At 32.7% G+C, this 72,089-nt stretch overlaps 5 protein-coding genes and 1 long non-coding RNA gene across 6 annotated transcripts; 3 read left to right on the top strand and 3 right to left on the bottom strand.

Annotated features, from left to right (window-relative positions):
• The first annotated feature begins 1,427 nt into the window (after nt 1-1,427).
• LOC132751860 (uncharacterized) lies at nt 1,428-10,381 on the top strand. The gene is made up of 4 exons (XM_060742069.1): nt 1,428-1,564; nt 4,487-4,569; nt 5,472-5,722; nt 10,212-10,381. Exons 1-4 carry the CDS (start codon nt 1,457-1,459, stop codon nt 10,379-10,381), a joined length of 612 nt encoding a protein of 203 aa, XP_060598052.1. The 5' UTR covers nt 1,428-1,456.
• Nucleotides 10,207-14,731, top strand: LOC132751856 (cytochrome P450 2C31-like). The gene has a single exon (XM_060742066.1). The coding sequence runs from the start codon at nt 12,388-12,390 to the stop codon at nt 13,825-13,827; it is 1,440 nt and encodes a 479-aa protein (XP_060598049.1). The 5' UTR covers nt 10,207-12,387; the 3' UTR covers nt 13,828-14,731.
• Nucleotides 14,732-16,742: 2,011 nt separating this feature from the next.
• On the bottom strand, nt 16,743-19,782 carry LOC132751858 (uncharacterized). The gene is made up of 2 exons (XR_009628733.1): nt 18,266-19,782; nt 16,743-16,930 (listed from the first exon to the last, which is right to left on the bottom strand). It is a non-coding gene; the product is annotated as an uncharacterized LOC132751858 (long non-coding RNA).
• Nucleotides 19,783-19,828: 46 nt separating this feature from the next.
• LOC132751857 (cysteine-rich venom protein pseudechetoxin-like) lies at nt 19,829-25,801 on the bottom strand. Its single transcript, XM_060742067.1, has 6 exons — nt 25,663-25,801; nt 22,351-22,492; nt 21,620-21,832; nt 21,195-21,310; nt 20,507-20,598; nt 19,829-20,013 (listed from the first exon to the last, which is right to left on the bottom strand). The coding sequence occupies exons 2-6, from the start codon at nt 22,483-22,485 to the stop codon at nt 19,844-19,846; spliced, it is 726 nt and encodes a 241-aa protein (XP_060598050.1). The 5' UTR covers nt 22,486-22,492; nt 25,663-25,801; the 3' UTR covers nt 19,829-19,843.
• A 6,175-nt stretch (nt 25,802-31,976) lies between these two features.
• Nucleotides 31,977-35,076, bottom strand: LOC132751859 (cytochrome P450 2D20-like). The gene has a single exon (XM_060742068.1). It carries the CDS (start codon nt 34,644-34,646, stop codon nt 33,132-33,134), a length of 1,515 nt encoding a protein of 504 aa, XP_060598051.1. The 5' UTR covers nt 34,647-35,076; the 3' UTR covers nt 31,977-33,131.
• Nucleotides 35,077-47,796: 12,720 nt separating this feature from the next.
• Nucleotides 47,797-49,147, top strand: LOC132751853 (acetylcholine receptor subunit alpha-like). Its single transcript, XM_060742063.1, has one exon. It carries the CDS (start codon nt 47,797-47,799, stop codon nt 49,081-49,083), a length of 1,287 nt encoding a protein of 428 aa, XP_060598046.1. The 3' UTR covers nt 49,084-49,147.
• Nucleotides 49,148-72,089: the final 22,942 nt, after the last annotated feature.

Raw genomic sequence — 72,089 nt, forward strand, 5'->3', positions numbered from 1 at the left:
AAATGAATCCATATATTTTAATGATTACTTATAATGCGCATAAACATTTTCAGTACATATCAAACATATTCTTGGATGTTTGGAAATTGTTTCAGAAGAATTAATTATATACATATATAAAATTTCACTTAAGTGTTGTTACATCCTTCATAACAACATACAGGGTTTTTTGAATATATAGGTTCAAACTGGTTTCCTTTGATAATGTCGGAATAAACATTTAATAATTAATGCATTTACATGAAAAAAAAAGAAATAGCAAAAGTGTCAAATTAAATGCAAACGAAAATAATTAAAAGTAACGGAAAAGAGTATAAAATCACAGTTAAAATGACTATTAAAATGACTATTAAAGGATGGACTATTAACTTTGTTATTTACATGTAAAATCAAACTGCATTTCATGTATTTTTCCTTGTAAACATTTAAATTTTCCTAAAGATAATTCTATAAAGGATTTTATATACAGTTAGTAAAATCGTTTATTACTTATGTTTTTTACTTATAATATTCAATTTTGGGGCAATCAGATTTCAATTTTCTTAACAGAAAACTCCGTGATTTTGATTACAATGGTTTCCATTGGCGGACTGCTTGTTCTGTTGAGCATGCGCGTTGCAGCTGGACAGGAGGGTATGTTGATTTTTTATTTATGTGAACATTAAAATGTATCAAGAAATGTATCTTAAAGGTCAATCATGTGTCAGTCAAAAACAAAATGTTGTCTTGCTCCAGAAGCTTGTGTGTGTGCTGTTTTGTGCGTGCGTGCGTGCGTGCGTGTGCGTGCCCGGTTATAGTTTTCCAAAAAAGTCACTCATTTGGTCAATTACTTGAACCATCTTTTCTTCTGTTGCTTATTTTTGGCAATTACGAGAAGTACAGTTATAATGACTAGTATTTCGTATTGAAGTCAAAATAATAGTTTGTCTTTTATGAGAAATAATTTCAAGCTCAATGCTGCCTTTTTCCGATAATAATCAATGTAACTTGCTTTAAAACCATTTTTAGAGGTTAGAAAAATTATTGTTGCCCTGCCTCTGGGGCATAATGTGCCTTAAATCTTTATTATACAATGTATTACAATAGCAATCTTTCATATGTCTATGAGCATGCAACGTTATCTAAAAGGTACGCAGACCGATACGAAAAAATAAAACAACAACACAAAAAACATTTCGAAAACTGCAATCAGCCAATCCCCAAATAAATGTCGAAAACTGCAACCAGCCCATTACAGCTGTATGAAACATACATCCGGGCCATTTATATAAAAAAGAGAAACAAAACAAAATCTTATATATTCTAAATTAAACAAAACAAAAAGAAGAACGAATCATTACTCTTTACGTAATTTATTTTGTTTTCGTAAATGTTATTTCAAAAGAGAAATTTACAATAAATCTTTAAACTAATACAAATTTAAAGAAGATGCATATCTTTCGCAGATGGATGGATTATGAACATAACAAGTAACATATACGGGTTTCCATGGATACCGGCGGATAAGTTGTCAGACAGAAACTCTCCAAGATTCAAGGAGGCACAAAACTTCTTTTGCGGAAAAGTAATATCTACATGCATATTCTTGTAAATGATTTGTTATTGGTATCAAACGCACTCGGGTCCTTATTTTTATGCTCCCCGAAAAATTTCGGGGGAGCATATAGTCGCCGCCTTGTCCGTCCGTCTTTCCGTCCGTCTTTCCGTCCGTCCGCACTCACAGGAGAGTAATTATGTGGCTAGAGGGACAATAGGTAACTGTTCTTTCTCTTTCATGTCATTCATTCCGTAATGCTTTTATGTGGCTTTTTCTTTTGTGTGGCTAAAAAGAACAATAGAGAGAACAATAGAGTAGCCACATAATTACTCTCCTGTTAGAAAATCCGTCCGTCCGTCCCATTTTCTTGTCCGGGACATAACTTTGAAACAACAAGAGGTATCAACATGAAACTTTGTAGGTAGATAGATCTCAATGAGTAGGTGTGCATTGCACAAGAACCGTAACTCTGCCTTGCCTAATTTTTGAATTATTCCCCTTTGTTTATTTGACACTTTGAACTTTGTCCGGGACATAACTCTAAAACTATAATAGGTATAAACATGAAACCTTGTAGGTAGATAGATCTCATTAAGTAGGTGTGCAGTGAACAAGAACCGTAACTCTGCCTTGCCTATTTTTTGAATTATCTCCATTTGTTTATTTTACACTTTGAACTTTGTCCGGGACATAACTCTTAAACTATAATAGGTATCAACATGAAACTTTGTAGGTAGATAGATCTCATTGAGTAGGTGTGCAGTGAACAAGAACCGTATCAACATGAAACTGTGTAGGTAGGTAGATCTCATTGAGTAGGTGTGCAGTGCACAAGAACCGTAACTCTGCCTTGCCTTATTTTTGAATTATCCCCCTTTGTTTATTTTACACTTTGAACTTTGTCTGGGACATAACTCTAAAACTATAATAGGTATCAACATGAAACTTTGTAATTAAGTATGTGTGCAGTGCACAAGAACCGTAACTCTGCCTTGCCTAATTTTTTAATTATCCCCCTTTGTTTATTTTCACACTTTGAACTTTGTCCAGGACATAACTCTAAAACTATAATCATGAAACTTTGTAGGTAGATAGATCTCATTAAGTAGGTTTGCAGTGCACAAGAACTGTAACACTGTCTTGCCTACTTTTGGAGTTATTGCCCTTTGTTCATTTTGACACTTTGAGCTTTGTCAGGGACATTACTCTAAAATTATAAGAGATATCAACATGAAACTTTGTAGATAGATAGGTCTCATTGGGTGGAAGTGCAGTGCTTAAGAATCATTACTCTGCCTTGCCTTATTTTGAAGGTATTGCCCTTTGTTTATTTTTACTTTTTGACTTTTGTCCGGGACATAACTTTAAAACTATTAGAGATATCAACATGAAACTTTGTAGATAGCTAGATATAATTGGATAGAACTGCAATGCTTAAAGAACCTAAACAAAGCCTGGTCTAATTTTGGAATTATTGCCCTTTGTTCATTTTTACACTTTGAATTTTACCCGGGACATAACTCTGATATCATCAGGAAACTTTATAGATAGGTAGATCTCATTGAATAGAAGTGCAGTGCAATAAAACATAACTCCGCCTTGCCTAATTTTGGAGTTTTTGCCCTTTGTTCATTTTTTTATACTTTCCTGTGTCCAGAACCTTCTCGGGGAGCATCACCCGGTTCAACCGGTTCTTGTTTTATCATTTTCTGTGTCGCCTTTCATCTAAACCGAATTCATTTGATTGTGTCTAGTCGCGTGGCGTATCGTCGCAATCAGAGAAAGAAAAAAAATGCATTTGTGTAGTGTATCGTTGCATGCGAACAATAAGACAAATTTACTTGTTTTCGCCTTATCACCAAATGTATCGTCGCTAGCAATAAGAGACAACAAGCCAAATACTACGGTGTTCCGTTTGGACAATCGTGATTTTTATTAGTCTTTACCCGCGATGCACGATGGCACGATGGTGAAACGCGATGGTGCGATGGTGAAAACACGGTGACGCGATGGTACGATGGTGAAAAAATAGATGGTACGATGGTGTAAACGCGATGTTTCATCGCGATAGCACGATGTTGAAAACGTGATTTCACCATTGTACCATTGCGTTTTTATCATCGTATCATCGTGTTTTCACCATCGTACCATCGCGTTTTCACCATCGTACCATCGTGCATCGCTGGTACAGACTAAATACAAAATCACGATTGTCCAAAACGGAACACCGTAAAATACATTTGTTTTCACCTTGATTGCCAAATCAAATACACTTGTTTTTTTCTGGCCGTGCATCGTATTGTGGCAAGAGAAAAAAAGGCCGCAAGCCAAATAATTTTATTATTTACTATGTTGCGTGACGTAGTGTCGCAAGCGGAGAAGCCATATTCACTTGATTTCATTTTGTTGCACGAATTTGTCTTGTTGTCACCAAAGACCGACACAAAAAAGTGATAAAATAAGCTACCATATAATTACCATTTAATGCCAAAAACGTTGTCTTGGTCATTATTCATAAATTGTTTTTAAGCAGATATCTTATATGTTTCTTCTCGTCTATTAATCATTAAAAGCTAATATGTGAAATTTCATGTTTTAATTTTTTTTTCAAAAAAAAGAAGAAAAAAGCAATAAAACATTATATGATTTATTACATTTTCTCTAAGAAAGTTTGTCATCCCTAATTGCTACTGATGTCAAAATTACTTTTACCAATTCCCTATTACAATATGCCATCGTTTGACACTTTCCGAGCGCATAAACCAACTTTAAGTATGTCAAATATTTAACGGAAAGGGAAAAAAGTAATCGGTGTATATACGAATGTGACGAGTGAATTTTACAGGTTATATGACCATATATGAGATCATTTTTAATCTGACATTTGTTGTTTTTTGTTTGTTTGTTTCTTTGTTTTTTTGTTGTTTTTTTTTGTTTTTTTATTTGCAGATAAACGAAATGTTTCAGTCAGAGCCTGTTGTGGGGAATGCTGTAAAGGAAAGATATTATCGGTGTTTTATTTGTAATTTCAAGTAAGTGTTGTGCAGACCAAACGCTCGGCAAACTTCATCAAGTTCATTTTGAAAGCTCTTAAAAGACAAGGTTTATTGATTGCCCCTGACCATATAGACGTTTATTTCATGCAAGAACAACGCTGTTATTTATCATGATCATGATGATGATGATGATGATAAAGAATGTGATGATGAGATCTTGATGATTATGATGGACGTGATGATGAGTTCAGTAATAATGGTGATCATAGTGATGATGACTTTAATGGTGATTGATGAGATGAGTTCGGGGTGATGATAATGATGATGATAATGATGATGATCATGATGATGATGATGATGATGGTAGTGATGATTATGATGATAATGATGATGATTATGATGATGATGATGATGATGATAATTGAAAATTGCTAATAATAATAATTTTGATGATAATGGTGATTGAGGAGGTGAAAAACATTTTAATGTAACTAGAATAAAGGTGTGATCATCATGATGATGTCAAGTGATGATGAAGGTGATACTGGTGATTATTATTATTATTATTTTGATGATGATGGACATGGTGAGTTTAATAATGGCAAAGTTAATGACGATAGAGGCGACAATTGTTATTACTCTGATGTTATCATAGTAATGTTGATTCAAGTTGACGACGTTGTTCAAATGTGCCAACTTCATGACGGGTAGCTTTATCCGTCGAAGCTGTTCATCATTTTTGATGTCAATGCATGTTGTTGGCGAATAAAACTCCCGGGAGCTTTATTTGTGTGTACTTCACGAATATAGCCCTTGCGAATATAGCCCTTACGGTTTATGCATACTTATATTATCTAATAATGCATAATTATATGAATCTACAATTTATGTAAAACCATACATGTATATCCCACATATGTTTCTGCATTTATCCACAGGCAAACAAATCTACATTTCGAAGCCCCTGTATCATTCACGTACTCTCTCGTTTTCAATGGCTCAGACCCAGTGCCGAAGGCTGTCGTGGATGGACTGATAGCCAGCAACACGGAGATCTACCATTTTGGGAACAAAGTGTGGAATCTGATCGGTGATTGGTTAGTTAACCGTGTTGACGTCACGATGGTGAGCGTTAATATGTCAGATTATATAAAACAAGAGAAGCAAGTGAAGCAGAATCCTAACATAGGTAATGTCTTAACTTTCTGCATTGTTATCTAAAATCGTAACTAATATAAAATGCATTTTTGAATATTCGGTTTACCATATTCCATTATATTCGAATATTCGAATTTTGAATATTCTATTTTTTTGAAAATTCGATTAGTCTTCGTACTTTGATATCCGAAGAATATAATATTTAATTAAGATGTGAGGAAACAGGTGAGAATTATCAGGAAAGTGATTAGACATGGCTTTCGTCGGATAGCTACATGACTTTTTTGATAACATATTAATTCATGTAGGGATTTTTTTTACATATTTCCTGAGGATGATATTTTAACTATTACCCACAGACCTTTGTGTTATAGTTTGTCTGTAACAGGCGTGTGCAGAAACCGTATCATGAGACTGGTAGGCAAGAGCCGGTTTAAACATGTTAATTTGTTTAAAAAAAGACATAAACTCGTCAATCATTTTACAATTTTCACGCATTTATGAATAATCATGATATGAGCCGCGTCACGACAAAACCAACATTATGGGTTAGCGACAAGCATGGATCCTGATCAGACTGCGCGGATGCGCAGGCTGGTCTGGATTCATGCTGGTCGCAAACGCATTACGTTGGTTTTGTCGTGACGCGGCTCATAAAGAGGAAAAGAATGACGAGTATTATATACGTATATCTCACGTTGATGTCATGTGTTATCAAAGTTTGATCTCTCTCTGAAGAGATTTCATCTCTGTCAAACTTTCTGATCTTTATGCCAAAACAGTAATCTCTACGGTTGAAATGACTGCAATATGATAGAAATTCCGGTCTGTACCGGCAGTCGGTGTGAGATTCATATAGAATGTGACAAGCCGTATTTCAACATTGAACAAGTAGTGATATGTTTAGTCAAATGATCACTAGTCCTCTACGGATAACAGGTAATATGTTTGACCAAACAGTTATGTTTAAGAACAAATATTGATACTTTTGCCTGATGGTATTGAATGCATTTTGATCATGTTGATAAAAAGTAACCTCTATAAACAAATGGTGACCTCATTGGTTTAGGACTGACCTCCATAAAGATGAGTCGATAATGGTTAGTACAGAGTCAGTGTTGAAGGAAGAATAACATTTTCATATTTTTTTATTTATTTATTTTTTTTTTTTTTATTTATCTTTTTATAATTTTATTTTTCAAAATTGAAAACGATAATTTTTTCCAAAATGATACATTTTCCGATTTGTTACAGCTTTTGATATTTATTAATCAGTAGGAATTTTTTACTTTTTCTGAGGAATGATAATAACTCTTTCCAATTTGTTATTGGTAAGGTTTCGGAAGCGAAATTTAGGAAAAGGTCTTACATGTTATTTGCAATTAACCCAAACCTACTAATATATGTTTGGTATGGAAAACCCAAAAGACACAAAGTTTAAAAAAATACCTTTATCAGTAATAAAATATTTCTTGAAAATTTTCCCCTTCCTTTTTTGTCCCCACGGGATTTATAAATTAATTCAATTAAAACATTTATTGTACTTTCAGGGCATTAATTGTTAGTTATAATGGGGATTAAAGATAATTTTTATTCACCTTTTTTACAGTTAAAAAAAAATTATTTGCCCGAAAACACAACCAAAGACCTTTAAAACCATTAAAATAGAGATATAGCAAGGCAATAAATCAGATTCAGTGTCGTTTTTTTAGGGTTGTCATTGCGAAAAATCTTTGTTAAAGGTTTGAAGGGATTTTTTAAAAATTTGAAAAAAATTTTTTTAAAAATTCGCCCAAAAAACTTTTAATTTTGACAAAAATATTGTCTTTTCCCTCAAAAAGTAATGGAATGTACTGTTATTGGTCAATATTGGTAAATCATGATTAACTTCTCAAAATCAAGTAAGGTACGGGAGATTTTTGAATCTGCACCATCCCCAAGTTTTTCTGGTTTTTTTTTAAAAATAACCCCAAGCCTATTTTTAACCTTAAAAAATTTAAAAACTTTAAAATAAAAATTGGAAAAACAACCAACTACTTATTGTAATTATGATATATTTTCATCAAACAAATTGAATATCAAGTTTGAACATTACAAATGTATTTGGTTAAAACTTAATTTTACAATAGCTCATCTTAACCATTGTTCAGCCCGCTGCTCCTATTGAACTGGCCAGTGCTGATGATGGTTGTTGGACACAAGCAGGGTTCGGGACCAAACAACCCCCGAGAGGAAAACAATGCAGCAAGTTTATTTATAAGAACAGAACAGAACATTAATTTTATTTTGGCTTATACATAGTACATAATCATACATAGTGTGATAAAACATTGATAGAAATGCATAAACAATACATTTTCAATACTAATTGAAAATAATTAATACTAATACTAATACTAATAAATACTAATACTAAATATAAGCATGCCTTCTTTTGCAAGTACGTGTATTTTGAAAGACCATGCGTTGAAATTGTATATTTCCTTTTTATTTTAGGACATCTCTCAGGCTGTGCATGGAAGTTTCCCTTCCCACAAGGCTGCGATGTCACGTCCATTGTGTTAAGTGTGAAATATATATTTGTATTTTTTCAATTTAAGATAGGAAAATATACGTGTACATTACAGTGAAATACCATATGTAATATTTTCATGTCTGGCGTAAGTTGTTTTATGAGTGAAGTGGTTGATGCTTTTTGATGTTTCAATAATTATAACTTTCGTGCACGTATTTAAAGCAGCATGCCTTCAAATTCATGTTGATGTTGTTTTCTTTCATGAACACTTTAAAAGTGTACTTTAGAGTGAAATAATATGAAATAAACAAGAAACATAATTTACTAATTGCAACCGGCGCTTACGATCGCGTAATTTCCCAAAATGAGGTCAAAAATATTAAAAAAAATAGTCCTTACTGAACTGCGTTATTATAGGCACGAGTTACTTACGGCAGTAGAAATATGGTAATAATTTTCTGCAAAATCATTGAATCTTTTTACTTTTCTTCAAAAGTTAAATTTTTGTATCACGTACATTTGTAAACATAATCAGCTCTAAATTTATAATGGTCTTAAAAGGTAGTGTTTTATTTTCAGTGGCGTCTTTCTACAATTATATCTTAATAATTATGCTGTTTTACAACTCACTTTGTTAATATTACTTAATGCTAAAATAATTGTTACTATTATACCAATAAACAGAAATAATTCAGTGGCAGGAAGGATTATCATGAACTATAAACCTAACATTTGGATGGGATTCGTGAAGTTATCTACCCACACATGATTGCATTCTTTGATCATTAGAGAACGCCCCGAGACAAGTCGTTAACAATGAAATTGTTATCTCTATTGGTAATGTTCAGATCCTAGAACGATCCTTCATGAAAGCTTGCAAAACAGAGCCGTTCAAGACACACGAGATCGACCTGAAAGTAAGAAAAAAAACATAAGAGCCGCGTCACGACAAACCAACATAATGGGTTTTTGCGACCAGCATGGATCCAACAGCCTGCGCATCCTCGCAGTCTGATCAGGATCCATGCTGTTTGCTAACAGACCCTATAACAAGTAAAGAAACTGATAGCGAACAGCATGAATCCTGATCAGACTTCGCGGATGCGCAGGCTTGTCTGGATCCATGCTGGTCGCAAACCCATTATGTTGGTTTTGTCATGACGCGGCTCATAATGAAGCAATACATAATAAAAACTAATCATGTGTTCTTATTAATTTTAACAAATATAAAAAAGCTTAATTGCGAAACAAGTTCTTGAAATTTATATGAATCATTGTCTAGTTGTATCCTGGAACCAACCAGTTCTTGTTGTTTATAGGGGTAACATGGGTCTATGATCCGAATAACCAACCCATAACTGGTTTATAGGCATGAATTAACCACTGGTTTTTCCGGTTCGCTTATTATTTTCCTTTAGACAACCAAGTGTTATTTGAAATGGTTTTTGATTTTATAAATTGGAAAAATTACTTGGGTTTTTTAAAGTTTTTTTATTGGGAAAAAAATACTTGGGGTTTATTTTTAAAATGTATTTTTTTGGATTTGGAAAAAATTCTTGGGGTTATTTTTTTAAATTTATTTTTTATTGGAAAAAAAGTTTGGTTGTATTTTTTTGGGAACATCGATTTTCCTGGCCCAACCATTTTCGGTTTTTATAACACCAGTTTTATCCTGGGGCCAAAACCAAAAAAACTTTTTTTTATTTAATATTTAAAAAACGTTAAGGTTTTTTTTAACAAAAAGTAATTGTTATTTAGAAAACCTTTTCGGGCAGATTTAGGCTTTTTAAAAAAAATAACCTTTTTTTTCAACAAATTAAAAAACAACTTGGAAAAAATTTTAAAATTTTTTTTCTTTTAAAAAAAACAAACAAGTTGAAATTTTAAAAAAAAAATTATTTTTTTATTTTTGAAAAAAATTCGAAATTTTTCTTTAAAGTATAAATTTTTGTTTTTTTTTTATTGAAAAAAAAATGAAAAAAAAAAGAATATTTTTCTTTTACAGATAACCCATGTTTTCCGGACAAGAACAATGTTATATTGCCGGACATGACCAATCCATCAGGTTACATCTCCTGTAACCATGGAAATGAATTAAGATTCACGTGCGACCAGAATATGGCATTTGACCCGAAGACCAGTAAATGTGTGAAAAGCGCAACAGTTTTGGCATAAACATTTTTGACTGTAAACATAGTTAGATCCACAAAATGAAAATCTGAGGTTCGGAGCCATTAGCAAGAAAACCTTACAAAAGTTTGGACATCCAGGTTTCTATACAGAATGTTTCAGCATACTTACAAAAACATATTAAAAGTTTCAATTCTTTTTTAAATATGATAGGAAACCTTGGGAAAATTTTGTATGTAAACGATCGTTCGGATGAGCTACCCAAATATCTAAACAATACATATACATGTACTGAGCTAAGTAGATTAAAAAGGGTATTTTGCTTAATTTTGAAGGATTATTTCTGTTGCTAAAAATCGATTATTTTGTATTATTCTCATATTTTAGAGACATGAAAATAAAAATATGTTACGCAGAATCACTTAATTTGGCTTCTATATTTTTGTTAGTCAGCATGAGTTGTACACCTGGGTTTTTCACAGTATTTGTAGAGTTATACACCTTGATTTACTTCAACATGTATTGTGTGTAGCCCAAAAGGTATTTGACCCAGAATCTTGAAACTTAACAGAAATGTTGGCCAGCGTGTGAAGTTGTGTACCTGGGAGTTTGCATGTGGACTAACTTAGTTTTGTCAGATTATTGCCCTTGAATTTCAATTTTCAACTTGTGTCGCCAGTAGCGCACACGATGTTTAACTTACATTCATGAATTGTTACACTATTAAGCACTATTAAGTGTTGAGAATTGAGTACCGCTAAAGCCGGTGCTAGGGGGCGTGAGGGATGTTGCACGTATTCATTATCACCTCATGTACAGACTCAATCAAACCGAGTCTGCAATTCTCTTGTAATTTTGTTGTGATTAATGCTTACGAGGGATCACTTGTTTCCAGAATTTTTTACAGAAATATTGGTCAGCAATAGTTATTGTCCACCATATTTAATAACGAAATTCGTAACTCAAGTCTTAAATAAACACGACACCTTTTGAGGTGAAGAAACTATAGATGAGTGCAAAATACTTGATAAGTGATTTACTTTATTCATTATTTATGGATTTAAACCACTTCCTGTCGTCAAGAACGCGTATATTAGTATTTGGCAAGTACGTGACTCATGTGAAGAAAATGAATATTTTCCTGTCTACTTATTTTAATAGTTATTTCGTCGTTGCATTCACTATATAACAAAATAAACTAAATACTATTTAAAGAAATGATTCAAACGTTACGCTACATTTTCTCTACATGTTTTGTTAAGAGCTCGCGCATTCATTGAATAGCAAAATTTATTCATTAATAAAAAGACACACACAAAAAATAACGACCTGTCATGCATGACGACCTTAGAATATGGCCAATGGACCTTTCCTGTGTTTACAGTTTTATGTAAATTGGCTAACTTGTTATCCAATCGCTACACTGAGATAATACATAGTCACTGGTTGACCTGGTTTGCACAAAAGAACACGTGCTTATGTTTGTGATACTGTTTGTGAGCAGTTGACCTAGCAATGAATGGAAAAGGTGTGGCTAAATGTTCCGCCTACGAAAATCTGGAAAGATCCATAGTGATATCGGATGTCAAGTCACTTATGTTGACAGTACATTGTTAAATGGTATTTCATATTGTTAAAATTGCATGAAATAAATTACTCTAAGGTTGGATATAAAAGGACACCTAAAATATGTAAATAAATATACGATACAACGTTAGTGTGAAAGATCAATTTACATTTTTGGGATTAGCATATCAGTGCAGTTAGGTATTATTAAAACCACTCAAGTAAAACATTTCTGAATTGATTGGTGACTGTAGTAAAATCATAAATTGATAAACGAAGTTCAGTCGTGTATGGTTAACGAGTGAAGAATATATAAACACCAAAATATAGATGTAAAATAAAAGTCAGAAATCTTGAAAAGGGCAGCAAATGAACAAGTGCGCTAAACACTTAGTATATAACAATATACATTAAAGATGGAAGGAGTTGCGACGTTATTATTGACTGTTCTTGTTTCGATATAGTTATGGAAAATAGTTCGATGGATGAAGGAAGACCTTTCAAATATTCCTGGTCCGAAAGGAATACCATTCTTAGGATCAGTGTTGTCAATAAATCCTGCGAAAATGCATCTCAGTTTTTGCGAGTGGGCACTTAAATATGGAAGGATTTTTAAGGTTAAAATATTCGGTAACACTGTAGTTGTTTTGAATGATTTCGATTTAGTAAGAAAAGTTTTCGCGGATAAAGAACAGATAGAGGTTTTTAATGATCGGCCAGAGATGTTTGTCGGAAAGTTTGCCTTATACGAGACATCGGATGTCATTCTGTATTTGGATAATAATAAGAAATTCATGATGCTGAAACGGATTCTTCAAAAATGTCTAAAACGTCAAAGTCAAACATACAGTTTTCGTCTTAGTTTTGAAAAAGAACTAGAAAGACTAAAAGATCATCTCAATCATCTGGATGGAAAAGAAATTGAAATTAATCCCTTGATTCGACATTCATTAGCAAATGTTATTTCAATTTTGATGTCAGGGGAAGGTTTGACAAATGAAGAGAGCAAGCGTATATGGGAATTTAACGACAACGTTTTATACTTACTAGAAACTTCAGTTAATCTTATACTTTCAACTTTCCCTTTCATGAGATTTCTTCCCGGAAGGCTTGGAACTGTTTTCAGCGAAATGATGTCATCAAGAGATTGGGTAATTGACAAGTATTTTGAGCAATGTAAACTAAACTGTAAATTAAACAGTGAAAAGGGTCTCGTATATGCCTTACTAGCAGAACAAGAAAACATTAACAATGAGCAAGGAGTCGAAGTGATCACTGACGAAAACATTAAAGGAATTATTCTAGATTTAGTTGTTGCTGCAATGAAGACGACGAACTCAGCTGTTGCTGCATGTTTCCTACTTTTATTAAAACACCCTAAACATGTTGCTACGATACAAAATGAAATTGACGAAATTGTTGGCCAAGATCGTGTACCCGACGAAGAAGACCAATCCAATATGCCTTTTTGCAGAGCGTTTATTTACGAAGTGTTAAGATACATCTCCCATGGCACTCTTGGTCTTCCACATCTAGCTACAACAGATTATAAGTTGGAAGGTTACACCTTCAGTAAAAATGATATAATCCTATCAAACATATGGTTTATACACCATGATCCAGAGTTCTGGGACAAACCCTGGGAATTCCACCCGCAAAGATTTTTAGATGAAACTGGCAATCTTGTTCCTGCTGACCATGATAACATGAGAAGAATTGCCACATTCTCTGTTGGGCGGCGGGTGTGTATTGGCAAGGACATTGCTTTAACTAGGATTTTTCTTTACATGACGAGCATTCTTCAACAATTTTCTCCACTGCCGTCAGAGAAAAGTTGTTTACCTGATGCCGATCCTCACCAATATAATCCGGGTCTTGTTCTTGAGCCAAACTATTTTTCATGCAGGCTTATCAAGAGAAAATGAAATCTGGCGGAAATAAACCTTGCAATATTCGCTCAAAGCTATTAAGCGGAAAATAATAATAAATAAAGAATGATAGGTTTACAATGAGAGAAAAATATATACAATGTATTTTCGAATGATTGTCGTACTTGATTAAGCTTCGTTTAATTATAATGATGTGCAGAAAGGTTATATAGCTGCTAGTAAGATTTTTTTTACGGAAATTCCGTAATATATCTACTGTTTTTATAAACAATATATAAATCGGCGAACTCGTTTATAAAACTAGTAAATGATTTGATATGGAATGTATCGTCAGCATCTTTATAATATTTGAGCCGCGTCACGACAAAACCAACATAGTGGGTTTGCGACCAGCATGGATCCAGACCAGCCTGCGCATCCGCGCAGTCTGATCAGGATCCATGCTGTTCGCTTACAAACCCTATAACAAGTAGAGAAACTGATAGCGAACAACATGGATCCTGATCAGACTGCACGGATGCGCAGGCTGGTCTGGATCCATGCTGGTCGCTAAACCATTATGTTGGTTTTGTCGTGACGCGGCTCATTTATATGTTTTTAAACATTTAACTGTACAATACGAGAATATATCTGGACGAGTTCAAAGCTGGAGAAACAATATCAGACGAGTCCAAATATATTTCAGTATTGTACTTGTTTAATAAAAAAATACCTTGTTTATTCTATATCCAAATTAAAGAAAATGCGGCTTGATTTTGTTATGGTTTGAAATTGCAAAAGACGGTTGCAACTCTTAACAGTAAAACTGGAACGAATTATTTTGTCGGTAACGGCGTTGACGTTACATTGAAAATGCCAGAGTGGTATTGGAGAACCACAACAAATACAGTATTCCGGTAGGCCTATATACCGGGCAAGGCGCTTGAATGATATTAATGCTGTTTAAACGTCTACTTCATTTCTTCACACCAGTTTATGTACGATAGTGAATGAAAAATATAAGAATCGGCAAAAAAACCAAAAAAAAACAAAAAAAAACAACATTTGTCTATTGTGTGATCATGATTTCTGCAAGCTAGAGGTAGTGCTGCAACACCTGTATTGAGTTAAACGCATGAAATTTTAACTGTGTAATATTTGATAACGATATGAGACGCTACATAATCCCAAATGGAAATACAGGATGGGTCACGTGGTACAATTTAAGGTGTAAATAATTGATATGGAATGATTAATGTATTATTATGATATCATCATCATGATTCATTTAGATAATAAATATTATCACCTGGATTATCATTTTGAAAAGACAGTTTCCGACTTTTAAATATTTACCTCTCTCGCTAAAAGTGACAGCCATTGTGGGGTTCAATTTTTGATATAATATAATTGACAAAGTTTTAAAGATTTAAAGCTATTATTATTTGGGTTTTTATGTCTGTGGCGGAAAATATTAATAAAGCATCGCTAACTTAACGCTTCATCACAGCTAACATGAATAGCATAACAAAATAATTGGTTTTCTCATCATATCTCAGGCATAAATTACAGTTGGATTGATCCTCCAAATACCGACCAGGGGAGGTACAATGTTACATTGTATATAAAAACACCAGTACTATATGTAGCGCTTGAATAAGATCACTTAAAGCGGGTTCTTTCAATATTGAATTTAGTCGGCGGTAAAACTTTTTCAAGCTTCTCTGGTACTTTGATCGACAAAGACTAATATAAATTGAATAATATCTTATTCCAGTGTTTCAAGCAAATAATTCATTTCCTTTTCTGTCTGTAATTATGAAATATTCACAAACTTAACAAGGTTACCGTCCATTCTTTGTCATATTCGGAATTTATTAAATTAACTTGTAAGTAACTATGCATATCTCCACATTCGTGTATTTCATTGCACATGTCTAATACTTTTTTCGGATATACCGATCAACGATATGTAACAGGAGCCAGGACTGTTTGGCTTAAATACCCAGGTTCGATCTATATTTTATAGTGTGTGCTTATTTTGGAAAGAGACAACTAAATGTAATAACTTTACACTCACAATTTTATTATAAGCAGACAAGCTGTATGAAATACATTACTGAATATAATACCATATTTCATATAATTCTGAAATAAACCCTGAATATAATTTGTAAGAATTAAATAAATGTTCCTCTAAGAGCCAAAATGAAACCTAAAATCTAAATTAAAAAAAGAAATAGAAAAATTTAGAGAGAGAAAGATGGTTCAGTTCTAAGGCCTATGAAATAGGTAACACTTTACCTTCAGCTCGGCGACCAAAGCACTGAACGCTGGGCATAGGCTGGGAGCCTATTTATGCCAGGGATTTCCCGCCAAAAATTGAGGGACGTTACCAAAATAAACATAAAATCAAGTACTGTCATTAGACTGCATATATAAAACTATAGTGAAACTAATTGTACACATAGTTCATGTTATTATTTAACAACCCTCTGGAAGGAAAAACAAGAAGCATGAAAATCTCATGCTGCAAGTACAAGTACGCTATACTGTAATTTAAAGGTGTATAACCATACACTGATAATGTAAGGAAACTGCCTAAAAAGAATGATTTCAGGTCCTTATAAACATGTAGTTTAAGGATAAATACTCTATAAAATTGGAATATATGAAAAGCCAGAGTTATAACTGCGTTACTGAAACGTATTAAAGAAATTAACTTATACATACATGTATAAACATCTAATGTACTTCATATAAAATCAAGGTGTATACCTTTAATTAACCCTCACTAGGTGTACTGAAGAAAAGTAGTTCAAAATAGGCCATACCAACATAATTATATGGTTATATAGATAGTATGAAATGAACAATATACTATAGAAAATATCGCTCCTGCTACAGATAAGACAAAACTATTTTTGTAAATCATAGAAATAAATGTTATAGAGTAAACGACAACAGAAATCTATAAACAAAAAGATTTTTTATTTCTAAGTTTACTATTCAAATATAACTTATATAGGTCACTATTTAAAGTCAAATATAGAACAATAAATAAATTCACTTCAAACTTCACTTGTTTTAACTGGTAGCTCATACATTTCTGTCGGGTAAGCCATTACCTGATGCCAACATCTCCTCTTTGTGATACAAACTATTTGTTGAAAAAAAATATATTGCAAAATAGAATATCAAAATAAAATCAAAGTTTTGCATATTTTAATTGAAATACCTTACTAAGATCTAAACGTATAAACTATGAGCGGTTAGAAGAAAATATAATATGTTCTTTTAATATGATGTTGATTGATTATGATAAAAATCTGCACTGTTCACTATACCGTGAGAATTTATTTTGAAAATTTCTCTTTAAATTATCAATAGTTTCGTCTAGATTGATAGATGAACCAATTACTTTACGATATTAAGCATGGTAAATGTTGGAATTGTTTGATTATAGTTTCATTCCATTTTACCATTACGTATATTGGTGCGGGAAAATATGCCAAACTACATTTTCGTTGTTATTTGCCCTTATGTTTGTTTTAAAGAAGAATAAATTATCTATTAGCATAAAAGACGTATCCATATGTAAGCAAACAAATATAAATGGTTGCCTAGTGGTTAAGGAGTCAGCCTGTCAACCCAGGGATCATTGGTTCGAGCCCTACTCGGATCACGACCATGTTTCTTCATATGATACCAGTACTGGTTGGTTCCAGGAAGCGGACTAGAAAGTGATTAATATAAGTTGCAAGAACATGTTTCGCAATTAGCTAAAATAGATATGAGCCGCGTCACGACAAAACCAACATAATGTGTTTGCGACCAGCATGAATCCAGAACAGCCTGTGCATCCGCGCAGTCTGATCAGGATCCATGCTGTTCGCCTACAGACCCTATAACATGTAAAGAAACTGATAGCGAACAGAATAGATCCTGACCAGACTGCGCGGACGCGCAGGCTGGTCTGGATCCGTGCTGGTCGCAAACCCATCTTATGTTGGTTTTGTCGTGACGCGGCTCATATGTTTAAACTAAACAAAAAAAAAGTAAATAACGCGTGAGAAAATCGAAAACAAAAAAAAGGTAATTACATCGGAGACTCAATTCAAAGATAGGTCTTCTTATGATGTTAATTATTAGAAATTATCGTATCGCTAGCCCTCGAAAAAGTAAAAAAAATATGAAATCACACATTTTTAATGGTTTCTTCACATTAATGCCGTGAGTTTTGTCTGGCTAATTAGTATCATTAATCTAAGTGTAGAAGATATAAAACGTCAGTGTTCCGAAGTGGGGTGGAGGCATAAGAAATGGTATTGCCGCTTTTGGACATACTTCATCGTTTGTTTGTTTGCTTTTTTCATTTGTTTCGATCAACGATTCATTTTCATTCTTTTTTTTGTAGAATTATCTGACAAATATAAAACAAACAGCCTGGATAAAGTAATATTTGCATAAGTGATGTAATAAAAAAAATACTTACTTTGCCATTGTTAGCAGAAATTACACGTTTTTCTGCAGTTTGGTTTCATCCATATAATGTTACTCTGGCACGTTTTGGTACCGTAACGTGCACAATACGGACTAACGTCAACACAATCCTCTAAAATAACACAATAGAAATAACGGTACAGACGGGAAATAGTCGAGGTTAATTATAACACTATTTATTCGTTAACAATTATAAAACTAATGATATTCAAATATATTTTAATCAAAATATATGAAATAAAATTAATTCAAACAAAATTTTAAATTCTGAGACGTAATTTGCTTTGTTAATTATTCTAATTTCGGCCGATCTAATATATGTATTTCAAATGGTAATGCTTTTTATATAATTCAAATTATGATGAATAGTTATCATAAGATGTAAAACTTACTTTTCGATCCACCTAAAATAGAAAAGTAACAAATATTATTAAATTACTCCAGAAATTAATTCATGAAAAAAAAAATGAATTGTTAATTTATTGTGTAGCAATAAAATATAGACCAACAATGGAAAATAACGGTTAAGAACGCAGATTTATCTCCCAACAATATCTTGACTAAATAAAAGCAAACAATCTCACCAAAATCTACACTTATTTGCGTATGGTTGAAACGCAGTAGTTCTAACTTTTCTGTACAATTCCAGCGGACATTTTAACCGATACTTTATGATACTGAAAACTACAAGATGGCCTACTCGCTCACAGGAGAAAATTTGCTAGATAAGGTGCTTAATTCAGTAAAGACATGAATGATGTTCCATTGTTGTTTTTTTTGTTCTTTTCCATGCTGCATTTATGTACATGTATATATGTTAATGATCCTGTAACACATTTTTTTTATGATTTTAAATCATAAATATGATGCCCAAATTAAGATTTATCAATATCATAGGCTCCAAAAAGCATAATTTATAAAGATATTACCGAATTAAACGTTTCATGTAAATAAAGGGAGGTAATTAGAAGTTGATTTTCTATAAAGTTTGAGTCAAATTTTCCAATAAGAAATGAATGCATATATTTTAATGATTACATATAATATACACACATATTTGCAGTACATATTTTAATATTCTTTGATGTTTGAAAATTGTTTTATTAGCATAATTATATACATCTGTATAATTTCACTGAGTGTGGTTAACCACTTTACCCACAACATAATATATATGCCTTCTACAAAATGCTCCATGAGTAATATTTAAGATTTTTGTCGTGCATTAACATCTGGAGGAGCATGAGGTATTCAAATCCTGAGGGATTGATTTGATAAGTTAAGTTCGAGCGCATCGGTTATCTGTATTTCGTATTTATAAAGGAACTATTTGACTGTGCCATGATTTCCACGTGCTACTGCATTATGTTTTAAAACTTGCAAAAAACTGTTTTACATTGCGCCCTGAGACACGCATATTGAAAAAAACGTGCAGGTCATGAGAATCTATCCTTTAATGCATGTTTTCTGCTCTGTTTATGTATGTGTGCGCAGTTTTTATGCAAGAGCAGGTGTTGTGAAATGCAAATAAGAAAAGACAACATCGCTGCAACTTACCAGACCAAAGAGTCTAAAACATGCACGTGTAGAGGAGAGGCATTAGTTTAATTGACTTACCTGTACAAAATTCGCAAGTCTGTCTACAGTTTTTGGACATGTACTTTTCGTTCGATTTACATGTAGCTATATCGTATGTCTCGCAATTAGCATCTTTGTCAAAACATTTTTCTTTTCCTTCACCTGTAAGAGATAAAATATTCTAGAGATATTCATGTAGACCGTGAACCAACCTATCTATATAACTGTACAAGACAAATACTTTTATGTCAAGAGTGGACTCAGTTTCAAAATCGTTTAACTCAAATTTGCGGGTAAGTCGAAGAAATCTTAAAGTCTTTATATAAAAGAATTCGCGAATTAAGTGTTGATTGTATGATATATCTATTGTGTTAACATTAACATTTTTTTTTTATATATTTGCTGAAGTGCATAACTTATCGAAGACTTGCTCTCACGAGATGATAAACGGAACACGAAAACGCGATGACGTAACCTCGTCAAATTCAAGTCGATAATTATCGCGTCTTTGCGTTATCGTCTTCATCCCATCGTGTTTCGTCTTCGTGTTTTCGTCATCGTCTCTTCGTGTTTTCGACTTTTCGTATTTGAAATTTCTTTATGCATAGGCGATGGCTCTAACGGTACGCCGTAAAAACGGATGATTAAGTTATACCTGAACATAAACCGTCCACGCATGTCTGGCCTTCCCAGCACTCTGAGCATGCTGGGCCTGGAATGTAGGGATACTCTGAATTATCATTTCCACTGAAATACAAAATAGTGAAGTTGATTGATAACTGTTGATTCTGGCCTCGTTAAAACAAACATAAAAATATGCAGAGATCAGCTTTGTGGTCAGCAATTTAGTTTTACTTTTTCGATATTCTCAATATATTATTATCGCTTTATTTCAAAATAATGTTCTTCTTTTGTCTTGCTTGGTTTTGTGATTTACTGTGTCAATATTAAATTACATCATCATATGAATAGTATGTGACACTATAACTCAAATGAAGGTTTCAATAGCATAATCATTATACATGTAAAAGGAAAGTTTTCAAAATACACCTTAGCTCGTATGACTAAATGCTGTCAGCGACTGGACTAAATGTTGTCAGGGGCTTGACTAAATGTTGTCAGGGGCTGGACTAAATGTTGTCAAGGACTGCGTTTTTTAAGACTGTACTTTTTAATGAAATTAATACAAAGATCGAACCTATAGAAGCTTTTAAGAAATAACATCTTAACAATCGTGAAATAAATCAAATAAATAAATTGAACTATTTAATTAAAAGATGAATAAATAAATAGACGACGGAAAATTCAAAGTAAATAGAACGAACAAAAAATATTACACTTACTGGGGGTCATACCAGCATCCATATAACAACGCATTCTGAACTTGCTTACCAAATACATACAGACTTGGGCATTTTTTGATGGCACAACCGACTTCACGTGTAGTTGACCAAACAAGCTAACGTAACATTAACAACAAAATAGCATTAAACATACACTCTTTTGACTTAATTAAAGTTAAATCTAATGTTTATTGCTCATAATATTATAGGAAAAAAAATACTGAAATCAACGATTTTTTTACAAAATCACTTTTAATATTCTCTGAGGGAAAATTAAATATAAATTGTAAATATTTATTGACGTGTATAACAGCTAACTGTTGCCATTGAAATAGAAATAGAAATAAAGCCTGGATTACAATTTAAACAATATAAATCATTCTAACTCATTTGATATATTATTTTATCCATAAATGTCACAGTACCTGGGTGTAGTGGCAGCTAACGCCGCACTTCTTTCCGGCGTAGTTGTACTTATTAATTTCATCGTACCAATGATCAAATGCTGTTTGGATATTTCTTTCGATGTCCTCGTCTTGGCTGAATGCCATATTCTCGCCACGACCTTTGTTCTCGTGTTCAAAACGACAGTGACTGATCCATGCATCGGCTTCCTTTGCCAGTGTATCACTCCACGTCTTGAAGTAAAAAACATAGAACAATTAATTGATATAATCATGTGAATATAAACAAAATAAATACATGTATAAGAAACCCTTCAGGGTCTTTTGATTTCTCGTGTTAGGAAGCTAGCTAACGGAACGTCGTTGATTCCACTCATATGTCCGTTCGTGCCCGGAATAATACACAAATGTATACGTATTGTCTGATAAAGCTGGAAAGTCGCTTAATGACCTCTACTGTGTTGGTGTGACATTACGGACGCAACACCTTCCAAAAAGAAATCTAGTTTTGTGAATATTGTAACTGCCTTTAATGTGCATAAAATTATAAGGAAAACGAAAAGGAATTTATAAACGCAATAATAAGATGAATACTTTTGATGCCAAGATACTAAGTATGGGAGCAACACCTTTGGGGAACAACCAAAGTCTTTGTTCCTCCATTGGCATTGCACCGCCAAACATGTACAATATGTAGTTATGTACTGGTCAAATTTATCTAGCATAATTATATAAGGAGGATAGTCTCTTACCAGTTCATTCATCATTTTTGCATTTTGTTTTCTTCTGAGATTGTTATGTCCCTTGATTATCATATCTTTATAATCATTAAGAACCTCCGCATTACAGACATATACACACAACAGCAGACCTATAACGTACATCATTGTCCTCCTATAGATTATAAAAAGTATCGTTATAAAATACATTTTCTATGCAAAACATCAATCATGACTTAAAATGTTCTACCATCATAATTAACCATGTCGTGTACAATTTAGAACAAGAAACAACAAATTACCAGTACAAACCGGACCTTGGAATAGCATCGAACTAAACAGGCGTGTTTGTACATTGTGCGATAGATCTATTGGTGATGAATTCCATTATATTTTTGTGTGTCCGTGTTTTGATAACAGCAGGAAACGGTTTTTTTAAAACCTAACTTTTTAAAGAAACATGATAAACATTATTTTGATCTGCTTATGAACGCTGATGTTAACCTTCCAGATTACCAAAAAAACCTTTATTTATTAAAGATATTACATTAAGATTCAAATGAACCAAAATTTGTATAAATTTATTATTGTGGAGAACTCTATTGACTTTGTTATAATACTGACTCTCCGCAATATTTATGTTAAAACTTTATATATCATGTTATATTGATACTGTCTGATTCTGAAGCCTCATTTATTATGTAATGTATTATTACCTCATATTGTCATGTTTGCATAATTTGAGTAGAATAAATGAATTGAAAATTGAAAAAATGTACAATTGTTGTATCATTTTCTAGCAAAAAATGAGATACATTGAAATTAAAACAACTATTTGAGGCAATGCAATTATATTTCAACCTTTTTACTCAAACGTGAATATCGGTTCCAGTGCTTTGTGAGCTCCTAGTCTTTGCTTTTTATCTAGGTATGTAGGAGCAAATTTATTACAGATCATATATGACACCTGTGTGACAAATATGTCCACATATTGCCTCAGTGTGATCTCATATTATGTCACTACACAAACATAATCTTCACATTTGATATGACGTTTGTATTCGTGTTGAATTTATCACAACAGAGCAGAACAGAAACTTTATTACTTGGTTTAAGCATAAAAAGCTCATCACCATATTAAATATACAAATACAATATATAATACATAAATGACACATGGCATGAATATATATAATTACAAAATAATGGTTTATGTGATGTGAGAATGTTTAATTTGAGATACGAAATTACTTAAAAAGCATATGAATACATGTATATAATACACAAGAATTGGCCTATCTTTACCAAACATTATCAATTTAAGCTACAATACAACTGTAACAAATGAAGGGGGATAACTTAGGTAACTTTATATAACCAGTATGTTAACATTTACTTCCCCTTAATAATTCATGATCAATATTAATAGAATTCATTTCTATATGAAAAATGAATACATTTACTGATTTTGTACGTTTTTTTTATATATATAAAGAAAAGAAAAACCCACACAAAACATACCAATACCCAAAACAACTAACACTTGACTTAATTATAAGGATTAGTTTTGTCAAAACATTTTATCATGGTATTTATATTTGGTTATGTGTTGAAAAACAGATATAGTTAATTTGAGAAGATACAAATATTAATAAATAAATAAAAAAAATATATGTATATAATTATGTACAATTTCATATTCACATATAACTTTACAAATCTACATGATGAATATACAATGCGCATTTAACAGTTACAATGATACTTTTTTCATTTTTTAAACAACAGAAAAAACCGAGAAAGAGAGTAAAGCTTACATGTCAATATATTATAACAAACTATCCCTCAATTTAAAAGCTTTATCACAGAATATAGCTAAATTTTTCAGTTCTTTCTTGCGACCAGTTTGCATTAATGAAATGAATTTAAACATACTTGTGTTGCAATAATAGTATCTTGGAATATATTGCTTTCTTAACTCAGAATATATCGGACATTTAAGGATAAAGTGAAATTCATCTTCTATATCATTCATATAACATAAAGTGCACTTTCGTTCATTCCTTGGTACATTATTATGTCTTCCTAACTCGATATTAAGTTTGTGTGAGGAGAGTCTTATTTTTGCTAAAACATTTCTATATTTTACATTTTCAATATATTTTATATATAACGATTGTTCAAATGTAATCTTATATTCCCTATATACATCTAACAATGATGAAGATTGAATACCATCATTCCAACAACTTATATAAATATCCCGTAATCTATTCCTAAAAATAGGTACAAATAGTTTTATATTAACAGAATCGGGATATAACCAGACTTCATTAAATCCTGCTGACTGAAGAATGTTTTTAACTTTTGAAGCCCAGTTTGTTGAACAATTTACCACATCAACATCATATATCTGTTTACACAATATTGTTCTCAATATACAATTATCTTTTTTACTTGTATTTAACTTAAGAAAATATTTAATCATACGAATATGCCTTTCAATGTAAAGGTGAAATCTCCCCAATTCTGCATATAATGCCAAAATATTTGTCGACTGTTTAACATTTAAAATAAACCTACAACATTTTTTATGTACTCGTTCCAAAACTTCTGCATTCATAAACCCCCATACTTCACAGCCATAATTTAAAATTGATAAAACATAAGCGTCAAAGAGATTAAACATAATGTTAACTGGTACTTTGTAGTCACGTAACAATTGAATTTATCAAGTGGAAGAATCACATTTGTTAACTTTTTTCCTGTAGATAGGTTCAAACCTGGTCAAAGGCAAGGCGTTGTTTCCGTGAGCAAGAAACTTTATACTCATTGCTTAGTACTGGTTGGTTCCAGGAACGGATTCGAGACTGTTTCAATAAGCTTATAGCTTCCAAAACAATCGAACTAAAATGTATTCGTATAAACTAATATCAAGCTTACGGATCAGAATGGATTGAACGACGGACGCCTAACCTGGGATCAGGGATGCGAATCTAAGAAATTCAAATTTCATAAACCTTGGTGTAATATTTTATGCATTTTCGAAACTCCCCACTAAGGGTACACAAGTAAACACAAGTCTCAGATCTGAGAATCCATTTAAATCAAAGTTTCGAGCTTACTGGAATTTTTATTCGTTTTTGATGTACGCTCTTAAATGTTAGAGCTCGTGTCTTTAAACGTCAATTGTCATGTTAACACACTTGTTAGGTTATAATTTTAAGAAATGTTTTCAATTTTCATTTATTTTAAAAAAACCAAAGTCTAGTTAATTGAAAATTATCGACAAACAATCGCTATTCTCGTTTTCTATTGAAAATAATGAAATAAAGTAGTACTTACCAATCTTATGTATATGTTTACCGAAATAACACCTAAGCCTTCTGGAAAATCGGTTTGTTGACAATGGTTTTATATATCAAGACACAGTGCAATTATGGACCAAATTACGCGATTAATGTTTGATTTTACTACACAATTTTCTATGCCAATTTTGCAAATTCCAAAAATTATGCCAATTAAACAATTGACTTTATTATTTGTTTTAGATGATAAAGTTGTGTTCTCATAATTTGTACGTATCAATTATAAGACTTGGAAGCGATAGCTGAACAGCTCAAAGCCAAAATTTGCATAGAACCGGAACAATTATCAAAGATTAAAGAGCATTCCTGAAAAATTGATGTAAACGCAATTGAGTGTGCAGAGTAATTTAAGGTTGTTCCTTACAATAAATGTCACTTCCACTGAGTAAAGTAAAATTACGAGCAATGTTGGCTAATTACCAGCAATGTCATAACGTGTTTTTTTAGAAAAATGTGGAAAAGAATGAAGCCACATTTTTTCTCTTTAAAGTTACGTATTAAATCATTCTTTGTGTGTTTGAGATAAGCTGGAATCTGAACGCCAAAAAGTCATTACTTTTTCCGAGATACATTTCAACAACGTTCTTCAAAATATATAATAAATATAATAAAAATGATTTTTATAATTATGTATTTTAGTTAACATAATGAAACTCACCCTTTGCACAGTTCTTAAATTCTTGTATAACGTTACGTTATGCATTGATTCCACTATGATAAGTGTACATGTTGATGCTTGTGAAGCGCTTAACCCAGTGCTAGGGAGCGTGAAACATGATGAACTTTCTAGTACTATATTTTATGACCAGACTAAATAAACGCGATATTCCGCTTTTCAAGTTCGTATTTGGCAAGTATCTATTCCTAGCTTTCGAGGTATTTCCCCTATTTCAAAGTAAACAAATGGTGATGACTTCCATTCAAGCATGGCATAGTAATTTCTTCTGACAATTTCTTCTTTATTTGATCGCAGTTGCTGATGTGACCTTGTTTGACGATCCAATATTATAGGGGATTGATAATGTAAAAATTATGGTTCAGATTGAGAAATCTTAGGTTAGATTTTAATTACCATACAAATTACCTCACAATTATGACAAAGAATGCTGAGAACAAATGAGAAATGGTTGATCAGGTCAATTTAAAAATAATTGTAAACAGCAATGGCAATCTGATATAAAATAAAAATCAAACACTAATATCTATAAAGGTATGAAACTTGATTTTGGTAGATGAGCTTATATAAAGGTTTTCTCATCTAGACGTGGTTTATCAACACTACATTGTTTTTTTTTACTAGAAATCATAGGCTGGCCATGGAAACTGGAGATGTAAACCTAAGATGGAAAATAAAAGTTTGAACAAACTTAAAGTTTCTGCCGCTACACCACCAATTTCAGCCCGCTATGCAATCAGACCGCCAACCTCTCGTCGCTAAGCCGTCAGGCAAGTAGGTCGCGAAATAGAGCGGTAGGCCGTCAACTTTACGCCGCTAAGCCGCCATGACGGTATGCCGACAACTTTACTCCGCTATGTCGCCATGCCGCTAGGCCGACAAGCCGCCATGCCGCTAGCCTGTCAACTTCCAACTTTTGACAACTTCACATATCTTAAAATGGATCTTTTTCGTGATGTTAAATGTTATTAAGTGATAGACTGATGCTGAACAACATTTTAAAAGTCTAGGACAATTTGATCAAAGCTGGCCAAAAAATATCTACAACATGGTTTGCATTTTATGCCACGCACATTGCACAGGCAAAAATAGAAGTTATAGTTTCCGTGAGAATATATATTTATTTTGTGAAAGTTTTGCTCATGACATTTTAGATAGCAGTTAATTTCTTTTGAAACTGTTTTGTACTGTAAGAAAGATAAAAAGGTGACTCTTTCATGTCTTGCTTTTATCTCTTATGAAAGCAGTCCTGAAGTTAATAAATGAGACAAATGCTGCATTTGCGGTTGTTTAAACTATATATTCCATTGCTTAAAAATAGTGACATAAAAATTGTATAGTCACCAGATTATTTCATGCTGCTTCAATCATAGTTTACACCGGTCCTTTTACGCATTATAAATATATCTCAAAACAGAATTCCCACGACGCAAAAGAACAATAAAGCAAACACGCAAAAAAAAAACAACAAAAAAACGGTAGTCACTAAGCCGAATATTTCTCAAAATATACTACTAATACTGTAGCATTTCAGCCGATCTTTATACAGTTTGATACACTTGAAACAATTGTACATGAAGTAATACCATGGTGATTCTTTGCTGAAAAATGCTTTGCTTGCTAAATGAAAAGGAATTGAAACAAATTGAAGCATGAAACATGAAGGAGGCAATTTGTTTAAGTATTGATATCATTCTTTTTGTTTTCTTTTACAAGTTTTCAAGTTCTACACTACTTTCATTACATTGCACTGTTTCTTTAATGTATCTAATATAGCAATGGTAATATCAACATAAAAGGGTACAATTTTGTTAGAAACCAATTTGAATCGTTTTTGATGATAATGAATAAATAATGTCATAATGTCAAAGTTTGATATCTAGAAAATATTTTCTGTTTTTTTTTTCCGCTTAAGATTAAGTTATCGGTTTCAATAGCATAGTTTGCGTGTTTGCTAGGTGTGGAATAAATATTACAGTGACATTATGCTCATATTTTCATAGTTAAGTTGAGCTGAATTGACATTTTATTTCAAAAGATTGACTATTAAACTAGTGTTTGACCAACAGTTTATTTTGGAAAATGTTTATGATAAAATTTAAAATCTGCCTAAAATATAAAAAGACTGCCCCACTCTTTTTATAACTGAACGTTTCAGGTAAGTTCTAATTAATATTTACAGAAATTCCGTTTCGATCCGATGGTTATTCATTGTTTATATGAATTAATTAATTAAATTAAAAGGAATTGTGGCTATATAAAAACTTATTTTGACTTTCACCTGTTCACTCACTGTATACCCTTGAATGAGCATAATGTCACGTTAAGCAATTGTGTTGCATAATATTCTTTCACAGCATTGCACGCACACACAAAACACAACAGGAAAAAATATTATAAAGTAAGTAATAAATTGGTCATCGTTTAGTACTGGAATACACTTTAATTAAAACGGTACTTAAAAACTTAAAGTATATAAAGTTTTTAAACATCATAGTAACTGCCTTTTTAACTATTATATATAAAAAACACAGTCTCTTTATTTGTTTTGTCCAGTATTTACAACAACTTTAATAAATATTTAGCCATACCTTGGTGTTCGGTGTACTTAACCGGCTGTCCTGGATTACTAACCCCAGTATTCATCGATTTCTTTGTTAAGTGACCGATTCTTTTTTCTCATATGATTTGTAAGAGAAAATTAATGACGATAAGTGTCAATATTTGACAACAAATACTATGGGGAAAAATGGTTTCTCGTCCGAAAATTACAAACAAAATGCTGAAAATGTAGTTTTTATTTTATATATCGTGCTCTCAATATACACGAGAGATCGAAATACGTTTTATCAGGAAATCAGTTTTTAACTGGTGGTATATATTTTGCTATATCTTCGTTTTTTTGCTCGTCTAGGTTAACGTTGAAGAAAAGGTCGCGCTAATAGGATCGCTGCGTCGTCCTCGTCGTCGTATAAATTTTTTTGATGTATCCCATTTCTCAAACAATTTAAAAGATACGAGCATTTCATACATTAATTTAAAGATTGTTTTGACATAAACCATTCATAGAAATGCGAAATGTAGCCTAGGTCATATAATATAGTACAAAGTTAACTTTTAATGTGTGTTTTTTTTGTCACAGTAAGTGTATTAAGTACAGGGTTTCTTTCTGATTATAATCTCTACATGATTGCTTAATTGTGGGTAACGTTGTTTGTTATTTTGAACATATTTCTTTATTATTAAACGTTTTTCCAGAGAGAAAATTAGCTACTGAAATGTCATGTGTTTCACATGAAAAAAATGAATAATGCGCTATAAAGTTACTAATACAACAAATGTTCCTAAAAGTTATCACCACAATATATCACTAACCTTTGGAAGGAATCAAACATATACCGGCACATAATACATAGTACATAATTGTCAATTACATCTAACGGTAATGTACGTAAAATTAATAATTTGGCATAAATTATTAAGAGGAATATTCATGTGTCTTAAACATTACTTTGCTTGAAAACGAATAAGGGATTAACAACTGTTGCAATAGTATTATTATAACAAACTTCAGAAATCCGAAATTTACAAATATATTCTAGATATATCAAGACACAAATGCCGAAATATATATATCTAAATGTCACACAAGAGTTGACAATGAATGTGTGTATATGTTTTATATAATAGTCTTGGCACCGTTTTACACAGATTCAAGCGAAGTCCTTGCCATTCCATATGCGTTTCAAAAGCACACTACAGTTGCTAACTTGTGAAAAGATAAATAATTATTGAATACCCAAATAGAAAAGAGTCAGCTTTCTTTTAGGGCTATCTTATTCAATGAGGAATAAAGACGTCATACGCGTACACATGGTAAACGAAAAAAAATCTTTTTTATCGGTCGTAGAGCATATGGTCCGGTAAACGAGCCGCCTCTTTGCCATCCTTTTCAGGTATTTGCGGGACCGATAATTTTTTTTTATATTAGATACACTAAGCATCGATAATTTATTTGCATTTACAGAGAACTCGGACATTAGGAAGAGACCATTCTACCAGGGTCACCATGGCAACCTATCTTTATTTAAACTTAGTGTTTATGTCAACATTTAATTAGACTCCTTCCATGCAGCTTTTTAGAAAACATAATGTCTGACTGTTTTTTGGTATGAATACTTTTGGTCGTTCCCTTGCATGGTTCGTTAACTTCAGTTTGCTGAACTAGTGATCTTGTATGATAGAAAATATATTGTGAACATTAAGCGTAAGGTAATAGCGATAGTTTGTATATAAATGACCTTTTAAACGATCCAAAAAGCTTCCGAATATGTCATGTTGTTTATAGTTTGTATTGGTAAATTACTTTGAGCATAAATGTAAAACAAGTTGTAGCATTTAAAGTTATTTATTTACCATTAAAACAACGTCAAACATAAATATATAAATGTCCCCTTTGTTCTTTTAGTGATATCATAACATTTTATTTATACTATTTAGTGTAGTTTTCAAATACATAACAAGATGAAATGATAACATCAAACCAAAAAATCTAAAAAATGTGCATAGAAAAAAACTCTTAAAAAACAAGATGCAGCATTTAAAGTTATTTATTTACCATTAAAACAACGTCAAACATAAATATATAAGTGTCCCCTTTGTTCTTTAAGTGATATCATAACATTTTATTTATACTGTTTAAGGTAGATTTCAAAGACATAACAAAATGAAATCATAACATCAAACCACTTTGTTTATGTAAAAAAATCTAAACAATGTGCATAGAAAAATAAATAAACTCTTAACGATGAAAATGAATGTAAAAATAAGGGAAAATTATAAAATAGAAAATGGAAAACGTTTTTTTTTATTATTATTATTCTTGGTTTATGTCACGCATTTTTTTCTCGAAAATTAAGAAAAATAGAATAATTCATTTGATAAATTGATATGTCAACCGTTTAGCCTGTAACTATGCAACATTATTACGCAGAAGGATTAAGGTTGAAGATAAATCTTAAAAAACCAAGAACACATCTTTGCTTTTTACTTAACACACAGGGTTTGATAGTCGAACACTTTTTTGCGACATTTATATTAAAATTGTTTTCGTTGGTAGGAAAAGCAAAACAACAATATAAACATAATAATCGACATTGACTTATAATATAACACTCATCATGGTAAAGTTCAAGATTTGTCGGTGAGGAACAAAGTTTTATTGAAACTTGTGTATTAGTTCTTACTCTTAAGAAAGTAAAAGTAATGGCAACGCAACAATAGAAAGTTATAGACTTCCATATTACAGCTACTTACTAACACGGTTGATATAATTTTTTACAAAAACATGCCAATATTTTGACATTGTTTGGAAATAATGTGTTGGTGAGATTTATATGAGCCGCGTCATGACAAAACCAACATAAGAGGTTTGCGACCAGCATGGATCCAGACCAGCCTGCGCATCCGCGCAGTCTGATCAGGATCCATGCTGTTCGCTTACAGACCCTATAACAAGTAAAGAAACTGATAGCGAACAGCATGGATCCTGATCAAACTGCGCGGGAGTGCAGGCTGGTCTGGATCCATGCTGGTCGCAAACCCATTATGTTGGTTTTGTCGTGACGCGGCTCATATCTTCTCTACACTGGTACATGACTGCAACTATGGTGGGCTAGCTATTTGAAACGTATATTCACTTTTGTCATTTTTATTAAATATAGATTTCTGTTTAATAGTACAATATCAGCTAAAGTTTTATACATATCATTTATCGTTATGATATACATCGTGATAAAATAGTAGAAACTTAATATCCGTGAAACTGTCGGTATATATTTGCATTATCAATGTCATGTAAAAGTGTCGAATGAAGTTATACTTTTATTGTAAATAAGTCAGGCTATATATAATACCGAGACCGTAAATATTTAAGTAGCTCAACAGCTCTCCTGTATACAATGTTGTTCGTCTATAGCTTACGTTTGTTGTTGTTGTTGTTTTGTTGTGTTTTTTTTTCTTAAATAAAGAATACATGTATATATTAAACTGTTTAAAATAAGATTATCAAAGATTTGTCTGGAGGGTGAAAACAATTGATGAAATTTTACAAATTTTTCTCTGCCGAGAAGAATATAAAAGTTATTATTCTTTCATCGAATTAAAATTATTAAGTATCTAAATTGTATTTACTTTGTCATTAACATTTAAAACAGCATGCATCCTGATTAACCATACTATTTCAAGAAAATCTAACTTGAGAAAAATGTACTAAGATTTTAAGAAAAGTGAAAATATTCAAGATTCAGGTAATAATATACATGTGATGTGCATTTGATATATTTATCACCATGTCTTAGGCAGTAAGTGCATTGTTTTGCCTATACGGACCTATTTTTGGTAATATGTTCGTGGATTTTTAGTGTTGTTTGCAATGCGTAAATAATTTCTTTGATAATAATAATACAATTTAAAAGATGTCATGAAAAATACGCATGAATCTGGAAGCATGCTGCTTTAAAGCTTGGTCCCGTTTCAAAAACAGACATTTCTAAAATTGTTATTAATTGTAAATAGCAATTGTTATCGTTTCAAAGCTTTTATGGTTAGGAATGCATCCTAATAAAATAAGTCCTTTCAATTTATAACACATGTTCTATTATAATCGTTTATGTTTTCAACAGTACTGTAGCTATACTTTTTAGGATTGCTATGAAGCTGGAATAATATGTAGAAATAACATTGTCCTAACTTGTCCAAGATGATGATATCTAATCCTCTCTTCTTCTAATCAGTTTGCAAGAGAACGGTACAGGGTCTAGAAAAAGCCCAGGAACAAACCCCCGAGGATCAGCACTGGGAATTGCACAAGACACAGGAGGTAGAAGATCGAATTTCTGAAGAATGTTTGTCAAATATAGGAATATTCTGTTAAGTGCAATATCTTTTCCCGGACAAATTCGTCTCCCAACCGAGAATGTTGCAATTCGCCTCATCTTGGCATGACTGGCTGGTAACAACGTTCCGTCGCTTCCGAGAAACCGTGCAGGGTTGAATTCCCACGGATTCTCCCAGAAATGTGGATCATGATGAATAAACCAAATATTTGATAGTAAAATATCATCTTTTCTGAAGCGATATTGATCTACTTGTATGTCCTTTGTGACTAAATGGGGCAGTCCAAGACTTCCGTTTGAGATATATCTAAACACCTCGTAAATAAAGGCTCTGCAGAATGGCATTTTGGATTGGTCATCTTCTTCCGGAACGCGGTCTCTGCCGATAACTTCGTCAATTTCCTCTTGAATGGTAGAGATATGCTCAGGATGATTCAGAAGAAGCAAAAAGCAAGCACACGTTGCTGAGCTGCTTGACTTCATAGCTGCAGCGATAAAATCAAGGATGATTCCCATTATGTTTTCATCCTTGATCAATGTGTGTCCTTTTTCACCATTGACAGCCCTTTGCCGCTCTAGTAACTCATAGACGAGTCCATGTGTAGTGTTTGCATCTTCATTTGTTTTACATTTTTGAAAATATTCTTCAATTATCTCATTCCTTGAAGTCATCATACCTTTGAATACTGATCCAACTTTACCAGGAATATATCTTGCTATAGGAAAAGTTATAAGAAATAAATTAATCGATGTTTCCAGTAAATAAAATGCATCGTCGTTGAATTTCCATAAACGTTCACATAAATGTTTATCAACACCTTCTCCTGACAGTAAAATGGAAATAAAATTCGCGAAAGAATGACGTAGAATTGGCTTTAACTCAATTTCTTCTCCACATAATTCGTCAATACTCGCGTCTAGCCTTTCCATTTCGGCGTTAAAGGTTTCACGAAAACTACCAGATTGACATTGATGTTTCAGCGACTTTTGTATAATAGCCTTCAAAGTTACAAACTTTTCATTGTTTTCTCTACAAAGAACCACGTCTGAGGTATCAAATACTGCGAACTTCCCAACAAAAGTTTCAGGTCGATCATTAACGAAATCTTTGTTTTCTTTATCCGCAAATACTTTTCGAACGAAATCAAAATCATTCAAAACAACAATAGTGTTTCCACACATTCTGATTTTGAAAATTGTACCGTACTTCAAAGCCCACTTGTAAAAACTATGATGCAACCTCTCTAGATTAACCGAAAATAACGGCCCAAGAAAAGGTACACCTTGTGGACCTGGAATATTTGAAAAGTCATTCTTCATCCACTGTAAAAACTTCCAGGATAACAGTAGAATAATCGTTGCAACGATATACAATGTAAAACTTTCCATAGCTAGGGAAATATGAAATGAAATTTGATATCCTTTCACTGATTTGATTTATCACGGATGGTTTCTTTTAAAACCGAAACAGAAGGTCATTCTCTTCACTTTCAGCATTCATTTTAATGTTTCCTTCTTTAAACCATATAGAAGACGAAAGAAGAACTGCGTTAACTGTGACCTATTATTTTAGATTCATACGCCTACATCAATACACGTATGACATACAATAATTTATCTTTACTCACTCGGATGTTTCATCTTAATTAAACAATGCTGACCATCTTCACAAATCGAAACCCTTCCGACATTTCTAAGCATCTACAATTAACCAGGAAGCACAGAATTTCCGTTTAATAATTTTTCACTGTATCAAATATTGTTTAAATCCGAAAATAAAAATTCATCTTTTCACAATTCTGACGAAGATTTAAACCTGTATGTAACTTTTACCTACTTTTTTAAGAGGAAGGTACTTTATACATAGTTTATCTTAACAACATGTACAATCGTAAACAGGCGTAAGAATTTAGTATGTCAACGGGGTTGTTTAAGATTAATTAGGTACGATACTTAGGGATACTTAGGCAAATAAATGACAACAATATCAAAATTATCTTATGTACTCAAATCATTGTTAAAGTCCCAGCATGAATGTCTATATGAATTCTATATATTTTGGGTTTGAAGCGTAGATATATGTATATATTTTTCACGAAATTTAGACGCCGACAGAATAACAGAGTATTTCTAAAACTAGTCATGTGGCTTGAACAAACCCTGGAAGATACAATAAGAGATATTGTGGGTATTGTATGATTGAAACAAACCCTAATCATTCATTTGACATGTTCTTTAGCGTTTCCAAAGTTTATTATGACAACTATTGCGAAATATTAACGCTCTAACCTGACCCACGAGGGTCAAATTAAAAACCACCATTTATTATTTTTAGGGTGAACAATTTTGTTTGAGGACATAATGAATAATGAATGAAATATCAAATCAAAGAAATGAAAATTTTGCCTGTGTCTCCCTTTAAACAAGTGGTCATATCTTTTTGTTTAACAAAACTATTCTATTTTATTTTTTAACAATTGATTTGAATATTTTAAAAACAGAATTAATTTTCCATACTCTTTTCGTTGGTGTTTATTTCAAATCTTAAAACAAGTCATTTACAGTTCGTTTCGTTTTGTTAAGGATTTGAATTGCTCGAAAGTTTGACCTAACCTTTCGTGAGATATATCATAAAACATTTCGGTCAAACATTGTTTATTATTTCTAATCTTGTATCAGTGTTAAATTTCTAAAATCTGCTCATTTTATAAATCTATGATAATGGTATACCTATCTATACAAAACGCTGAAAGCGTGTAAATAAAGATCTATATGTTCATAACTTAAAAGTTTAGGCGAAAAATATTTGTGTAAAATTTTATGATACCCTTGCATTGTTGTTTACTTAATATCCTGTTCTAAATGGTTTTAACGTTTATGACTGCTTAAATAAAATTCACACACGTTCTAAAGAACAGAATTGATTTGTTGGATGAATAAAACTAGCCAGTCATATAAATGACGGCGATTTATAAATGTACATACGTTCTAAACAACGTGCCTTACATAATGAGATATAAATAACATGAAAAATGTTTTATCTTGTAAATACAATTAGTAATATGTAGATACAAACATGTATAGTAGATAGATGAGGGAGATAATTTTGTCGAGCAAATACTCTATGGTAATATGTGATAAGCAGTTATCTCTCTTGTTAATATAAACGGTCTCTTTCGATTTATTTAATGAATTGCCTAACGCAAGCTGAATAAACTTTGTGTAGACAATTATAGTTTGTTTTTACATGCATTTAACATAATTATTTCACTCCAAAAACCTTCAAACATGGAATGGGGATGACTATATCAATAAATGCCAAAAGATATTACGAACTTGCACCTGCAAATATATATAAGTATCTTAAATTTGATATGATCAGTGATAGCTCTTTGATCAAGGAAATATTTTTTTTAATAAATACCTTAAATATGCATGTGCAGACAATATTGTACGTGAAATGTTGTAATGTTTAACATAATCTGACGAGAAATTGACTTTAATAACATTTCATAGATACTCACACGCCTCTTGGCGGTTCCAGAATGATTTATAATAATATATCTAAATCTAGTTTGCCGTACCAAAACCGGATAAAATCACAAGTCATTTCCGTAATGAAACTTAACTCCGGTCCTTTCCGTCAATCTTCGAATAAGGTCTATCGTTTTTATATACATATAAAAATGAGAAATGATTAGTTTTATTAGTTTTATTAACTATTTTTCACTTGTTTATTTTAAAGTAAATAAAAGACAGCAGAACAAGACTGTACATGAGATAAGTGATAAGAAATGATAAAATCTTCATTTCTTTTCACCAGTTGACATAAATTCACCAGTTTTGTATTAGTTTGTGCATAAACTTAATATGTTATGTTTTCGTGGTATTTGTGCATCAGAAATTATCCGTACTCTTAATTGACAAGTATATTATAATAAAAGACGTTATCTAAGATATCAATAATGTAGAAGCGGGGAATTTATTGTAAAATTAAATCAAAAAGCTTAGAATTTCATAACGTCTGGCTTTATTAAGTTAAAACCATTTCCAATTATAAATTATATATCTAGTATAATAACTTTTGGTATTAAAATTTATTGTGTTGTAAATATAAAGTATTATCTACGAACACGATTGACAGGCAGCCCTGGCTCTTTTTACTGGTGGAAAATCGTCCCTTAATTTTTTTCCCAATTAAAATTTTTTAAAAAAAATAAAGGAAAACCATGATCAGCAGGAGGTAGTTTAATAAATAAAACAATGTTTTGGCGGACGCAATTTTGTTTTTAGTATTTATCTCAGTGTAGCAATACCACGTGACCTGAACGTCATTTTCGGCATCATTTCCAAGGCAAATATTGCTCGGTTCGAAAAGGAAAATAACCGTAAGTATTTTATTTCTGCCCCGATTTCTTTTGGATATGCACCATTCTTCGGAGAAAAATATAAGCTTGCCACAGAATAGTGTTTTTCCTTGAGTATACCGATCGGACAAAGATAACCAAATAACCGGCCATATCTGACGGGAAGTGTTTAACCACTGATGACTAGCTATCAAACACCGATTAATCAGCGTTATGCCCGAATTAGCTCCGACTTACAAACGATAAAACCAAAAGTATTTCAGCATTTAATCATCGACCCATTCCCGTTTGAGTTTGCTTTCTGTCACCGATGGCGGTTTACACAGAAAACCAGAAATAAAATCACGCATGACAACCGATCATAACAGCGAGTAAAATTAAAATTAAATGACCGATTGGGGACCGACCGTACGTGTAACTGGGCCCTTAGGGTTAGGGTTAATGCATTTAATCTGATCAACTTGTACGTGATTATCACAAATTCAATCACAAATTAATGGAGGTTTGTCACGCTGCTATTATACTAATGAAATATGTCTGCATATTCATTTATCTAAAATTAAGGGTCAAACGTTGAAATTGTTGCTGCTTTTCTGCCTACTTTGATTAATAACTTTGCTCAAAAACATTGTTTATTTACCTTAAATTTGAATGTACATTTGCCAGTAGTATCAATTATTCAAACGCAAAATCTAGAAGACGAAATCTTTGCGGTATGATTCTTAGATTCACATTGCCAAAAATAGCTGTTATTTCTGACATAGAAAAGGCTTTTCTCCAAGTTGCTTTAAAGCCATCGGAAAAAGAAGGAACAAGGTTTTTGTGGTTCAAAAACTATAAAAATCCTATTGTTGATGAAAATCATGTTCAAGAGTGCAGATTCAGTAGGGTTCCATTTGGTGTAATATCAATTCCATTTTTACTTGGAGCAACCATTGAGAGTCATCTAGATAAATATAAAACTCCGTTATCAGAACAGCTTTAATAAAATATTTATATATCAGATCAGGTGCAGACACAGTTCAAGACGGCATTGCTTTATACAATGTAGCAAAGATGATATTCAGTGATGCAAAAATGAATTTGAGAGAATTGATTACTAATAGTGACGAAGTCAATTGTTCAATACCTGAGATAGATCAAGCAAAAGATAAAAGGTCAAAGTTTTGGGATATGTATGGAATTCAAATAATGATACTATAGCTGGATCGAAGACTCTTCGTGAAGAGCTATCACTATCAAAAAGAGATGTGTTGAAACAAGTAGCTTCGGTATTTGACCCATTAGGATTATTTGCTCCTATTACAACGAGAGGAAAGGTTTTACTCCAAAAGGTGTGGAGCAAAGACCTAGACTGGGATGATTTACTTGACAAAGAAGATTTGTCTGAGTGGCTTGAAATTAAAAGTGATCTTTTGGAGACAAAAAATGTGAAAATAAACAGACATGTTGGAAATTCAAATGGAAAAGTTGGAGCTAAATACATGCTTATCTGCTTTTGTGATGCCTCTATCAAAACATATGCTATAATAATCTATCTCCGACAGGAGTCAAACAAATCAACTAAAGTCGACCTTGTATTCAGTAAAAATAGACTAACTCCGTTGAAAAGAATGTCAATACCTAGACTTGAACTCTTAGCAGTTCTAATTGGAGTCAGCTGTGTAATATTTGTATTAGCCCAATTGAAATTATTGCTTAATTCAATGGTGATAATGACAGATTCGCATTGTGTATTGCAATGGATTAAATCTGAAAAGAAGCTTCCAACATTCATTAAAAACAGAGTGAATGAAATAAGAGAGCATGACGACAAAGAATTCCAGTACGTCAACACGACGCATGACCCCGCAGATATTGCCAGTCGAGGATGGACACTATCGAAACTTGAAGAGAGTATGTGGTGGAACGGTCCAAAATGGTTACAGAATCCGATCGAAAGTTGGACCTATATGTATTATCAGTCTATGGGTGATTTAACATATCTTGACTGCCAAAATTTAGACAAAAATGAGCTAACAAATGATACCACTGAAGTGAATTAATGTGAAAATGTTGAAATATGTGCATCAGAATTAAAACAAGAAATTGTTTTAACCAAACACAAGATAATTTTCAATTCTCCGTTCAATATTGACGAAGACAACCAAATTAATTCGAGTAACAGCGTGGTGCAAACGTTTTATAAGGAATATTCGTCGACAAAATTGCAAAACCTGATATCTTCTTGCAGTGAATTAGAAGAAGCAGAGGATTTGTGGGTAAAATTTCTTCAATTGAAACACTATTCTGAAGAGTTGGAGTTAATCAAAGTTAAAAAGACAAATAATCTAATTAAACAGCTCGACCTATTCATCGATAGTAATGGTGTATTAAGATGCGATGGTCGCTTGCAACATTCTAGTTTTAATGAAGCAGCAAGATTTCAAATTTTGCTGACTTCTGAAAAAAGAGTGACGTGTCTTATAATTGAAAAAAAAAACATACTTAAGAATATTGCACAGTGGAGTTTCGCAAACACTTAGTGAAGTTAGGCAAAGATATTGGATACAACATGGCAGAGCTTCAGTTGGAAAAGTATTAAAGCAATGCAGAATATGTCGCAGATTTGAAGGAGGCCAATATAAGCTTCCACCAATGGCTCCGTTGCCGAAGTCACGCGTATCATAGGCTACGCCATTTACTAGAGTGGGTCTTGATTATCTCGGACCATTATAAAAAAAGAAGATAAAGAGAAAGAAAAAGTAAAGGTGTGTCTAATTCGTGCTGTACACCTTGAAGTTGTACGAGATATGACAGCCAATAGTTTTTTGATGTGCTTAAGAAGATTCATAGCTACAAGAGGAATGCCAGTGGAACTTATAAGTAATAACGCAAAACAATTCAAACTTTTGAGTGATATTATCAAGCAAGTATGGAAAACAGCAGTTAAAAACGAAGATGTTCAAAAATGAAAATCAAATATCGGCATCAAATGGACATTCATGGTAGAGTTGGCCTCTTGGATGGGCGGCTTTTATAAATGCATTGTCGTGCTTAAAGAAAAACAATTGGCAGAAAACTACTGTCGCTAGAACAAATGATGACAATACTAAAAGAATGTGAAGCTGTTGAGAATTTTCGACAAGTTAAAATGATAGGGGCGCGGAGCGAAAACACGCGTATAAGCGGGCGCTAATTAGCGTGTTTTCGCTCCGCGCCCGCGCCGTTTTATTTCTTAAATCTCGTCCCGCGCCCCCGCGGGGCGAAGTTTTATTTATTATGCTTCGCCCCGCGCCCCCGCTAATTAACGTGTTTTCGTCCCGAGGCCCCGCCGTTTTAACTTGTTAATTCTCGACTTTTTGCTTGGCGGGGTCGCGGGGCGAAAACACGAATGGCACGAATCAGCCCCATAGTTAAACCAAAAAAAGTAAAAAAAAGGCATGATTTGTGATGTTTTATTTTTACCAACTTCGTCACGAGATATTTATTATTATGCAAGTAAAGTTGCTTATCTATTGGTTGCCTAAACGGAATTTTATTAAAAGCTACTACCTGCGAGATTACGTTAATATGCTCTACAATTATTTCATTTCATCACACTATATTTCACCAGCCAGAGGCTTTGTTTATTTAAAATATGCAAGAACTCCATTTATCGGAGTAAAACTGTTTTCCCTTCCAGAAAAAATATTTTAAATTTTATAAACCAAACGCTTTAAGACAGGGTTTCAAAATCAATTTGCTTTTAAATAAAATTATGTGCCGTTTTAAAGGGCTTTAAGAAACCCACACGTTTTTCCCCGATCACATTTCAAAACGCAAAAAAGCACTAAAAAAAACGTGGGAAAGGTTTAAAAATTTTTCCCTTTAAAAGGATTCAGCAATATGGAAAGGGAAAAATTGAACAAATGTATTTTTGGCTTTTCCAAACATTCTTGTTGAAATTTTAAAGGAAAGTCCTGGGGGGCCAACCACCCCCAAAATCTTTGTTGACAAAAATATTTTTTTCATGTTTATAACTTTAAACGTTGGGCCCGGAAAAAAATCATTGGGAAACAATTTGGTTTACAACCCGTCTATCACTCAGAAAAATACAGGATTTAGATGAGAAACGTCAGTCTATAAAATGTACAATCTTTTTGGACTTGTATTGGAAAGACGAATTTTTAACCTGGAATTCGTCAGAATATGGTGGAATAACATCTCTTGTGTTTCCTTACAGTAAAAAAACATCTGGGTTCCGGACATCATGCGGTATATACAATGCATTGGATAACTCTGAAGATTACGGAATGGAAGGTTTCTACCAATACAACTTTATCAGAACGGCCAGGTGTATGCTTGGACACAAGTTCGTCTAAATACTGAATGTGAAATTAAATCTAAAAAATATCCATTCGACGAACAGACTTGTACCATTATTCTGACGAAATTTATGAATACGGATGAAAAAGTCATGTTGAAGTCACAAAATAAATGAAGTCATGTTGCTGTTTTTACGAAACATTACCGCTTGAATGGAGGTAATAGATAACTTACGTTACAACAAACCGAACCATTTTAACGGGACTTTTAGCCCCGTTTAACGTACACGTTTAATTTAAATTTAACAAATTCAAAATTAAAAAAAAGGGGAAAGGGCCGTCTATCCCTTAAAAAGGGTTTTTCATACCATTTTTAATTTTTAAAAATCGCTTAACTTTGATATCGTTCTTTATACTTTGTAAAAAGGGGGAGAAACCGGGCTTTCCTTTTTCCATTTTTTTAACGATGGGGTTTATTTTCTGACGATGATATCACGGGAAATCCCGGGGAAAATTTTTACGACGGCTTTTTAAATTTTCCCAGTTCATACGCCCTGTTTTATTTTGATTAAAGCAGACTATCTGTGCTCGGGGGTTTTCCCGTTACGTTTTCTTTTCAGAGCCAAAACCCAAAACAGTTTCCAAAATTCTGGCGTTTCTTGGTGAAATTTCTTGTTCCTGTATCAGACGATAAGGACGAAAACTGAGGAATGTAGAAAATGATGAAATTAAAATGCAAAGGAAGCGTAGTCTTTTCCCTTAATTTCAGACATGGATATAGAAATGAAGAAAATGAGATGTCGTGCCAGTCCAGACGTAACGTGGAAACAAGTATCCCTTGCATTTGACAGACTTGCCTTCTTTGTTCATTTATTTTTGGAAGTTATGTCAACAGCTGTATTATTCTTACATCTAATGTTCCGATAGATTGCTTTATCAATACGTATAATAATATGTATTTTATGAATTCATTGTAAAATATAAGGGCAGTTAAATAAATAATATATAAGTTATCAGTGTAATTTCCCTTTTAAATTTCGTAAGTTCTTTATAGTAATGAAAATATCCGGTTATTGGACAAGCTATTTGCTTGTTTCGCCTGTTGTAACAAGTAACGAAACGTAATGTGCATTCAGTCAGGCATATACCATTATTTTACATGAATAGGGAGTTTGTGACATTTTCATTTTTTGCCATTTTTTCGGCGTTCTTCAAGGCTTTCAGTTTTGTCCACTTTGTAAGACGCATAATACTTGCACATCTAAAACTGAAATCTAAGTGTTTTAATGTACGGTAGGATTGAACAGAAAGATGAACAACTACCGTCATTGAAATTATTTATTCATCATACCCGTATCGTACCAATAAATAGTTTAATGAAATGATATTGCGAAGAAAGTATGTATTCTGTTAAATCTCAATGTATAATAGCAGACTGAAAATAGTCAACCTTTATTATTAAATTGAATACCACATATATCCCATCTAACTATGATACTTCTACCAGATTGCTATAAAGCTTGCTCAATGGTACGAACGTCACGTATACAATAGCCAGTTAAGCCAGCAACAAGGGCATTTCTTAAAACTCGCTCAATGTTGTACAAATTATGTTTCAAAAGCTGACTGTGACCAAACAATAATTCTAACATGAGACAAGTCAGATACATTTATGCATGACATAAAATATCAAACTAAATAATACTACTCTGGCTAATATCACCGGTAAAACAATAAAGTAGTATCATTTTAACTAAGGGAAAATAAGATCACATACTAGTATAGTATAAGCAAACGTACATGTACCATATATAAGTTCCTCAGTCCAGTAAAGTTAATAAAATTTTTAAACATTCAAAAAAATCAGAATGGACAATTCATTTAAATAGTGTTTGGATCAAGTAAAAATATTCTTTGTCAAATATACTTAGTTCATTAAATTATATTATAATTATATACATATTGCACAAGGGCTTTTTCTAAAGGTTATACACACTGACAATGCTTTCTTCATCTTCGCAAAGACGTTCTCCTTTTTAAGATAGATTTCCCAGGACCTGTTGTTTTCTTTGTCGAATATTTCTTTTCTGCCTTATCAAGTGTTACCGTGGCTGTGAAGACACCGTCAAATACCTCGTCATCAACATCATCATGGCTTTTACTTGTCATAATCATTTACATGCCACACAAAGTTAATCAGTTCTAGTCTTGTTAAATGCGCCCCTCCGAGAATGACAGCTAAAGCTCTGATTACAACACTTGTTACTGGTGTAATAACAAACAGCCAAATTCCAAACCTCCGTGCTAATTTAGAGTCCATTTTAATAATCCGGATAATGGATAAAGAAGATTCTGCAATAGGAAAAATAATCAAATTATTTTAATACACATTAGAAAACCGACATTTTTTAATTATCATAAAACTATTAGATACACAATTTTAAATAATGTTTCCAATTTGATAATTGGGAAATACATAAATACAGGCAACAGATATATCAGTTTCAAAGCTTGTGTCCCCCCATCGAAGATTTTATTGGTAGCATGGCTCGGCTAAAATAGCTAGAACTAGCTAAAATAGATACTTATGGAGTTAGTTTGTACCAGGTTGTTGAAGATAGATTTGTCGACTTTTGTCTCCTGTTGAAATTTATTTTTTTACCCGGTCCTTATATATTTTATATAATAACTTAATCTTTTAACGTTCTAGCTATATCTCTGCAATTCTTTAAATTAAAAAAACGAATTAAAGAAATATAAAAAAAGATTATCTCACTTACATCTTCTTGTCTATCTTGCAGTAAATATGGCGTTTTCCCGCCTATACGGAACCTCTAAGTTCTAAGAGCTAAGTTCTAAGATCTAATTTCTCTAATGACATATAAATAACATAAAATATGTTTTTACTTGTAAATACAATTAGTAACATGTAGATACAAACATGTATAGATAAGGGAGATAATTGTGCCGAGCAAATACTCTATGGTAATATGTATGAGCAGTTATCTCTCTTTATTATATAAACGGTCTCTTGATTTATTTAAAGAATTGCTAAACGTTGTGTATGGAAGCAAGCTGATTACAATTCTAGTTTGTTTTTACATGCATTAAACAATTTTATTTCATAAAATTGGATGGGGATGACTATATTAATAAGTGCCAACAGATATTACAGACTTGCACCTGCAAATATATATATAATTATCTTAAAATTTACATGATCAGTGATAGCTTTTTGATTAAGGAAATATTTGCTAATAAATCTCTAAAAAAAATACATGTGCAGACAATATTGTACATGAAATGTTGTAAGGTAAAACATAGTCGGATGAGAAATAGACTTTAATAGCATTTCATCGACACTCACCGCCTCATTGCGGTTCGCAGAATGATTTATAAAAATATATTTAAATCTAGTTTGCCGTACCAAAACCGGATAAAATCACAAGTCATTTCCGTAATCAAACTTTCCGCCAGACTACCGTTTTTATATACATGTAAAAATAAGAAATGATTTGTTTTATTAGTTTTATTAACTATTTTCTACTTGTTTATTTTAAAGTAAATAAAAGACAGCAGAAAAAGACTGTACATGAAATAAGAGATAATAAATGATAAAATTGCTTATCACCAGTTGACATAAATTGACCAGTTTTGTATTCATTGTGCATAAACTAAATATTATGTTATGTTTTCGTGGTAGTTGTGCATCAGAAATTATACGTACTCTTAACGGACAAGTATATTATATCTAAGATATAAATAATGAAGAAGCGGAGGATTTATTAAAACTTTAAATAAAAAAGCTTAGAATTTCATAACTGGCTTTATTAAGTTGTTAAAACCATTTTCAATTATAAATTATATATCTAGTATCATAATTTTTGTCAAAAAGCTTCATTGTGCTGTAAATATTAAGTATTATCTACGAACATGATTGACAATCAGTCCTGGTGGCCACGGTTTATGTCTTTCAGTTCCAGCAGTGTAACGGTTAGGAACGGAGGAACCGAAGTTACAATGGCAGGATACTACGTCATCGCGCACCTGAAAAAAATCTCCGAATCGGACAATATAATAACTGCCCCATGAATTGAAAAGTAACTTTAAAGTATTATTTTGTATTAAGTTTCATGTAACCCACTCTTGATTTTATGTTAATCAGTCATATTGTTACTTTTGTGCCATGGCTTCAAATAAAAGTGATTGTTGTTGTTGTTTTATTTTGTCGACTCGAAGATAATTTTTTTCTAATTCTAAGAAATCGTTAGAAAATCAAAAACTTATTTTAGCGCACCAAAGATTGGGTTAAGTACTACTGCAGTAGATATAATTAAAACTCTGAACACGGGGGTGTCCGATTGGGAGAATTTTGCAGGTGCACGATGACGTAGTATCCTACTATTTAATTAAGTAACTTTATACCTATAATTTAGTTGAAAGAAGATGATCAGCAAGGAAGTAGTTTAAGAAATAAAACAATGTTTTGGACACAGGCAATTTTGCTTTAGTATTTATCTACAATCAGTTAGAAAAGCTGGAGGCGCTTTAAAACTAAACCAACAGATACCCTTCACGTATTTTGATAGATCCCTTGTTTGACCTTTAATTTTGATTTGAACAACAAAAGATTTAACAACAAGCATTGACATATCAACAATATAATTAATATGTTGTTTTGAAATTCTTATTGTTATCCAATAATCTGATAAATATGCATACAACAATATTATCACATGCATATATGCTTCCCTACAGGGAGTATAACTGACAATCCCTACCTTACATAAATGTAGACTAATGCATTTAATGTAATTGTACGTGATTATCACAAATTCTATTACAATTAACGAAGGTTTGTCATGATGCTATTATTTTAATAAAATGTATCTGCATATCCATTGACCTAAAATTAAGGGTCAAAAGTTCAAATTGTTGTTGCTTTACGTCTACTTTGCTTAATAACTTTGCTAAATAACATTTTTAATTGCCTTACATTTTAATGCACATTTGCCAATAGTATCAATTATTCCAACGCAAAAACTAGAAGTCGAAATTAAGTTTTTGGCGAAATGTTGTCAATGGTAAGTGAAAAATTATTATTGTATTTTTGAGTAAAGCTATATTATTTTGAAATTGAAAGATTTTGAAACTCTTCGACATTTGTATCACAAAAATACAACTGCCACGCCACCCAGACTCTTATAAAGGTGTTAAAATAACTTATGGATTTTCAACCAGGCATTGGACCAGTTATAAAATCCATTTTTGCGTGAATGAAGAGTTAACTCTTTAGCGATTTAACTTTAAAGTGTTTTAACATTTTTCAAGTGCAAAATGATAAGTTATGAAATATCAAATTGAATGTGTTTCGTTTACCTGTCAAAGTTAGCAAATTGTAAATTATTTTGTACAGTTAAACAAAAGATGTAAAAAGTGCATGATTTGTGATGTTTTATTAATATCAACTTCGTGACGAGATATTAATCATTATGTACATAAAGTTGTTTATCTACTGGTTGCCTAAACGGAATTTTTATAAAACGATACATAATTTTTTTTCCCATTTAAAGCTATGCCGGGCAAGATTTATTTACCAATCTTTAAAATGCTTACAATCTTTTCATCCATCAAAATTTTTATCACCATCAGAGGCTTTGATTAAAAATATGCAAAAATTTCCCTTTTTGGAGTAACAATGCCCGCCAGAAAAAATTTTAATTTGGCCCAAAAGCATTAAAAAATGTTTCCTATCAAATGCTTTTAAAAATCAATCGTTGACTTGTAAGCATTAGACAACGATTCTCAAGGTCAAAAAAGACGCAAAACAAGCACTATAAAACTGTGCTTGGGTGAAATCGTTTCTCATTTGAAGGATTCAGCAATATGGCAAGGACGTTGCACTTTGTAGTTTTGCTGTTCCTAAACTTGACCTTATTGAACGTTCAAGGTAGTCCTAGGGGCCACCACCACGAATCTTTGTTGCATAAATATCTATTTCATGATTATAACGTTAATGTAAGGCCCGTGTTAAATCATTCGGAACAAGTTGATATTATAATCCGTCTATCACTTAGAAAAATACAGGATTTAGATGAGAAACGTCAGTCTATAAAATGTACAATCAATTTGGACTTGTATTGGAAAGACGAATTTTTAACCTGGAATTCGTCAGAATATGGTGGAATAAAAACTCTAGTGTTTCCTTACAGTAAAAACATCTGGGTTCCGGACATCATGGTATATAATGCATTGGTTAACTCTGAAGATTATGGAATGGAAGGTTCTACCATACAACTTTATCAAAACGGTCAGGTGTATGCTTGGACACAAGTTCGTCTCAATACTGAATGTGAAATTAAATCTAAGAAATATCCATTCGACGAACAGATTTGTACCATTATTCTGTCGAAATTTATGAATACGGATGAAAGAGTCATGTTGAAGTCACAAATAAATGAAGTCCTGTTGCTGTATTACGAACATACCGCTGAATGGGAGGTAATAGATAACTACGTTACAACAGACACTTACCATTTTAACGTGACTGTAGACGTTTTGACGTACACGTTTATAAATTACAAATTCAAAATTAAAAGGGCATGCCGTATATGCCTTATAAACGTTATCATACCAGTTTTAATATTAGCATCGCTTAACTTGATATCGTTCTTTATACCTTGTGAAAGTGGGGAGAAAACCAGCTTTCCTATTTCCATATTTTTAACGATGGCGGTATTTCTGACGATAATTTCACGGGAAATGCCGGAATCTATCGACGGCGTTTCATATCTCAGTTCATACGTCACTGTTTTACTTGGTATTGGAGCAGTTACTACCCTGTGCTCGGCGCTTTCGTTACGTTTTCATTTCAGAGCCAGACCCAAATCAGTTTCCAAATTCTGGCGTTTCTTGGTGAAAATTCTAGTTCCTGTATCGGACGATAAGGACGAAAACAAGAATGTAGAAAATGATGACATTAAAAAGCAAAGGAAGCGTAGTCTTTCCCTAAACTCGAACAAGGATTTAGAAATGAAGAATATGAGATGTTCTGCCAGTCCAGACGTGACATGGAAACAAGTATCCCTTGCATTTGACAGACTTGCCTTCTTTGTCATGTTAATTTTGGAAGTTATTTCAACTGTTGTATTCTTAGATCTAATGTTCCGATAGATTCGCTTTATAGATACATGTATAAAAGTATGTATTTTATGAATTCATTGTTAATATAAGGGCATTAAAATAAATGATATAGCAGTTATCAGTGTAATTTCCTTTTAAATTTCGTAAATTCTTTATAGTAATGAAAATATCCGGTTATTGGACAAGCTATTTGGTTGTTTCGCCTGTTGTGACAAGTAACCAAACGTAATGTGCATTAAGTAAGTAAGGAATATACCATTATTTTACATGAAGAGGGAGTTTGTGACATTTTCAATTTTTGCCATTTTTTCGGCGTTCTTCAATGCTTTCAGTTTTGTCCACTTTGTAAGACGCATGGTACTTGCACATTTAAAACTGAAATCTAATTGTTTTAATGTTCGGTAGGATTGAAAAGAAAGATGAACAACTAACGTCATTGAATTTATTTATTCTTCATACCCGTATCGTACCAATAGATAGTTTAATGAAATGATATTGCGAAGAAAGTATGTATTCTGTTTAATCTCAATCTATAATACATGAAGCAGACTGAAAATAGTCATCAACCTTTATTATTACATTGAAGTAAAGTAATAAAATTTTCAAGCATTCAAAAAAATTAGAACGGACAATTCATTTAAATAGTGTTTGGATCAAGTAAAAATACTCTTTGTCAAATATACTTAGTAATTATATACATATTGCACAACGGCTTTTTCTAAAGGTTCTACACACTGGCAATGCTTTCTTCATCTTCGCAAAGACGTTCTCCTTTTTAAGATAGATTTCCCAGGACCTGTTGTTTTCTTTGTCGAATATTTCTTTTCTGCCTTATCAAGTGTTACCGTGGCTGTGAAGACACCGTCAAACACCTCGTCATCAACATCATCATCTATTCCTCTTGCAAAGTTATCTTTCATCTCTTTCAGTATGGTTTGAAATATGTTAGATCCTTCCGGAACATCTGAGTAATTTAGTGTATCGTTGTCAAACACGTTCTCTCCATTAGTACTCCTGAATCGTACAGATCTTTCTTTCAAGCTCTTGTCCTGAAGTACAAAATCAAGAAGATATACGGTACTGATTTTTAAGATTTTCCAAAAATATTTTTGGGGAATGTCTTAAACGAAGAAAATTACAAAGGGCTGTTTCGCTGATATAGGATTACAATTTTATAATTCCATATTTGATAAACGGTAATAATATTTTAATTACCTATATGGACAGGCGATACAAAATGAGAAAAAAATCTTAACTCGCATTCTTTAAAAAAATTGTTTTCAATATATCGACTAATCTTGTACTCTTCTACAGTATAAGTTGCTTTATTTTTGTCATCTTAAATAATTTCAATCAACCATTAAAATTTTTATCATTAGTGCTAACAGATTCAAACGTTTCACCCCAACTTAGTGAATATTACAAGCAATAAATGATAAATGATAAAATGTGAAAGTAAACAAAAAAAGTTATATTATTAAATATACAAATTCTATGTGAATGAGTCGAAAATCGAAATATAAAACTCAAAAGATGAGTTTTCATATTAAAGGGACTCCACTGCGGTTTTTGACATGAAAGGACTTGAAATATTTTTGCGAGATTTTAGTACTTTTTGATGGATGTCAAGACATAACTTGTCTGCAACATTTCAGATCATTCCCACACTCCGTTTTCCCAGACTATTTTTTTATCATGTAAAATGACAAAAAATGACAACAAAAAATGAAACATGTTGCAACACTTTTTACACAAATCTGACTTAAATCGTGCAAAACATTATCATAAATAAATTAATTAATTAATTAATTAAATTTAACTCTTTAGTTAGTATATTTCTTTATTATTTTTGCAGATTTTTCACTTTAACTTTATCAATTTTTTATCAGATTTATGCAAAAAGACCGTGTTCTTTTTCATTTCTTCATCTTTTTGCATTGGTGGGTACTTTAAACATTATTAAGTTAGAAAACAATACAAATTGTTGTTGATTGAAAAACAGAACTTAAAATATACATAAGGCATCAGAAACGAATTTTTTTCCTTCTTTATAAAGAGCATTTATGAAGTAGATAACATTTAAATAATGACCATAGAGCATGTTACATGCTAATTGCTTGTAGAAATTAGCAATGAATGTAAAATTAGCAAAAAAATATTTTTTTTTATGTTGAATTCTGCTTAAGCCGATGCAAGGGGGCGTGGACTGTAACGGTGCCGATTATGAACAGACTCAATCAAATATTTTTAATTTTGTTGTTTTGGGCGTTCTTTGGAAATTCTGTTAAACAATATTTATGGAGACCTTGAAATTTCAAAACAGTGTATTTTCTTTTCTTTCTCCGTCTTTCCGTCCAGTATACAAAATATTGATTTTTAAATCTGATATAAAGTTTATAATAACCTTGCATGTTTAAGTATATCATGCTTCATTGTCATACATTGAGGTTAAAGAAGTATGAGGAAAATCTTCGGACAGGGATGATTACAGTTACCGTAAAGTATGCTTGTCAGAGCTATGCACGCGAGCAGAATAATTATTTTATATGGAATTATTGGAAATTAATAACACCAATTGTGAATTAAATTAATAGATCAAAAGGTGCAAACGCTGGAATTTCATTGGTTACATTTTGAGAAAACTGAAATATTTTCACAAGTGCGTGTATAAAGGGCGAATGAACCCTCATTAAGCATAGAATGCATTTCTTTAATCTTTTCGCTTTGCGTTGTGTGATATTTAGCGAAAAACAAACTCATTATTTTTGTATTTCATTCAAAATGGCTACGCAAACAATACTCAATTCTAAGTTATTTTAAAGCTTCATCATTACTTTAATCTATTTAAATGAAGTAATGATATTTGAATTGAGAAATGTGCCATGACAAACAAAAAGCAATGAGTTCAGAAGGAGGAAAGATACACTATCGGAAGGATCTAATTTAGAAATAACATCGGCCTGAGAGGTGTATACCGGCTATTTAACACCGGTTTGGAAATTTGATGCGTAAGAATTGACCACGAAGGCCGTCGGCCTGAGTGGTTAATTTTGTCGCATCAAAACGACAAAACCGGTGTTAAATAGCCGATATACACCCCTCAGACCGATGTTATTTCGATTCTAACACGATAAAATAAGGAAAAACACTAATGTTATTTTTCAAGCGGAAATAACTTCCGGTGCCGATTTTCGTAAAACGCTGTTCGATTTTCGCACCCTACTGTTGCGAAGATATAGAAATTATCAAACAAAAGAAATAATAAGAAAAAAAAACGTTATTTTATCAAGTTTTCAACAATAAAAACTTTCGTCGTATTGTGTTTACATCAGAGCCCCATTTATCATTCTTGTATGTATGAAATAACGTCAGCTTGTTTATGAATGAGTTGTTTACTTAGGATGGCGTCATTTCGCTGCATACGGAATGGCGTCGTTTTGTCAAAATATTTATTGACTGATATGGATCTAATATGTGGCGTTAGTGTATGTGAGATATTATTTCGGTATTATATGGAAAAAAAAATACACGAACTGAAAATATAAATAAAAATGCTTTTTATTGTTGCTTTAAAATGCTTTGTAAACTATACAATCGAGGGTGAAAACATAACAGCGCATATACAAGTAGTCCCTAACCAGTGTTTATTGGCAGTTTAACACTAGTTTTTTTCCTTCTTTGTCTACAGTGACAAAATCACGTAAGTGTTAAAATTATTGTTCGAAAGGAACATTAACAAGTACGACTGGACACATTTTTAAAGAAAGTACAACTAAATCAACAAAATGTATAATCTTTCATATGAAGGCCAAATGAGAGATGACAATGAGTTAGCTCTTTGGCAATATCTCTGTCGGTTCTGACCTAAACAGTAATGTCTCAAAATCGAAATTGTGACCCCCAAAAAATAAACATATCCCGGAATCTGCATCATAAGTAACCGAAAACGATAATGTTGGCTCTAAATGAGGTGTTGAACGGTCATTTTAGTAAACATCGTAATACTATTCGGTCTTTTTGACTGTATTCTTTTATGATATGTATATGCATTCTATTTCGTTTTAAAACCGCAACATGTTAAACAATCAGATAAATAATTATATTATTTATTACACGCCTAATAAAATATTACCGATGAACTTTCAGCATTTAAACCAGGTGATGTTCCAATTAACATCAATATCGGATCTTATCGTATCACTTTAACCGCGTTCCCAATTTCAGAGTCCAAAAACTTCATCAAATCCATATTGTATCCCATACAGCATTGTTTGCATTTCAATGTCTAAAATATCTATATGAAATGCAAACTTTAATTTGTTTAGCCTTATTTTTACTTTTAGGGTCAACAATTAATTAATAATACCTTACATTTAAAGTAACAACATTCCATAAAAATATGAATGAAGAGCTCATTATACATTATTGAGAACAACACTTAATAAAAAAAAATATTCTATTGGACTCGTACACAGCTACAAAAGCAATATCATGCACGGCTAGCTCCTCGTCCAATATAGATCTGACAGCCGTGTACACGTCCGATAGAATTCAGTATTGTACACAACAGTGTACAACAGTGTATAATATCCTAACCATAAATATAAGATTGTTATGAGTATTATGCTAAAGAATACAAGTAAATGGAAATCTGGTTATCTTGGAAAAGACATTTTAGTAAACAGCCATATGTACTATACTTGTCAATCATGTGTATTCTTTAAAGGCTTCTGCTAATTTTATATATTAAGCTTCACAGAAACGCAGTTGACAGTGCTTAGATGTTGTCTACCTAAACATTAAGTAAAATACAAATTAGCACAATAAGAAGGACATCTGAACATATTCACGGTGCCTTTACCACGTGACTTTTTGTGGTTAGCATAATAAAAATAACGAGAAAATTTTTATTTCATTTTTGAATATTTCATTTTTTATAGAATTAAATGTAGAGCACGCACATTCTAGTGATCAAACGCATTCATTGAATTTTTATTTAGAAAGTTATCATGGCCAAAAATTCTGGACCGTTTTTTGTATTGACCACAAAAAGTCACATGGAACGGGCACCATGATATTGAAAACATCCAATTATACAATCTGCCTATTACTGAAAACTATATAACTGCAACATTTGTACATGCGTTACATTTGGGTGCAGATAATTAAACAGTAAACATTGTTATTTATATTTGGAGGCATATATCTTTTTAACCTAGTATAATACTTTATTAAATATATATTCAATATATATAACTGTAATATCCAATGATAATATTTCGCAAGTTTTAAATAATACGAAGTGGAATTTTACTTAAAATAGCACAAATGAAAATAAACGCTTAAAGGGCCGGACTTTCACCGTTTCAAAAAAGATAATTTTACTTTCATGTGGGAGTTATAAATGATTTTTTGTATAAATATCTGATAGATTAAGTCATTTTATATATGTTTAACTATATAACTTACGTCAAATTACTGATATTGTCTTCATTTTGATAAATATAAGGGGGGTCAGTATACGTTTCCGTAGATAATGGTATACCTATTTATACAAAACGCTGAAAGCGTGTAAATAAAGATCTATATGTTTATAACTTTAAAGTTTTAGGCGGAAAATATTTGTGTAAAATTTTATGATACCCTTGCATTGTTGTTTACTTTATTTCCTGTTAACTTTTATGACTGCTATTAATAAAATTTACACACGTTCTTACGAACAGAATTGATTTGTTGGATGAATAAAACTTGTCAGTCATGTAAATGACGGCGATTAATAAATGTACATACGTTCTAAACAACGTGCCTTACATAATGAGATATAAATAACATAAAAAATGTTTGTATTTGTTAATACAATTAGTAATATGTAGTTACAAACATGTATAGATATGGGAGATAAATTTGCCGAGCAAATACTCTATGGTAATATTGATGAGCAGTTATCTCTCTTATTAACAAAAACCGTCTCAATGAATTGCCTAACGTTGTGTGATAAACTTTATGTAGACATATATCATTCAGATTTTCTACTTTCAAGCAGAACAAGTCCAGATTTTTAGATACAGAATGAAATTTATGCCTCAAAAATGGCCAAATTTGTACATCATGTACTGAGAACATGCTAACAAACCCAGCCAAATGCATATTTAAGAACATAAATAGTGTGAATAAACATTAAGAAATATGACGGCTGGGAAATGGTATTTGTCAGGTTTGGTTAAAAAAAAATTCAACCAATTTTCGTGCAAAGTACTTGCATATGTGAGTAGAAGTGTATAACACTCAAATCAGTGTACTTATATATTTATTCCAAGAAATATGTAAATAGAAAAACTGTCAATGATATATTTCTAAAATAAAACCATGCAAATAAACTTTTTTGTAGAAACCTTTCAAGCATAATACATGTGAGTATATTAATAAGAATGGCCCCTGTTATATCATTGTTGGCATTTAAAACAAGAGCCACTGTCTGTCTGGTGCCATGCTCAACTTTTTCTTATTTCTTAAGCCAATTATAGTGATAATCAGGGAAAATTGAATCATTTGACTGACAAGGTCAAAGGCATTTTGAAACTGATATATATATAAAGATGCTGACCTGACTGATGCTGTGTCTAATATGAAGTAAATCCATTTATAAATAACATAGTTATAAACAGATACAAAAAAAGAATCTTATTACTCTGACCTTGACAGTCAATTTAAGGTCAAGATAACATCTAAATTAATCAATATGTCTATTTGGAAGCAAGTAATGTTTTGTCTAAGTTTAACTCAAATCTATACAAAAGTAACAAAATAATTACAATTTAACTAAAGTTCAATAATTTGACTTTGATGGTCAAGGACATTTAGTATCAAGGTCAGTTCAACGTTTTAGAAGTTCTTGACCAAAATGTTGTTCTGTCAAAGAATGAATCTATCAACTTATAAATTACCAACTTACAGTCAATTAAAGCAAAATATGTCAAAATTCAATAATTTAACCTGGAAGGTCAAAATCATTTGAGTCTGATATTCATAAATTTTTTAAAGTTTTATCCTAAGGAATGTTGTGTTATAATATGAAGTCAATCCATTCATTAATAACATAGTTGTAGCCAATGTCAGTCAAATATGTTTTTCATAATTGGGCCTTCAAAATCAAGGTCATTTATGAGTGACGGTCTGTCTAATTAAACCTCAAGGCCTATCCTAGAAAATTATTATATTCAAGTTTGAAGACAATCCATTCAAAAACAACAAAGGTAAAGTAATTAATAGCAAAAGTCATAATAAAACAAGCATTTATGATAGTCTGGTCTACTTGAAGGTCTTGTCCCAAGGGTTGTTGTGTTCAAATATGAAGACAATACACAAAAAATTCAAAAAATTATGATCAAGGTTACAGTTAAATAAAGATGTTGAACAGGCAGTAATGTAATGAGAAAGCTATGCACAAGTAATTATCGTACTAATAAATGTATTCACAATTGTCAATTAGCATGAAAAGAGGCATCTGTAACACAGTTTGTCCAAATTTCCGTCAGTGCTACATTAGTAACAGATGTTTGCTGTCAATAAAGTGTATGTAAATGAATCAAATATATATTCTCAAACAGTTTAAAATAATGGAGTCACACTATATCAGTTATCAGACTCAGGGCCTTCCCCAGAAATTTCTGTAAGCGCAACTTGGAGGGGGTGGGTGTCGAAAAGTTTTGAAACCTTACAATGAAATGTTGTATTTTGTTGCATATTTAATGAGAGTTTAGACAAACAAAATGTGTTCAGTATTTACATATTTTATTGTCTTTTCAAATAAGCCTTTGTAGAAATCAAAAGTATCAATAAGCATTCACAAGAAGTTCCCATATAACGTTTTAGTATATATATATCAACAATTAGTAGTATTTTTAAAGACAATAAGAATTATTCATAATGGATAAATCAATATAAATGAAACTTCTAAAGAAACTCTTGTGAAATTTGAAATAATTTTATGTCCTTTTAGTTTTAAGGTTTGTGTTTGCTTAACATCATAATTTCGATGCAGATTTAGTCCTAACATTTTAAAATAAAGTTTCTATCTGATGGACAAGTCATAAAAATATTTCACAAAATATACCACTTTTTTCCATTCAATAACTTTTATCAAATCGTTAGAACAACTGAAATAGTTATCTGTAACATTTATTATCAAAGCTGCATGCCTCCAGATACGCTAAAGAAATTTAAAACAAGATAGCATTTGAGAAAAATGCTATGCCACCGCATTAATACAACACTTAATAGTAGTGTAAGAACAGATTTTTTTTGTTTCTATACAATTGAAGATTGTCATAATGCATAGATTCCTGACCTATCTAATTCTTATTATCAGATTTGTGGTTAAATCTATTGTTAATCCAATAAAAGGTCAGAGTAGGAATATATCAATGCACTTGAGTCTAGTAAATTTGGTGGTGAAGGTCATATTGCACACAGCCTAAATTTCATGACTTCATCAAAGGACAACACAGTTTGACACTTTGTCAAAATCTGACAGCTGATATCAAAGTTCACTTTACGCACATGGTTTAAATTTCATAGCTGTACATCAAAGGACAAGAAAGTAGGTCACATCATCAAAATCTAGGTCACCTGATATCAAAGTTCAATTTATCAACTAAAACTGTGCACATAGTCCAAATTTCATGACTATACATCAAAGGACAAGAAAGAAGGCCACTATCCCCTTGGGCAAGGCAAAATTTTGACCCAAGGGTTTAATTCAAACAATCTTGATACAGGTCCACCAAACAACATTTCCCACCAAACAACATTCATGTCAAATATCTAAGCTGTAGCTTTCTCCAATTCAAAAAAACATTTGTTTTAGTTTCTGTTTTACATGGGTACATAATGAAAATTAATACCCCAGGGCAGGGCCAATTTTGACACCAGGGCCAAAATTTGAACAGCTTTGGTAGAGGACCTATGGCTGATTTTATTATAAAGCAAACATCAAAGCTCTAAGCCTTGTACCTTCAGACAATAAGATTTTTAATTTTTCACTATATGTACAATGTACATAGTGACTGAAAATCAATGACCCCGGGGCCGGGCCAATTTTGACCCCAGGGCTATAATTTGAACAATCTTGCTAGAGGCTCACTACACACTGTTTCATGCAAAATATCTAACCTCTAGCATTTGTCAATTTAGAGAAGATGATTTTTTTAAAGTTTTTACTATAGACATATAAGGAAAACCTATGGCCCCCGGGGCGGGGCTAATTTTGACACTAGAGGCAAAATTTGAACAACTTTGGTAAAGTACCTGATATCCTGACTAGTAAAGATGATATCATTTCACAAATTAAAGCTCTAAGCCTTGTACCTTCAGACAATAAGATTTTTCATTTCTTACTACATGAATATGTATATATTGAAAATCAATGACCCCGTGGCGGGGGCGATTTTGACCCCAGGGCTATAATTTGAACAATCTTGCTAGAGGTTTATTACACAATGTTTCATGCAAAATATTTAACCTCTAGAATTTGTCAATTGCTAGAAGATTTTTAAAAAGTTTTTACTATAAGTTTTTACTATAAACATATAAGGAAAACCAATGACCGTCGGGGCGGGGGCGATTTTGACCCCAGGGCTATAATTTGAACAATCTGGGTAGAGGTCTACCAGACAATGCCTTATGCAAAATATCTAAGCTCTAGGGTCTTTACAAGAAGGTATTTTAAGTTTTTACTATATGTACATATAGTAAAAATTAATGACACCAGGGGCGGGGCCGATTTGACCCCATGGCTATAATTTGAACAATCTTGGTAAGGGTCTACCAGACAATGCCTTATGCAAAATATCTAAGCTCTAGGCCTTTTGGGTCTTTACAAGAAGGTATTTTAAGTTTTTACTATATGTACATATAGTGAAAATCAATGACCCCCGCGGCGGGGCCGATTTTGACCCTAGGGCTATAATTTGAACAATCTTGGTAGAGGTCTACCAGACGATGCCTGAGGTAAAATATCTAAGCTCTAGGCCTTTTGGGTCTTTACAAGAAGATTTTTAAATTTATTCTTATAATTCCTTTTGGTTGCCATGGCAACAAGATTTCTGCATGGAATGAAATTCTCTGAACAAATTTGGAAGCCCTTCACCCAAGGATCAATCCTGCCAAGTTTGGTTGAAATTGGACTAGTGTTTTTTCACAAGAAGTTCAGTATATAATCTATAGAACACACACACGTACACACGCACACACACACACACACACACACACACACACACACAGGTGAATCGCTATATGCCACCTCATCGCAGATGCTGCGGTGGCATAAAAAGAAGCAATCAGTAAACTGATCAAATCACGTAAATTCTTGTTACATCATTTTCCTTTTATCAATTCATTTGGGTATATAAGGCATCAATTATTTACAGTTTTAATTACAACACTATCCAGCAGAAGATACATGACAGTCCTTTTGGGAAACAAGAGGGCCATAATGGACCTGAGTTGCTCACCAGAAACAACTGCTTTTCAGAGTTGGAAATTATCCATTGTCAATATTTTCTGATACTTAATTTGAGCATAGACTATGTTTAAACAATTATTTGAAGAAATGCCATGACCTGGGGCATTAAAGTTTTAGCTTAAACTGCGCCAATCAAATTAATATGAGCAAACTTGATAAAAAACTACTTAATAATGCTACATAGTTTGGTGATCATCTATCAATTTTTTCAGAAGGAAATGTTCAAAGGTTTTTCTATTTTTGGCTTTAGTGGCTCCTAAAAGGGGCCAATCAAATTAATATGAGCAAACTTGATAAAAGCGTACCTAAGAATGCTAAAGATAAGTTTGGTGATCATCCATCAATTAGTTCTGTAGAAATAGACGTTTAAAGGTTTTTCTATTTTTAGCTTTAGCGGCCCCTAAAAGATGCCAATCAAATTAATATGATCAAAATTGATAAAAGACTATCCAACAATGCAACAGACAAAATTTGGTGATCATTCATCAATTAGTTCTATAGAAAAAAAAGTTTAAACGTTTTTCTATTTTTAGCTCTAGAGATCCCTAAAAGGGGCAAATCAAATTAATATGATCAATCTTGATAAAAGACTACCCAAGAATGCTACAGACAAAGTTTGGTGATCATGCATCCATCAATTAGTTCTGTAGAAGAAGACATTTAAAGGTTTTCCTATTTTTAGCCCTAGAGACCTCTGAAAGGGTCCAATCAAATTAATATGAGCAGATGTGATAAAAGACTACCGAACAATGCTACAGACAAAGTTTGGTGATCATCCATCAATTAGTTCTCTAGATATAGATGTTTAAAGGTATTTCTATTTTTAGCTTTAACGGCTCCTAAAAGGGGCCAATCAAATTAATATGAGCAAACTTGATAGAAGACTACCCAAGAATGGTACACGCAAAAGTTGGTGATCATGTATCAATTAGTTATGTAGAAGAAGACATTTAAAGGTTTCTCTTTTTTTAGCCCTAGAGACCCCTAAAAGGGTCCAATCAAATTAATATGAACAATTTGATAAACGACTACCAAAGAATGCTACAGACAAAGTTTGGTGATCATCAATCAATTAGTTCTCTAGATATAGATGTTTAAAGGTATTTCTTTTTTTTTAGCTTTAGCGGCCCCTAAAAGGGGCCAATCAAATTTATATGCGCAAACTTGATAGAAGACTACCCAAGAATGCTACAGACAAAGTTTGGTGATCATCCATCCATTAGTTCTGTAGAAGAAGATGTCTAAATGTTTTTCTATTTTTAGCCCTTGAGACCCCTTAAAGGGTCCAATCAAATTAATATGAGCAAATTTGAGAAAAGCCTACCCGAGAATGCGAAAGAAAAGGTTTGGTGATTATCCATCAATTAGTTCTGTAGTAGAAGATGTTTAAAAGTTTTTCTATTTTTAGCTCTGTTGACCCCTAAAAGGGGCCAATTGAAATGACATGAGCAAATTCAAGTGTGACTGTCACAAGGATGCTACAGACCAAATTTGAAGTAAATCTGCCCAGTGGTTTCAGAGACGAAGACGATTATGACGACGGACGACGGACGCCGGAGTATCTCCTTTGATACTAATAGCTCACACAGGGCCTCCGGCTCTGGTGAGCTAAAGAAAAAGGCAAAGTAGATTTAAATGGTGTTGTCTACAGAAATGTTGATATTCTGAACAATCATTAATGCATCAGTCAAAATGAAATCAAATTAATGATTGTGAGTGAAACATTCTAAAATATACAAGTTTTGTCATCAATAAATAAATTATCGCCCCCCCCCCCCTTGTATAAGCGTCTTAAAACTAGAAAAAACACCCAAAATATTACATTATTTCATCACATGTGAGAAGTTAATATTTTTTCCATCAGAAAAAATACAAATATTAAAAGCCCCTTGGGTGCCAATGAAATGGAGAAACTTAATTCTTCTGATTGATCTTGTATATAGTATAAATTCCATTAGACTTGAAATGACAATATGAGCCGCATCACGACAAAACCAACATAATGGGTTTGCGACCAGCCTGGATCCAGACCAGCCTGCGCATCCGCGCAGTCTGATCAGGATCCATGCTGTTCGCTTACAAACCCTGTAATAAGTAGTGAAACTGACAGCGAACAGCATGAATCCTGATCAGACTGCGCGGATGCGCAGGCTGGTCTGGATCCATGCTGGTCGCAAACCCATTATGTTGGTTTTGTCATGACGCGGCTCATATATATATATATATTAATGACAATGCTATATTAATAACATATATAAAATATGTACTTAAAAAGTCTCCTAACGAAAGTCTGAAAATATCAAACAATCCAAAGGGACTTACTTACGAGATAGAAGACAGACTAAAGTCTGCAATATTCAGACAAATTTAAATCAAATGGATCCAACAAAACCAATATTGGATTTACTGCGAGGAATCTCACGAGAATTATTATACCTCTCTGTTTTAAACGTTTACACCAAAGACATAATCAAACATAAATGTGACTGAAAACATTGAAACTATTGTTGACAGTCAATATGTATGTCTGAAGCAAAAACAACAAGTGGCGGCATGGCCGAGAGGTTAACGCGTCGGACTAGTAATCTAATGATCGCTAGCCGTATGGGTTCAAACCCCGTCAGGGGCAAGTCGTTTTTTCCTTGAGCAAGAAACTTTACACTCATTGCTCAGTACTGGTTGGTTCCAGGAACGGATTATACCACTTTTTTCCATTCAATAACTTTTATCAAATCGTTAGAACAACTGAAATAGTTATCTGTAACATTTATTATTAAAGCTGCATGCCTCCAGATACGCCAAAGAAAATTTAAAACAAGATTGCATTTGAGAAAATTGCTATGTACAACACTAAATAGTGTTGTAGGATCAGATTTTTTTGTTCTATACAATAGAAGTTTGCCATAATGCATAGATCACTGACCTTTCAAATTATTTTTATCAGATTAGTGGTTAAATCTATTACTATTCAAATAAAAGATCAGAGTAGGAATCTATCAAATTGATGCAGTTAAGTCTAGTGAATTTGGTGGTGAAGGTTATATTTCACATGGTCAAAATTACATGACTGTACATCAAAGGACAACACTGTGTCAAAATCTAGGCCAGCTGATATCAAAGTTTACTTGACATCTCAATCTGTGCACATGGTTCAAATTCATAGCTGCACACCAGAGGACAAGAAAGTACATATAGGTCACATAAAAAAAAACTAGGTAACCTGTCAAAGTTCAATTTAACAACTAAAACTGCACATAGTCCAAATTTCATAGCTGTACATCAAAGGACAAGAAAGAAGGTCACTATCTCCTTGTGCAAGGCAAAATTTTGACCCAAGGGTTTATTTCAAATAATCTTGATACAGGTCCACCAAACAAAATTTCCCACCAAACAACATTCAAGTCAAATATCTCTCGAAATTCAACCATTCAGAAAGCATTTGTTTAAGTTTCTGTTTTTACTATGTGTACATAATGAAAATCAATGCCCCAGGGCAGGGCCAATTTTGACACCAGAGGCAAAATTTGAACAGCTTTCGTAGAGGACCTATGGCTGATTTTATTATAATGCAAACATCAAAGCTCTAAGCCTTGTACCTTCAGACAATAAGATTTTTAATTTTTCACTATATGTACATAGTGACTGAAAATCAATGACCCCCGGGGCGGGGCCAATTTTGACCCCAGGGTTATAATTTGAACAATCTTGCTATATGTTCACTACACAATGTTTCATGAAAAATATCTTACCTCTAGCATTTGTCCATTTAGAGAAGATGATTTTTTTAAAGTTTTTACTATAGACATATAAGGAAAACCTATGGCCCCCGGGGCGGGGCTAATTTTGACACAAGAGGCAAAATTTAAACAACTTTGGTAGAGTACCTTTAGATATCATATACCAACTATCAAAGCTCTAAGCCTTGTACCTTCAGACAATAAGATTTTTTTTACTATATGTACATAGTGAAAATCAATGACCCCCGGGGTGGGGCCAATTTTGACTCAAGGGCTATAATTTGAACAATCTTGCTAGAGGTCCACTACACAATGTATCATGCAAAATATCTAACCTCTAGCCTTTGTCTATTTTGAGAAGACGATTTTTTAAGATTTTACTACATGTATATACATAAAAAGTAAACTTATGACCCCGGGGTGGGGCTTATTTTGACGCTAGAGGCAAAATTTGAACAGCTTTGATAGAGTACCTATAGATGATATCATATACCAAATATCAAAGCTATATGCCTCGTATCTTCAGACAAGAAGGTATTTTAAACTTTTACTATATGTACATATAGTAAAAAACAAAGACCCGGGGCGGGGCCAATTTTGATCCCCGGTGTAATAATTTGAACAATCTCGGTAGAGGTCTACCACACAATGCCTTATGCAAAATAACTATGCTCTAGACCTTGTGGGTCGTTGCAAGAAGATTTTTTTAATTTATTCGTATAATTCCTTTTGGTTGTCATGGCAACCAGATTTCTGCATGGAATGGAATTCTTTAAACAACTTTGGAAGCCCTTCACCCAAGGATCAAGTTTGGTTGAAATTGGACAAGTGGTTCTTCACAAGAAGATTTTTTAAGTTCACTATATAATCTATAGAACACACACACATACATACAAACACACACACACACACACACACACACACACACACACACACACACACACACACACACACACAGGTGAAACGCTTTATGCCACCGCATCGCAGATGCTGCGGTGGCATAAACAAATATGTGGATTGTAAGTGCCATTAGCAATATGTACAACAGTCATTACTTTCTCTGTTCACTTCACAATATTTTACTTTTAAATACATTTCAAAATTTTCATGAAAATTAGCATGACCCTGGAGGCATGCGGCTTCAAGATAAAAATCCTAGACACACAAGCCATACTGAAGTGTCTATATAGGCTAAAATATCTATCTACAGCAATGAACTGAGAGTTATGGTATCAAACCATAAAAACATTTAAATTACTTATAAAAATGTGTTTATCATACTACATGCTATAAACAATTGACTGAACACTTAACAAGTAAGAGGGTCAATGACTTCTCTGTACTAATGTATAGACAACCTAACTACTGGCTCATTACACACAAGGTCAATACATTGATCAAAAGCGTTGACATCCCAAGGAAAGAGGAATTTCAAAATACCTGTAAACGAATTCATGAAACCATTAATAAAACTATCAGACTGTGAACCATAAAGCTAACAAAAATAGGTCAAAGACAGAAAAGCCCGGGTTGCATTTGTACACCAAATATCATGAGGCTGTGATGTTATGAACATTTCGTACCATTGACCATTAATGCGAAAATTGAACTAAGTGGGGAAACAGGAAGTTGATGAGCTACACACCTGTTATCGAATCCCACGGTATGGGACCATTGGTAAACCAAATATCAAGAGACTGTGATAAGTAGTTGCTGAGAAAACTGTTACAAAATTGTCCTACCATTGACCATTTATGTTGAAACTTTAACTAAGTGGGTTAACAAGAAGTGGATGAGCTACACACCTGAAATCTAATCCCACGGTATGGGATTATGTGTAAATGCTGTATGCCAAATATCAAGAGGCTGTGATGAGTAGTTGCTGAGAAAACTGTAACGAGAATTTCCTACCATTGACCATTAATGTTGATAATTTAACTAAGTGGGTAAATAGGAAGTGGATAAGCTACACACCTGTTATCCAATCCCACGGTATGGGACTATGTGTCAATGCTGTATGCCAAATATCAAGAGGCTGTGATAACTAGTTTCTGAGAAAACTGTTACGAAAATTTCTTACCATTGACCATTAAATTAATGTCGAAAATTTAACTTAGTGGGTAAAGCGGAAGTGGATGAGCTACACACATGTAATCGAATCCCACAGTATGGGACCATGTGTCAATGCTGTATGCCAAATACCAAGAGGCTGTGATAACTAGTTTCTTAGAAAACTGTTACGAAAATATTTCCCCCGCCCGCTCGCCGCCCGACATTCACCATACTATAACCCGGGTTTGCACCAGTGCAACCCGGCCAAAAACACAAAAATAATGAAATTTTACTTTACAAACTAATTTTTAAACCTAAAAAAAACAAAAAAAAAACAACATGAAAATAAAAATATCAGAGCAAGTTAACCTACTTACCCTTATGAATTTTTGAAATGGACTTATCCTACTCTAATTTGCTTTGAAATTGGACCAGCCCAATAGTAGTTTAAGGGAGTTGAATAATTATATTATATTAATACTAAAACTGAGCAGCCTACATAATACAATTTCGAACTGACAGTTTTCACACTAAGTTCAGTTTTCACACTATGTTCTGAAAGGGGGAGACTACTCATAAGCAAATGAAAACAACAATTAATCAACTCCTTAGACAGGGCCAGCAAAATCTGATTTTGACTTAACTGTCTTTTTTTTATTTGATCATAATTTTTGTACTTTTACAGAAGTTTTAGACAGAAAAAACTATCAATTTTTATTATACATTTTATACATTACATAGTCTTTTTTGTTTTTTTTTATGCATAATCTAATGTAAGAACATGGTACCAAATATTTTCAAAATGTAGTAAAATCTAAGTGTTTTTTTTCAAAATCTAGTATAATCAAAATAATACAATAAAAGTATTTGACAAGATCAACTTACATATAAAGAATATTTCAAGAGTCCAAACATTAAGTACTAAAGAATATTGTTACAGTATTTTAATGATGCACTCTAAACTGGAATATTTAAAATTGATGTGGTAGTATAAATGTTTAGTTATCCTAAGTTATTTAATCAGTAAGTGTGTTTTTAATAAATTCTTGGTAAATTACCGTGCCTCAATTAGGTTCTGGTCAAACATATTTCAAATATTGATAAGTTATCTCATGTCCATAGTAATAAACTGGCACCTCCATCTCCATATATTTCTGTTCAAACATACTTCAAACTTGTGTTCTTGGTAAATGCTCGTGACTTGATATATAGTAGTTATCTCAGTGTCAATTCGTCTTCCAACAAGATTAAGTCCGGGTACCATCATTCATGAGGCTTTCAATATCTCAAAACTAATTATCCCCCGTTGCAAAGGGCAGACAGACTCCTGTTATTCCAACTTCTTTTAAGTTTAAACGACCCAATGACTTAAACTTCTCTTATGTTTTACTACAAGAAGACCACCTCTATCTTCCTTCATCACTAATGCTATTACAGTTTCCATCAAACAAGCAAATATTTGTTAGAAAAAATTGATTGCAGACCTATCCTTCTTTTTGTTGGGTTTGCACCTACAAAGTAGTAGCATGGTCGTATAGCCACTTTCCAGCTTTACTGGTGGAGGAACACAGCGAGTGCTTCTCTGTGCATGATTCGGGCACTAATGGAAACCTGAGTAGAACCATAAATGTTCTGTAACTGAGCTCGATAGCTTTCTCACATGAAAGAATCTATAAATCCCTGCAGAACTCAAATGTACAGCAGTGAAAGTAAATTTGTTTGAAGTCAAAGAATTAATCAATCTGCCAAAGACAACCCGATTAGCCAGGTAGCACTTATTAAAATTTTTCAAAGTCATTTACATTTATAAATTTGAGTGATTCTTATAAACTACTGACAGCTAAGATGTGTCAGATAGCTTATAAAATATCTAACTGCCAGACAGTGCAAAATTATTCCATGTGGGGTTTAGCAAAATATTTTATATTTGACAAGCACAACCAATATACTTTGAAGAAAATTTATACAAACTTTGAAAACAGCCCCTGGGTCATATGGGGGTTGCGTTCATTGAACGCCGCCTTTCCTTGTTGATCTTGTTTATCATATTCTTTGAACATTATTTGTGTCTCTCAGATCACTCTTGATAAGAAAAAAGTGTTTTATTCTAATTATTAAATTATTATTGGTATTTTTGGCTTTATTATCAAATATGGTACCTGATATTTTCAAAGTCTAATAAAATAAAAACTAGACGGTAAAAGTATTTTATATTTGACAAGCACAACTAATATATTTTTAAGAAAATTTATGCAAACTTTGAAAACAGCCCCTGATTTGAGATAATTTTAAGGATATTTGGAATAAGGCCCTCCAAGAAACAACTACTTAAAATGGGTGGGGTATGGGTAACATTTATATACATATTTCAAACATTTTACGTAGAAACAATAATTTTGCTGGGTAATTTGTTTGCTGAATATTATTATTTGTTTTTTTAAAAATGTTCTATAGAAAAACACTTTTTTCATAATGATTCTATAATAGAATATTTAGAGTTTCTCATTTCTGAAAAAGAGTCAATAGCCAAGTTTTCCTTAAAAAAAAGATCTCCATAACTCGTAAACCATACGGTAAACTTTGTTTACATTTTGCATTCTTATATCTTTTAAGGTATTTAACTGACCTATGTTGTCAATTTTATAGTTCCTTATAGTGTCCATTAGGGGGTTCATAGCTTAAATTGGCTGGATGAAATTATTCAAGACACGATGAAAAAAAATGCAGGTGTCAGATACATATTAGATTTTAGGGTGTCACTAACCGCAACGTCATGGAGCTATACATAGATCTGTACGTGGCAACATAAATAAATAAAATAAAACACTACGGTAACCATGAGGAAATTTGAGCGAATGTTTGATATTTTCAAGTTTGCCATGCCCCTAGATTAGGAAATATGTTAGATAAGATTCTTTTTAATTCATCATTAATACATTAAATATAGATCATCTAACATAATCGTGAAGTGACAGGTGCACTCATGACCTAATTTACCTTTGGTCTTAATTAATAATTCAAACGGATGGCAAAATGTTGCCTGAAAACTAAAATTTGAACAAACATAAAATAACTTCCTAGAATCCTGCATTGACAATAATTAATACTTACGATTATACTATTATTTCACTATAATATGTCACAAATCACGCTGTTCATGTTCATAGCGCGCATAGAGCGTGACCTAGATATAAATGAGGTATATACCGCTCAGCTTAGTAGGAGAGCTCGGTTATATTGTATTTCGCACATACTAATCATCAATAATTAGATCTCATCGCAGTTATACAGTAAGACTGATAGGGAGTATATATTTATATTATAACTACTGGTATAGAGACTTATACTAATGAGTAATCTTAAAAGTGTTCTATTGATTTATATTTATATATAACAATCATGTCTTCGCTTTATATCTTAGGATTCGTCAGCACGCACTAATAAGATACCATTCTAGTTCTTCGAGCGTATTAGATTCTATATAATCCTTGAGCTCATTATTCTCGAGAATACACGCAATAGTCAGAGTATTCTCTCCTTAATGCTTCATAATTGGCCATGTGATGGGAACGACTGTGAGCTTGATATTTTCTCAGGTGATATTATGAACTTTGAGCGAGTCTGTGAGCGGAGACGTGAGTTAATTTATGAATATTCCGAATATTCCTCTCTATCATCTTAGTCGACGCACCACTATGGGAACTAGATACAAATTATATATATTTCTATGCAGAGTATCAATATTAGAGTCTTTCTGAGGATATAAATTAATTCTATGTTTGAGAGCTTAACTAAGTTATATTGTATAATTATATTAGATATGTTAGATTCTACAGACACTAGAGATCAGATTAGTGAAAACTGATCCGCGTGTTCAAAATGAATTATAGAAACTACACTATTGTAACTTATTCGAGTAATACGGACGATTGCCACCATCATAGTATTTGAATAAAATACGCTTACATAAACTCGTAGGCTACGTGAGTGAGACATTACGTTTTAGAAGTCTGAGATTTCTTATAACAGTGGTGTTTGATACACATTAGAAGCTGTTGCATCTTAATGTTATTATTGCCCAATCGATATCTCCGAGAGCTGTAGCCGCATATACAGCGAGTATGTGTGATACTGTGATGTACAGAGTGACTACTGTATCTATGTCGCCCTGAGATGTTACTACATAGTATGCTACGAGATGAGTGATCTCAGAGCCACGATCACAGTTATTCACGGCGTCTTCTCAATATGTCTCGTGTTGTATATCTTGGAAGTTAATCGGTGTCGAGAGTACGTGCTCTGGATCTAGAGCTACAACGGGCTAAAGCATGTATAGAAACGTGATCCTACCTGTTATTAATATACTAATATGCAATTATAGCGAGATATCATTATTTGTAAGTGGTGAGTCTTTACGGAGTGCCTATTACAGTAGAGTTAATGTCGCTGAGAGTCTCAGCTTTGCTAGTGTAGTACTGAGCACTGCTGGATCATTAATCTGTGTGCTTTGAGACGTGAGAGGCCTGAGATAACTCACTGTCGATATATGATCTAATAAAATTGTCAATAGTGTATAATCTATTTCACTTCATTAACGTTATTTGTATATCTAGAATCTCGTTATTGTGGAATAGTGAAGTTGGCGCGGACTAATACTGTACGAGTGTGAGTAGCGAGTGCTAGTACACGCTTGAGTGATATTCGTTTGATGGTTACGGCTTAACCAACTGTACGTTGCGGATCAACTATGCTAAGCGAGGAGAACATAGAATAACTTAATATTAATAAAACATATATATATTCGAAAAAAGTTAGAAGTCTCAAAGGACTTAGTATTGTTGTATCTATGAACTATAGCTATTTGGCTCGACCACGATAGAGATGATAAAAGTTAGGCATTAAATTATATAATTCGCGTATTGTACTTTAATATCTAGGTAGTATCGTGATGTCGCATAAAGATAGTGATATTGAACTTGATACGGGTTCTTGGTATGTTGTTACAGCAGTCGTTGAACGCACGTAAAGTTCGAGATTATGCTTAATATTCGATTATTTCCGATATAGTATTTTTGATCATGTTATGTCTATATATATCTTAGTCTGCTCACTTTTTGCAGTTATGATTTGGTAGTGGTTTGTGTGAAGCTGGTCATCTCTTATGCTGTACTGCGCTGTCTTATGTAATCATAGAATATAATGGTGCTAGAGTGAGACGTGGTCACGAGCTGACAGTCTATGTGTTGGCACGTGAGACATCGTATAAAATCTTTACGATATGGAGAGTGGAAATTACACTGTCATGGAGAGAAGTTTCTATTACCTGTGGCATGATGAGTAGAGAGGATGCGAGAGGCGTCGTATGATCATGCGGTCCCGACGAGAGCGCTGACGTATGAGGACCAATGGAAGGTTCCCTGCTCGCTGAGAGCATGCGACGTTGTACTTCTACGGTCTGAAGATGACCATCGTTATAAATACTGGTGTTGCCAAGAATTGAGAGCATGTTCTTTATAATTTAGTAATATACTGATATTACCTGCTAGGGTCATCGCTTTTGCGCATTGATGCGTAAGTAAGAAGTCAGTCATAGGTTACAGTGTTGCGTAACCAGTGAGTGAAGACTGAGTGGTACTAGTCATTATGAGATGTACTCGTGTACGACAGGGTTCTGATTGCGTATTGTCCGAGTGTCCTTGGTTGCACGTTATCAAACACTCATATACACTAATTTATTATATCTGAGAGAGATATTGAGACAGATGTATTATCATACGAAGTAGAGAGTATCATTCACCTACTTCACTGCTCTTGTGTGGCTGTAAGTACAGATATAGTGCAAGGAGAATCCACTGAACGAGTGTATAATTGAGTTTAGGAGCATGGCGGCATATTAGAGCATGTGAGAGTTTGACAACATGCCGGCGCGCAGTGTCTTCTTGCTGTCTAAGAGTTCAGCCAGACGGTGTCTAGATAAGCTTTCAGTGATATTTAACTACTATATATTGTTGAATTAACACATTTAGATGTATCTGCGGATGACCACCACCCCCACTCACTCTTGTAGTAGCAGTTATTATTTTAAGCTACATTGTAGGACATTAAAGAGAATTGCTTTGCGATGTACATACTTATATGATAAGTAATAGAGTGAATATCTTGTAGAGATATTATCTGATCCAGAGCTTGCTAATTACCATAGGGGCGTGTTAAAACACGACTATTTAATTGTTGTAATTTTTGTTACATACGCTCGTTGAGCACTGGTCGCATAGATTCTACAAAGTACACAATATTGACCTGAGACATTTTAAAGTGGTGAACTCTTTAACAGAAATGGATATTTGGAAGATATATGTATATCAATCAGATGTCAGAAATCTGTGTATATAAACATTGTGATGATAGTTACTTAAAACTCAAGCACCCACTCAGACTCTTATAACTTATGAATTTTCAACCAAGCAATGGACCTGTTATAAAATCCGTTTCTGCGCGGATAAAGAGTTAAATATTTAGCGATTTAACTGTTAAGTGTTTCAAAACACTTTTCAAGTGCAAAATGATAAGTTCAGAAATATCAAATTGAATTTCGTTTCGTTTATCTGTCAAAATTAGTAGGGTTTAACCAAATAAGTAAAAGGGCAAGCTATGTGATGTTTTATTAACATGATTAACATGATTAATATCAACTTCGTCACGTGATATTAATCATGATGTATATA

This window comes from Ruditapes philippinarum, unplaced genomic scaffold (assembly GCF_026571515.1).
Source record: "Ruditapes philippinarum isolate M1 unplaced genomic scaffold, ASM2657151v2 ctg7917_1_1_1_1, whole genome shotgun sequence".
Classification (NCBI taxonomy): domain Eukaryota; kingdom Metazoa; phylum Mollusca; class Bivalvia; order Venerida; family Veneridae; genus Ruditapes; species Ruditapes philippinarum.

Excerpts from the sequence above, each read along its gene's own strand:
- LOC132751853 (XM_060742063.1), top strand. The coding sequence starts at position 47,797 with ATGGCAAGGACGTTGCACTTTGTAGTTTTGCTGTTCCTAAACTTGACC.
- LOC132751859 (XM_060742068.1), bottom strand. The coding sequence starts at position 34,646 with ATGGAAAGTTTTACATTGTATATCGTTGCAACGATTATTCTACTGTTA.
- LOC132751860 (XM_060742069.1), top strand. The coding sequence starts at position 1,457 with ATGAACATAACAAGTAACATATACGGGTTTCCATGGATACCGGCGGAT. Across the intron at positions 1,565-4,486 it reads AAAACTTCTTTTGCGGAAAA|ATAAACGAAATGTTTCAGTC; the intron begins GTAATATCTACA and ends TTTTATTTGCAG. Across the intron at positions 4,570-5,471 it reads TGTTTTATTTGTAATTTCAA|GCAAACAAATCTACATTTCG; the intron begins GTAAGTGTTGTG and ends ATTTATCCACAG.
- LOC132751857 (XM_060742067.1), bottom strand. The coding sequence starts at position 22,485 with ATGATGTACGTTATAGGTCTGCTGTTGTGTGTATATGTCTGTAATGCG. Across the intron at positions 21,833-22,350 it reads CAAAAATGATGAATGAACTG|ACGTGGAGTGATACACTGGC; the intron begins GTAAGAGACTAT and ends TTTTACTTCAAG. Across the intron at positions 21,311-21,619 it reads TTAGCTGCCACTACACCCAG|CTTGTTTGGTCAACTACACG; the intron begins GTACTGTGACAT and ends ATGTTACGTTAG.
- LOC132751856 (XM_060742066.1), top strand. The coding sequence starts at position 12,388 with ATGAAGGAAGACCTTTCAAATATTCCTGGTCCGAAAGGAATACCATTC.